Source organism: Nannobrachium achirus, assembly GCF_963921795.1.
Source record: "Nannobrachium achirus genome assembly, chromosome: 5".
NCBI lineage: Eukaryota > Metazoa > Chordata > Actinopteri > Myctophiformes > Myctophidae > Nannobrachium > Nannobrachium achirus.
In genome coordinates this window covers 7,140,498-7,212,586 of record NC_137814.1, presented here as the reverse complement: position 1 = coordinate 7,212,586, position 72,089 = coordinate 7,140,498, and the positions used below count along the sequence as shown (strand labels likewise).

Sequence of the window (72,089 nt, the reverse complement as noted above, 5' to 3'; positions counted from 1 at the left end):
TGGGCGATCTACCTCACCAGGCGCTGGAAGGGCAGCTTGCGGATCAGCAGCTCGGTGGATTTCTGGTAGCGACGGATCTCCCTCAGAGCCACTGTACCGGGACGGTAACGGTGAGGCTTCTTCACTCCACCGGTTGCCGGCGCGCTCTTACGAGCTGCCTTGGTGGCGAGCTGCTTCCTGGGCGCTTTCCCACCGGTGGACTTACGGGCGGTCTGCTTGGTTCTGGCCATGACTTCTTCTTTGACTCAGTTGAGCTTAGAATGCGAGAACAGCGCAAACTGCTGCCTTTTATCAGTGTCTGCGAAACGCCGTCATTCTCTGATTGGTCAGTGGTCAGGAACGCCGTCATTCTCTGATTGGTCAGTGGTCAGGAACCGCCTTCTTTAGGGAGGTACCCTAAGTCACTTTCTACCGACTGGTGGGGAACACTGGAGCTGCTGTAACAGATAACACAATGGAATACTTTCAGCAAACTGAAAATGCATCGTGTGTCATGAGATATGACAAGAAATAAACATTTTTACTTGAGTGACAAAATAACACTTGACACAAGGATGTTTTTTTTTGTATAAAGAATATGTATGCATATCTAGTCTTAAATCATTTACACTCATCTAATTCATTTTTCTCAATTAAAGGAGTAGTTCACCGCCAAAATGACCTTTTTTCCATTGATTAATCACGCCATGGAGACTAGAGTTCAATAATATGTTTAGTTTTTGTCACATTCCTAAAACTAAAATGTGATAACAATGAATGTACGGTCCCCATTCGTTCCGGATGGAATCAATGGGGGTAAATCTGTTCGAATCAATTTTTGTCTTAGGAATGTGACAAAACTAAAAATATTATTGAACTCCACTCTCCATGGCATGAGTAATCAATAGGAAAAAAGTCATTTTGTGGGTGAACTATACCTTTAAGTCAATGTGCTCAAAGATCTGCCATATTGGACCATGTATTATGATTCTCATAGAAAATCGACTAATCCCACAAATGAATACAACCACAGCAACTGGTCTCAAACATTTAACACAGGTAGGCCTATATTTAATTCACAAAAGTTAAGCTTTCAATATGGACAATTAACTAAGGCACTATCTACGCAAAGTAGCCTATTACATATGCTCATAAGAATATCATAAATAAATAAAAAAATGCAGTTAGGGGGAATTCATCTTTTTATTGAAATAGTGGGTGGCTCTTAAAAGAGCCTTTGTGGGGTTTGTCAAACGAATCAAATTTACTTCTTGGCGGCTTTCTCGGTCTTCTTGGGGAGCAGGACAGCCTGGATGTTGGGCAGCACACCGCCCTGAGCGATGGTCACTCCACCCAGCAGTTTGTTGAGCTCCTCGTCGTTGCGGACGGCCAGCTGGAGGTGACGGGGGATGATACGAGTCTTCTTGTTGTCACGGGCAGCGTTTCCAGCCAACTCCAGGATCTCAGCGGTCAGGTACTCGAGGACAGCCGCCAGATAAACCGGGGCGCCGGCGCCGACTCTCTGGGCATAGTTGCCTTTACGCAGCAGCCTGTGGACACGGCCCACGGGGAACTGGAGCCCGGCACGGGATGAGCGAGTCTTAGCCTTCGCCCTGGCCTTTCCGCCTGTCTTACTTTTTTTTATTTTTAAATAAACTTTATTGAAAATTGGCAGTTTACAATTATTTAAGCATTTGCATTCATACATACAATTCAAAGTCATGTAAGTACATTATAATAAACATAGACAATGTAAGGGCATTACTTTCCGTTTTAAACCCCCCCTTTTTCAGTCTCAAGTCCAAGTCTTTAGATACACAAATATAATAGAAAATAGAAATATAATAAATAGAAGGGAAAAAACAAATTACAAGGTCAAAAGGTGCCACGGTTTCAGTACGTTTTGTTTAGAGTCAAGAGTTCTTTGTCTCTTCAGCTCAGTGATTATCTGCTTGAAGACCATCTCTCCAGAGATGGCCTCCTGCTTAATAGTCATTGCACATCGTGTATTCCACAGTTTGTTCACTGTGGTACATACAACAGACCAATAGAAGTCCTGGTCCATGGGTGAAAGATTCTCGTCAAATACACCATACATTATCGCGTTATAACTCAATTTTACGGTGAAACCAATGCGGGCCATTCTCCCCCACACATACTGCGATCTGGAACAATCAACCAGTAGGTGCTCTATAGTTTCATCTTCGTCACAATTAACAAAAGGGCATTTAACTGTTGTTACAAAACAACTCCATTTGACAACTGCCCTAACGGCTAGTCGTCTTACAGACACGAGCCACATGACGTCTCTCTTTTTTTCAGACAAATTTTTACTCCAAATATTTTTCAGACACACCTGCTTCTGGTTGTCGTCCAGATCTCTGTAGGGGAAAACGCCACCATACATGTCATCACATATAACGCCATAGATTTTCTTGCTCGACATTTCAGTCCAATCAATATTCATATGTGCAGAATTACACAATAAGTAGGTTTATTTCTAGAGTAAAAGCTCGAAGAAATGTGCTGGAGGAGAGGAATACGAGACCTTTTATAGCCTACGTTCGAATTTGTAACGCACACTTACTTTTTTGTGATTGGTGGGACAGACTCTGTGTGCGCCCCACCAATCATAAAAACGAGTGTGTGCGCGGGCTGAGTGTGTATGAGCTCCCCACCAATCAGCAGTAGTGACCTCATCGGTCCTCCCTATGGCTCCTCCCAGAGCCCTGCATGCCCCCTGTCTAAAAGCTTTGTGTCCCTCTGAGGACGTAAGGGAGGACAGGCAGACCAGCAGAGTTAATGTAGGGTTAGGGTTAGATTTTTTTTTAGCTTCATTTATTCAAGCATGGCCATATTGTTGAAAGCCATCTTCATTTGTACACAGACATAATTTACAAATACTGTACGTATGTGCCACGTCTATCTCAACCTGTATGATATACATGATACATGATATACATGATGTATGCATGTTATACCGGTGTTATCCCAGATGTAAGGGACTACTATAGCAAAACACATTAGCCAATATAAGTTTAAATCAATGGTTGTATTACAAGGCACAGCCTTGTTGGCTGAGTTTCACACTGCACAATAAAGAGGTGGCAAGTGTGGTCTATAATATAATGACATTCTAATGTATTGACATGCCTGTTTCTGATTTGTTTGTATGAATGTAAATGCTTACAAAATGACTGTAAACTGCAAATTCTCAATAAAGTTTATTTAAAACGCAAAAGTGTGGTCTGTGGACCCAGCAATTGACAATTATTTTAACCACTTTCATATTTCATACTTTGGTTATTCACATTTGATAGAGAGGGGGGACCTTGACGACTCAAAAATAGCTGATCTGGCAAGGTGTCACTTTGTAATATGCTCTCTCTGTGTGTGTGTGTGTGTGTGTGTGTGTGTGTGTGTGTGTGTGTGTGTGTGTGTGTGTGTGTGTGTGTGTGTGATATTGAGAATGTTATATAACACACCATGATCAATTTTTTATGGATTTGACCTCACTACAAGCATAATTAGGTCAGATCCGAGGCTACCATCATGCTAATAATTGTTGACTGTCAATAAAATGAACACCCATTCAACTCAATGTTACACATTGTGTTGAAATTGAAATGGCCAATTTGGACATGTAAACAAAACAAAGGGCTGCTTACTTCATTTGCATTGGTAAAAATTGTGAATTAATTTCCAGTTTAAGGTAGGCTACAGATGAGATGACAACCAAACCAAGTTATACAAAATCAGAGGTATTTTCAGTGAAGAGTTATAGTATAACAGAGATGCTTTAAAGGTTCAAGCATCGGTTTCCATTTGCGCATGTGATCAATTAACATGTTCATAATACCGCCAGAATTACACAGATAAACACTTTTCTTGAAAATGTGGGTGGTCCTTAAAAGGACCGTTTTGTTTTTAATAGTAGACTATTCGGTCTACTTGGAGCTGGTGTACTTGGTGACAGCCTTGGTGCCCTCAGACACGGCGTGCTTGGCCAGCTCACCGGGGAGCAGCAGGCGGACGGCGGTCTGGATCTCCCTGGAGGAGATGGTGCGGCGTTTGTTGTAGTGACCCAGACGAGCGGCTTCACCGGCGATGCGCTCGAAGATGTCGTTGACAAAGGAGTTCATGATGCCCATGGCCTTGGAGGAGATACCGGTGTCAGGGTGGACCTGCTTCAGGACCTTGTACACGTAGATGGCGTAGCTCTCCTTCCTGGACTTTCTGCGCTTCTTGCCGCCCTTGGCGGCGGTCTTGGAGACGGCTTTCTTGGAGCCCTTCTTGGGCGCTGGCTTCGCAATTTCTGGCATTTTGACGGTATTCTATCAGTGACGAATGTGATGAGAAAGCGCAGTCGCACCATTATTTATACACAGCCAATGTCAATGTTGTGGTGTGACTCCCAGCAGGTGATTGGCTGATCCTCCCACAAAGAAGTTGGTGTCTTTATTTCTGTATTATTTCTCCCGCTCATGCGCTCTATTGTCCCTGTAATATTTTGAGCGGCTAAATATGCGCTTGGGGTAAATGTATGTTTTAATGTCCATAAAGGTCCCCAATGGAAACAAGCCATAGTGCTTTCTTGACTAAAATATAGACTATTAATATCAGTCTGTCTATTCATTGAGACAATGGCATTATTCCCAATATTAGTCTATAATATAAGAAATAGTTAATCAAGTATTATAATGTGTAAATGTGATTCCGCTCTTCTGGGCTTAGAAAAACAAAATAGAGAACCGGGTGGTACTTTATTTTTCTCCATTCCTAGCCCGTTTATTACTTCAAGACAATGAAAGCAGAATCGATTTAGTTGCCATCACTCCAGTTAACTTCAGTTGGGAGTTGGGACATTGTTATGTAAGCTCTGTATTCTGAGTATTTCAAGTGTGTTTTCCCGCCTCTACATGTTCATAGACTGATAATGGCAGAGCCTTTTTAAACCCACTTGGACTATGGTTCATCGCAGAGCGTAATACTAGTTCACGTTAATATTCAAATCACAACTTATTCCACAAGTGACAGCAGAGCTGATTCCTTTAAATGCATTTTGAGGGGAAAAAATGCTAAAATGCTGTTATTTGTACCCTGTATATATATAAAATGTCACAATGCGACATAGCTCTGTTTACTCAATGCTGTACCCACTCCAACTGTATATATGTTCCCCATTTTCAACTGTTTTTATTGCATTTGTGATACTTGCTTTGGCAATGTAGACGTATGTTTTCTCATGCCAATAAAACTCCTTTGAATTGAATTGACAGCCTGTCAGATTGTTTGCGAGGCTCCAGTCCCGTGCAGCTTAAAATGTGTTTTTGAAGCAAAGCAAGGTTTAATTTGGGCACATGTGGAAATAGACGTTTCTGCCTGGTCGTGAGTGTCGAATTTCAAAATTGTGTATCTTTAACACAGTACATACATGTTTTGGAATATTAACTAATCATATCGTATTAAATAGACCTATACAGCTGCAGTTATGCACAAAAGTGGGAATAAACTCGTTACATAACGTGTGGGCGGCTCTTAAAAGAGCCTTTGGGTTGTTGGTAGATCAAGTCAGCGTTTTTAACCTCCGAAGCCGTACAGAGTGCGTCCCTGTCTCTTCAGAGCATAGACAACATCCATGGCGGTCACGGTCTTTCTCTTGGCGTGCTCGGTGTAGGTGACGGCGTCACGGATCACGTTCTCCAGGAACACCTTGAGGACACCGCGGGTCTCCTCGTAGATCAGACCGGAGATACGCTTTACACCGCCACGGCGAGCCAGACGGCGGATAGCGGGCTTGGTGATTCCCTGGATGTTATCACGGAGAACCTTGCGATGACGCTTGGCGCCTCCTTTTCCCAGTCCCTTTCCGCCTTTTCCACGCCCACTCATTTTCTAGCTTCAGTTCAGTTGAAGATTCAGAAGTGAATGATTCCAGAGCCATGCCCTTTTATCTGAGTTCTGAGGACGTAAGGGAGGACAGGCAGACTGCCACATGCCCCCTCCCCCACCACACACTCCTCCCCCTTGTTCATGTTGGTCACATCACCCCCTAGTTTATAGTAATACCGGTATTGCTAGTCAAGTCCTCTATATCATAATAATTGTTAATGTTTTAAACGTATCGCCCCATTCATATTCTTGTCAATGTACATTTGGTGTTACTGAATACATGCCTAATACACCCTCTGGGCCATAGCATTTCTTTCGACTCTCAAGTTTAAATGTTTGTATTGTCACAGACATAACCTAAATAAAGTTATAATAATTCATCAATAATTAAGTATTAATACGGAATTCTTGAGGTGGACGAGGGTTACTATGTATAATAATGTATATGATTCTGAACAATAACAATGGTAGTAGGCTAGTGGCTACTATTCAATATCAATGTTGAATTTGAACCAACACATACTAGTCAGGACCATGGCGAATCTAATAGTGATTTAGGATTAACGAAATTAGGTCATAGGGGAGGTGGGTGGGTTTGCAAGCTCTATAGCTTAAGTGGGAGAAATGGCCACATACAAAATGTAGGAGGTTGGGCTGTGTTTATGTTTATTAACTTTGTATGTTTATTAACTTTGTCATAAATACATTTATGTCTAGACTGTTATGTCATTTATTTGTGAGAGGTATTAGACCATTAACACACAGACTGGTTATTATTCCAAAAAAGTGAGGATACTCTTATAAAATGAAGTGGTTGGCTCTTAAAAGAGCCTTTTGTGGGAATAAAGATGGAACAGATGATTTACTTCTTTTTGGGGGCTGCCTTCTTTGCTGCCTTGGGTTTGGCAACCTTCTTGGCTGGAGCTTTCTTGGCTGCTGCGGGCTTCTTCGCCACTTTCTTGGGGCTCTTGGCGGCCTTCTTGGGGCTTTTAGCTGCTACTTTCTTGGCGGCGGGCTTCTTGGCTTTCTTGGGTGATTTCTTAGCGGCTGCGGGCTTCTTTGCTGCCGCCTTCTTGGGCTTCTTAGCCGCTGCGGGTTTCTTGGCTGCAGCGGGCTTCTTTGCTTTAACTGCCTTCTTAGCAGCGGGCTTCTTCGCCGCCTCCTTGTTCATCTTGAAAGAGCCAGACGCGCCGGTGCCTTTGAGCTGGACCAGGGTGCCTTTAGCGACCAGGCTCTTGACGGCGATCTTGACGCGGGCCTTGTTCTTCTCCACATCGTAGCCGCCGGCAGCCAGAGCTTTCTTGACGGCAGCCAGAGACACACCGCTCCGCTCCTTGGAGGCGGACACGGCCTTGACGACCAGATCAGCGACGCTGGGCCCAGTCTTCTTGGGGCGGGGAGCTGCCTTCTTCTTGGCGGCCTTGGCCGGGGCTGGAGCTGGTGCTACTTCTGCCATTGTTCTCTTCTCTGTAGTTTATCCTTCCTTTCCTAAAGTAAAGTCTGTCAGACTGGTGTTGAACGCACTGAAGGGGCTGGACTTAAACAACACATGAGAACCATGTAGAGACAACTCACACTGCCCCTCTTGTCTAGGTGGCATAATGTGCCATTTGTGTTTTCTCCTCGATTAAAACAAGATATAACAAACTACAGTGTGTATTATTTAATGCAACATAGAGCTGAACAGTTAGCACACATGTGCCTTTTTGTCACAAATATATCTGAGATGAAAACTGCGATCTAGTTTTTAAGTGATAGGCTTAAAACATCACCCTTCCACAGTCAGAGAACAGTGTTTCCTCCATATTTTTCCTTCTAAAACATGTTAAACTATATTAAATTTACAACAATACTCACAATCCTCTTAGACATACCTGGCGACACAATACATTAAACTATAATCTTGTTTTGCAATCCATTTTGCTATAAATAGAAGGTTTTCTGACCCCAGTAAACACACTTCAGTTTATGCAGCATGATGGATTTGATCCAACTTTGATCTGACTATAATGATGAAAACTGCTGGAACAGTTTGGACAGATAACGTATTTGTTCTCCAGCTACAGTAAACTAAACATTTAACTATCCAATCAACTGTATCACACTTCTCAGGCAGTAGTCCTACTTCATGATGCAAGGTGTCATTATATATCACATTTTTATGAGTAATTCACCATTGTGATCAGTATAGAATCAAATAAAAAGTGATGCCATATTTACTACAGATAAGATGTTATTTCTGCCACCATGCACTTATAGGAGCATGTGACAGAACTGTTTAAATAGCGATATCACAACTGTCACCTAACTGTAACTGAACAACAGAAGGCCTGATTTTAGTCCGCGGAGTTAGCAGACAGATGGTGGTAATTGCATTTAACAGAAACACATTTTGTCATCATTACAAGAACACCCAGATATAAACAGAAGTTGAATAAAATAAAAATAAAAAAAATCTCACGCACATCAGGCGCGCGCGCGCGCGCGCGCACGCACACACACACACACGCACGCACGCACACACACACACACACACACACACACACACACACACACACACACACACACATGTAGTGGTGTTACACTTCATTCATGGTTGTATTCACTGCTAGGGTAAAAGACCAACTCAAAAGTATGATACGATACTGAGATGATTGGGCAATTAATCAAATCTCCTCTATCTCTCCCATTTCTCTTCTGTACATGACATATGTTAAAACAAGATATGTTTTACAAAGTAATTTGATTAGAATTATTTGAATACATTATGAACTTTGTTTTCCTTTTTTTCCCCTCATGCTGGAGACCCCCTCAATCCCCAACCTTCACTTTGAGAAGCCACTGATAGACATGCTGATTAGATTTACTACAAAACACTTACTTAAAGAATGATTGATAGCCATGAATGATTCAGAGCTTTGTACAGAAGTGGCTCGTACCAGGACTATGAATATCTAGTGTCCCAGCAGGGAACAATGCCAGTTGGAAATGCACGCCCCACCCAGTTATACCATACCAGTTGCACCTGTAATAGGTGTGGAAGACATTTACATGACACATTAACCACATTCAACATGGCCTCTCTCTAATGGCCAGATTACATAGGCCTACATATTGTATAGTAGGCTATATTATGTATAAGTACACACACACACACACACACACACACACACACACACACACACACACACACACACATCACAGCACACATCGACACATTTGTGTTGTTTTCAGGGGTATAGTTCCGCCGATTTAAAATGACTCCAATACGGAACTAAAACTTCATATGATTGGCCGCTAGTTGCGCTGTTTTCCCCCCCGGCCGATCACAAAAAGCAATGTTCTCCGTTGGACCCCATTCATTTTCCCCTTTCGTTTTCTAACCTTAATTAACATTTTCATAAATACTTTATGGTTCCTATCGCTAGTTAAAAATTGCCTTTCAATCACGATAATATGCGTTTTGTGAAAATAAGGTCCCATTTATGTTAAAATTGATGATGAAGTTGCGGGGGGCGTGGCCAACTAAACTAATACCAGCCGGCTGTGTTCTTCTTCGTGTGCTGTATTTCGGGAGGCTCCGACCACATTCTCCCATGTATCTCTGCGGTTGCGTGTGACCGTTGGCAGCCAATAGCATCCTCTGGTGCCTTTACAATCTATGATGGCAGCACCCATGCCAAGGACCCATATTGTGTCATTTGCGCTGCATAGAAACCAATGGCTTCGCTTTGTCCATATCTTTTATACAGTCTATGGTTGTTTTAGACATGTCGACCATGACCTCTTATATGTTGTACATTCATGGAATAGCCCATTTACAAGCTCACAAAGCTTCACAATGTAATGTGCTGTACGTGAGGTTATAGATCTCTTTTATTTTTTATATAATGTTATTATACAATGCATATGACCACAATGGAAACAAGTCCAGAGGACTTTTTCGTGTGGTACTTTTAGCTTTATTGTCAAACTGTATCATGTGCTGTTTTACTTTTCTGGTAACGTATTCAATCAAGTATTGTACTGAATGTGGGAGTTAGGATTTTGGACCATCTCATTCCAAAAATAAGCCCCTGCACTTTGGCTTCCCCCAAGGGGACCCCACGACCTGGTTTGAGTGGTTATTGAAACCTTAATTATACGACATTCTATGTTTTTTTCCCCTTCAACAGACAACATAATGTTGTTTTGTTATAGGCCTACAGTATATTGGTATCGGCAAAATCCGCCTTAAATGTTTGCTAGCAGCACCGACTCTCTTCATTTCATCTGTTTCAAACAGGTTTGTATATGTAAAACATCAGTTATGCAGAACTAGTTAGGATATTTTCTAAACTTCATAATTTCATTGATGACATGTCAAATATGTTTTTATATTTAATGTTATATCGAGCTGAAAAAACACCCTAACTGCTAGTTTACGGACATGCTAGCTAGCTAGTAGCTATTGTTTACATGTCATTTACTTATGCTGCTAGCCATGCCATGCTAAGTTACGTCAACATGTCAGCTTTAGCAACGTTGGCAAGGGAGGATTTATTGCGACCGAAGGTCGCATATACTCTGAAGAACCGTGTCGCTTGAGTGACCTTCCGTATCCTCTGTGATGTGACCTTCCTTCCTTCCTTCCATATCCTCTGTGATGTCAGTGTGATGTCAGCGAGTTGTGACATCACTTCCTGTACAGGGCGGCTACACGAAATGTGGATAACACTATATATGGAGATAGTCCAGTCCATCATGTCGGGACTACCGTCATAGAAAGTAGCCATTGTTAGGCCGGAGTCAATGGCTGTCTGTCTGACTGTCTGTACAGGAAGTGATGTCACATGACATACTTTTTATATATATGTAAATATGGGGGCGTCTGTGTTAAGAACGTTTCGTTGTCAAGCTCAACGTTGGGCATTTGGACCTATACATGGAGAAATGGAGCGAAATTTGTTTGGCCTAAACATGGAGATGTGGAGAACACATATGGAGAAAGTCCATTCCATCATGTCATATGGGACTACCGTCATAGACAGTAGCCATTGTTAGGCCAACTCAATGGACTGAGTCAAGCTCAACGTTGGGCATTTGGACCTATACATGGAGAAATGGAGCGAATCTGTTTGGCGAATCTGTTTGGAGATGTCATATGGAACTACCGTCATAGACAGTAGCCATTGTTAGGTCGGAGTCAATGGCTGTCTGTCTGGCGTGCATGCGTCTACCGGAACATGTGTGGCCGATCGCCCCCCGCTACCCCCGCCTCCCCGTTTTTTGCTCCCAGACCACGCCCCCGACCGTCACGATTGGCCGGCTGTACTCGGCTGTACTTCCTGGCTATGTCCTGACTTTTGTCAAAATGAAAATGCGCGTGCTTTACAACGCTGATGATGTAAAATTTGATTACTGTACCACATGAATAGCGTGGCATTACTGCCCACAGAAAAGCATGATATCGATGTTGCAGTATGCAGTCCATCAATCGCCACAAAGAGATCATCGTGAAGGCCATCTCTGCCATCCTGCTGCTGCTTCTCAAATACTTCAAACTCAACCACATCTATCAGGTACACACACACACACACACACACACACACACACACACACACACACACACACACACACACACACACACTTGATCTTGAATACTGTGCTACAAACCTTAAAGAAATACTCCATCTCTATCTCTTTGTCCTTTGGAGTAATGATCAATACATGCTGCTAAGTCCATCAATGCTCTCTGTATTAATGCCTATCACTATCACAATATAGAGCCATTTAACTCTTTATTTTATCCAGATAATTAAATATCGCTGTTCTCTCTGTGTGTGTGCATCTGTAGGTGAGTGAGTGCGTGTGTGGCGTGTGCGTTCCCCCAGACCCTTCATCAGCCTGCACACGGTCTGCACACGTGTGCAGCTGGCACTCAGCCCCTGGTTCTGTGACGGCTCGCGTTCTCGGTAAGATCCAGCTTGTGCGCCCCATCAACACATGGACGACTACCGCAGCATGCAGTGCTGCAAGCCCCCCTGCAGTCTTCCAGGGCCGAGCTCTGGCCCGCCATGGCTAACAAGCTGTGTATGACCGGAGACACAGACTGTGCTGGCTTTGTGTATACCGTATATAGTTGTATATGATTTAGCATGTCATTCTTTTACTGAAATATTTTCTTGAAATATGGAGATATGAGGATAATACATCAGGGGTAGACATTAAGGCTGGTGCCTTTTCAAGATCTCTGATGGCCCCACCATCGTAGCTACTGACCCAGGAACATTATTTAAATCCACAAATGACAGTCAATAATTTACCCTCATAATGATGGGCTCACAGAAGGCTATATGTTGTAATTAACCAGCAACTGAACCCAGGCAGCGCTTGGGTAAATAAATAATTTAAATAAGGGAGGACATAATACCGAAGGTAATTTGTGTGTCTATTATATAGATATTTGATCATTTCATTTAGAACAGGCTGTATTCTTTATGTGAATATCGTAAGGAAGTGGTTCTCAAAATGTGGCTGGTGGTCCGGTGACATGCAGTGGTCCTGGAGGGGTTGTCAAGCGGCCCACAGCAAAATGAGGAACTGTTTAAACAAACATTTTAAACACCTAATGAGCTACTGCTACACAATATATGCATAATTTTTCAAGGTTACTACTACTAGGCCTGTTATGTCTTACTGACTGATGTTCTATTCTGCTCTGTGGGTTTTTTGGGGGATCGATTAGTCAGTCATATCGTTCTCATGTTGCTGCTGCTTGCTAAGTAAAGTTCATTGGGAAACTGTGATGGCCTGATCATTTCACCAACATATGGCCTACTTTTTCAGTGAATGTTTTTACTCTCAGTGAAGAGTTCTTGGTCCATTCAAATTTGATTGTAAATGGTTAAGTGCATTATATATAATTATGGTATATAGCCTACGTTTGTTCTGGTACATAAATGTTTGAATACTGAGGTTTTTTTTATCTTTAATCAGGGGTCTTCAACAGGGGGTCCTCAGATTTACTACTGGGGGTCCTCCAAATTATTGTGTGATAAGAACTTAAATAGATTAAATAGATTAATTATAAAATAACAGTTAAAGCTGTACTGTGGAAGCTGCTCAACTAGTGGTCAGTAGCGGTATTGCTTTTTTCGGCCGTTTTTCACCGCGGACCACCGGAACGGGGGTCCGCGGACCACCGCGGCCGCCGCGACCCCCGCGACCGCCTCCGCCTCGCCGATACGAATCCATAGAGCCGTCTCCCGTCATTTTTAGACCAGGATTGAGGGAGTAGCATGCAAGATTCCTTCACCAATGTAAACACAGTTGCTAAGGGAAGCTATTTTCTGAAGAGACAGCAAGACTCGCTGTGATTGGCCGGTGGTGTATGATCGGCGCTGTGATTGGCCGGTAGTGTATCATGTGGGAGATGACATCTGTGGCAGCAATGTTAAAACGTGCTTTTCCGCCATAATAATGAATCAGGTCACACAGCATGCTGTCGTGTTCTGCAACACACAGTGCTACAGCGTGCATACTCAAAGCGTGTTGTGTGATCATGTAAGCAGGAGTCTTCAGCGTTTTTCAGGCCAAGGACCCCTTACAGTCTACTCTACACCTGTCCTAAATAAGCCTTGCCTTACCCGAGTTTCATTTTAGTTGACATTGTATCAGTGAACTGTACTTTCATGAAACTTTACCAAACTTCTAAATAGCTCAATCAATCAATCAAAAGATCAGATCTACAAGCTCAAAATGAACTTGCAGATCTGCTATGTTCACTAATAATAATAACATAATCATATTAGAACTAGCTAGGTACCCCCACCCTGTAAAGCACCTGGAATTTACGGAGTTGAGGTTGCATGTATTTTGTTTGACTCGGTTCCACAGATACATAGTGTGAATATAGCAGATCTACAAGCTCACAGAGCTATTGTCATTTTTCACTCTTTCTTATATTATTTGACATCTTCATCCTCGTGGGGAAGCTGAAGTTCTGGTTGAAAAGAAGAACCTCCACTGATGGGATCTCCTCCAAGGATCGGGGGCTGACTTTTGTTAATGACCGTTGAAATTGCCTTTTCAACATGTAGTGGAGTCAGTAACGCACTTTTTACTTCAAGTCATGATGCAAAGGTCCCCTTTGGTATGGAGGTACCTTAGGGCCATAGGAAATAATTTATCCAAAGAGACAAGTTCGATCACCCTTCATTTTCTTTTTATAGCCATTTTAAAAATGGCCGCCGTCAATAAACCACTATTACACCAGACCCCATATCTTTGCTTCTGTTAGAGCTATAATAATAATATTGGTGTCAAAGTGTACATTTTTGGGGTCTAGGAATTCAATTAAATATTTTTCAAAGCAAAAAACCCAATACTTCACTAATTAACATGACAGCAGGGGGTAAAATATGCAAATTTCATGAAAAATAACACGTTTAAACAGGGTAACTTACCCCCCCACCCCTCCCCCTAAACTTTGAATCACCTCTCCTTTGGTATGGAAGTACCTTAGGGCCATAGGAAACAATTCATCCAAAGAGACAATTTAGATCACCCTTCATTTTCTATCTATAGCCATTTAAAAGATGGCCGCCAACAATAAACCACTATTACACCAGACCCCAACTTTGCTTCTGTTAGAGCTATAATAATAATATTGGTGTCAAAGTGTACATTTTTGGGGTCGAGGAATTCAACTAAACAGGTTTCAAAGCAACAAACCCAATACATCACTAATTAACATGACAACGGGGGGTAAAATATGCAAATCTCATGAAAAATAACACGTTTTAACAGGGTAACTTACCCCCCCACCCCTCCCCCTAAACTTTGATTCACCTTTTCTTTGGTATGGAAGTATCTTAGGGCCATAGGAAACAAGTTATCCAAAGAGACAAGTTAGATCACCCTTCATTTTCTATCTATAGCCATTTAAAAAATGGCTGCCGACAATAAACCACTATTACACCAGACCCCATCTTTGCTTCTGTTAGAGCTATAATAAGAATATTGGTGTCAAAGTGTACATTTTTGGGGTCTATGAATTCAACTAAACAGGTTTCAATGCAAAAAACCCAATACTTCATTAATTAACATGACAGCGGGGGGTAAAATATGCATAATTCATGAATAATAATACGTTTTAACTGGGTAACTTACCCCCCACCCCTCCCCCTAAACTTTATTTTACTTTTCCTTTGGTATGGAAGTACCTTAGGGCCATACCTTAGATTTAAAAAATGGCCGCCGACAATAAACCACTATTACACCAGAACCCATATCTTTGCTTCTGTTAGAGCTACAATAATACAGTCTGTCTTGCACTTCCAATGGAGTGCATCACTGCTTGGTGGCATGTGATCAAATTATCTTCCTTTTTGAAGGAAGAGGGAGAGTCGAGCATTAGGACACAATCCTAATGTCGTCCCCGGAAACACCATACAGCTTCTGGAGACATTTCTAGAGAATGGGTGTGTGGGTGGAGATCATCTCAGTGGTTGGGCTAGGGCCAGAGAGCAGCTGAAGAGGTAAGGTGAGTTCAGGCAAGGACTGCCACACAGACTGTCTTCTTGCCCTTGCCAAATGCTGTGTTGTATCCCCATTAAAGCATGGAATGCTGGCAGTGCCATTGCCTTGGATGGTCCAAGACTGAGCAATGGCATGTGCTGGAATATACCTGGTAAGGGAAAAAAATATCCAAAAGAAGGGGAATGTCAGACAAATTCGCTTCAGTCTGGGAGAACACCAGATCCCATCAGTCATTGAGAAGCCGGTGATGAGTTTGGAAATGTCTTCAACCGCACTCTGAATGACAGAGATTCCATCAAGGCAACCAGTGCTGACCTGGAGGGGGCTCCCTGGAAGATTCAAGGCCTGTGTCTACCAGCATGAAATGCACCCAAAAATCCTCTGGCCTCTACTCATCTATGATCTGATGGCTGAATGAAGATGGCTGGGATTGCCACGCAGCCTAAGCAAAATCGGACTGTACAGGAAGACCAATAAACTCACGCTCTGTTTCGGCACGGACACAGGAATATCTGCAGTACACATAATGAGCACACATGTACATATCCTGAACATATCCTGAGCAGCTGCTCCAAGGTGTTGGGTGAGGCCTGAGGGCCGGGTTATTTCTATTGAGGCACCACCAGGTCCTGAAATCCATCGCTTAAGGAGTGGCATTGCTCAGGGGTAGAGAAACCGATATTAGAGCACGAAGGGTTCCCGAAGGGTTCCCAGTTCGAATCCGGGCTCCCCCTGAGTTAATGTCGAGGAGTCCTTGAGCAAGACTCTGAACCCCTAATTGCTCCCGGTGAGCAGGTTGGTGCCTTGCATGGTTTCCTCCGCCACCGGTGTATGAATGTGTGCGTGAATGGGTGAATGTAATGCACGATCTATGTAAAGCGCCTTGGATAAAAGCGCTATATAAATGCACCATTTACCATTTTAAGCAATCAGCAAGGGCATCCAATACTCCCAAGCCACAGCTAAGGCCATTCATTGTGTCAAGGAAGGGAAAAGGCCAGAGAAAACACCAAAGAACTGCTCTGCTGGTTTGCTCTCCACAGCCCGAGACTGAGTGATGAGAGTTGACCTGGAGAGGCAGCTGAAAATTCCACCACACATCACCCAGTCCAGATTGAGACCTGACATAATCTGGCAGTCTGGAATTTGCCAGTCACTCCCTAAGCACAGCTACGCCACTGTGCATAATAACAGTTCCCAACAAAGAAGAGCCTTAGGCAACAATGTGGATGCAGCAGAAAAAGCCTCCAGATTAAGAGGGGAGAGCAGTGGGGACAGAAGCATACCACTTGGATACATAACGAGGTCTGATCAGCTTCGGGTCGCCTGAGGAGGCTGACTCTTGCAGGACCCAAAACACCCAGTGACTCCAGGAAACAACACTGATGATGTGTCCAAGTTTGCATCAGTACATGATTTGTTAACTGTTAATGAAATGTGATTAATTATTTCACCTCCATTTTGAGGGTAATGAGAAAACTATTGTTTTTTGTTGTTGTCTTGAAACCAATTTAATTGGATTCCTTTACCTCAGAAATGATATCTCTATCAGAAGCAAAGATATAGGATGTGATGTATTGCTGTAAGTGTAAATGATGGCTGCCATTTTTTTAAACGTGTATATTTCAGTAATGAAGGGTGATATAATTTGTCTCTTTGGATAATTTCTTTCCTATTATCCTAAGGTAGCCTACTTCATTGCCAAAGGTGGAGAAAATGTAACGTTACCCTGTTAAAACGTATTCTTCTTTGAATATTTTACTCCTGTTGAAACATATTGTTTTTTTTTTCATTGAAACCTTGGATTACTAGACCCCAAAAATGTACACTTTGACACTAATATTATTATTATAGCTTTAACAGAAGGAAATATATTGGTTCTGCTGTATTGTTTTGAATTGTGGCGGCCATTTAAAAAATGGCTATATAAAAAAAGGAAGGGTGATCCAACTTGTCTCTTTGGATTAGTTTTTTCCTATGGCCCTAAGGTACTTCCATACCAAAGGAAAAGTAAATCAAAGTTTAGGGGGAGGGGTGGGGGGGGGGGGTATGTTACCCTGTTAAAACGTATAATTTTTCATGAAATGTGCATATTTTACCCCCCGCTGTCATGTCAATTAGTGAAGTATTGTTTTTTTTTTTGCATTGAAACCTGTTTAGTTGAATTCCTAGACCCCAAACATGTACACTTTGACTCCAATATTATTATTATAGCTCTAACAGAAGCAAAGATGGGGTCTGGTGTAATAGTGGTTTATTGTTGGCGGCCATTTTTAAAATGGCCATAAAAAGAAAATGAAGGGGGATCTAAATTGTCTCTTTGGATTAAGTATTTCCTATGGCCCTAAGGTACTTCCACACCAAAGGAAAGGTGAATCAAAGTTTAGGGGGAGGGACGGGGGGTAAGTTACCCTGTTAAAACGTGTTATTTTTCATGAAATGTGCATATTTTACCCCCCGCTGTCATGTTAATTAGTGAAGTATTGGGTTTTTTGCTTTGAAACCTATTTAATTGAATTCCTAGACCCCAAAAATGTACACTTTGACACCAATATTATTATTATAGCTCTAACAGAAGCAAAGATATGGGGTCTGGTATATTGGGGATTATTGTTGGCGGCCATTTTTAAAATGGCCATAAAAAGAAAATGAAGGGTGATCTAACTTGTCTCTTTGGATAAATTATTTCCTATGGCCCTAAGGTACTTCCACACCAAAGGAAAGGTGAATCAAAGTTTAGGGGGAGGGGTGGGGGGGTAAGTTACCCCGTTAAAACGTGTTATTTTTCATGAAATTTGCATATTTTACCCCCCGCTGTCATGTTAATTAGTGAAGTATTGGGTTTTTTGCTTTGAAACCTATTTAATTGAATTCCTAGACCCCAAAAATGTACAAGTTGACACCAATATTATTATCATAGCTCTAACAGAAGCAAAGATATGGGGTCTGGTGTAATAGAACTAATAGAACTACCAAGATGGCGCCGTGGCATGGCGACACGCTGAGAGCTGCTCTGGCCTTATTGCTTGTTTTAATGTTGTATATCACTGTTTTTGCACGTAACGCGTCCTGTACGATGACCTACGATCGCCAGACGTTACTGGACTTGAGATTTGTTGCTTCGGACGTTTTCAGACCGGATTTGCCGCGAGAACTGCACAACAACAACAACAGCACGGTTCCACCATGGCGGGGCCATAGGAGGAAGAGAGGGAAGCGAGGGGGTTCACTGGTGAAGCTACGTGGACGCCCTTCGCGACCACCCATCCCCAGCATATTGTTGGCAAACGTCCAAGCGATCGACAACAAGATGGACGACCTCCGAACCCGGCTACGCGTTGAAAGGGATATAAAGAACTGCTGTGTGCTCTGTTTCACGGAGACGTGGCTGAATGTTGACGTTCCTGACAGGGCGGTACAGCTAGATGGCTTCTCTGTGTTCCGCACAGACCGTTCGATGGCAAACACGGGGAAGACAAGAGCGGGCGGTGTTCTGTTTCACATCAACGACTCTTGGTGTTCTAATGTGGATATAGTCTCACAGCACTGCTCGTCGGTGCTGGAGCATTTAACACTACGGTGTAGACCGTTCTACTTGCCCAGGGAATTTCCTTGTGTGTTGCTGACGGCTGTTTACATCCCACCAGAAGTGAGTGCATCCGAAGCTATGGACGAGCTGAGCGATGTCATAGGCAAGCAGGAAAATAAGCACCCGGAAGCCATATCAATCGTGGCTGGGGACTTTAACCACTGCAACTTGAAATCGGTGCTGCCACACTTTTACCAGCACGTTAAGTGCCCAACAAGGAAGGAAAGGACGCTGGATCATTGTTATTCCACCATCAAGGCTGCCTACAGAGCGGTCCAACGGCCCCACTTTGGGAAATCTGACCACCATGCGGTGCTACTGCTACCTGCCTACAAGCAGAGAATGAAGAGCGAGCAACCCAAGGAGAGGTCTGTTCAGTGCTGGTCCACAGATAATGTATCTAAACTACAGGGCTGCTTTGAATCGACAGAATGGTCCATCTTCAAAGACTCAGCCACAAGTTTGGATAACTACGCTGACACTGTCACCAGCTATGTTAAATTCTGTGTGGATAATTGCATCCCAGCGCGAACCGTTCGCTCTTATCCCAACGAGAAGCCGTGGATGAACCATGATACTCGTCTGAAGTTGAGAGAGCGCCGAGCCGCTTTTCAATCTGGGGACGAGGAACGGTACAAAAAATCCAGATACGACCTGAGGAGGGCGATCAGAGACGCTAAGAGACAATATAGGGACAAACTGGAGAACAACTATAGTGGCTGTGACGCACGGCGTATGTGGAGAGGGCTGCGGGCGATCACGGATTACAAACCGAAGCCGGCTGTTATTAACACCTCGGACTCTCTACCGGACGAATTGAATAACTTTTTCGCCCGCTTTGAAACTCACAACACGGACCCAGTTACACCGGTGCGGGGAACACCCGGTGCGGTGGAGCTGCAGGTGACACAACGAGATGTGAGTAAAACTTTTAAAAGCGTTGGGACTCATAAGGCGGCCGGCCCTGACGGGATTGCCTCACGTGTCCTTAAGTTGTGTTTCGACCAGCTTTCGGGAGTCTTTACTGACATTTTTAATATGTCACTGTCATTGTGTGTGGTACCGTTGTGTTTTAAGGAAACCATAATTGTACCCATAGCAAAGAAAAAACCTGTCGCATGTCTTAATGATTATCGCCCTGTGGCTTTGACCTCTGTTCTTATGAAGTGTCTGGAAAAAATGGTTATATCACATATAACGCACATTATCCCTGCCAATACTGATCCATTACAGTTTGCATACTGTGCTAATAGATCAGTCGATGATGCTATTTCTCTCGCACTACACATTGCCTTGAAACATCTGGAGAATAGGAACTCTTATGTCAGACTACTCTTCATAGATTATAGCTCTGCCTTTAACACGATTGTACCATCTAAGCTTGTGTTGAAACTCAGGGGTCTAGGTCTTGGCAGTAGTATCTGCAACTGGCTGTTTGACTTTTTGACAGGCAGGCCACAATCTGTACGAATAGGGAACAAGCATTCATCTAAGATATTGACCAGGACTGGAGCGCCCCAGGGCTGCTGCCTCAGTCCCTTGTTGTATAGTCTGTTCACCTATGATTGTGTTGCCAGGTGTGGCAATAATTCTATTCTCAAATTTGCAGATGACACCACGGTTATAGGACTAATATCCAATGATGATGAGAGGGCCTATAGGAGGGAAATTGAAGAGCTAACCCTATGGTGCCAGAATAACAATCTCTCTCTAAATGTTAGTAAAACAAAAGAGATCATCGTTGACTTTAGGAAGTCTAAAGTCAATCACAGTCCCTTAACCATAAATGGTTCACCTGTAGACATAGTGGACAGTTTCAAATTCCTGGGTGTTCACATAACAAACTCACTCACATGGTCTCAAAACAGCGAAGGTATCCTTATGAAAGCGCAGCAGCGATTGTACTTTCTGAGGCGCCTCAGGAGATTTGGCCTGAGCACCAAGGCTCTTGTTAATTTCTATCGCTGTACCATAGAAAGTGTTTTGACAGGATGCATCACAGTGTGGTTTGGTAACGTGACTGTTCAAGACAGTACACAGTTACAGAGAATTGTGAAGAAAGCTGCCAAAATCATTGGCACAGAATTACCACAGCTACACACAATCTATAACACACGCTGTAAGAAAAAGACAGAGAACATCTTAAAGGACAGCTGTCACCCCGCCCATTCCCTGTTCTATCTCCTCCCATCCAAAAAACGTTACCAGAGCATCAAATCTCACACCACCCGTTTCAGTAATAGTTTTTATGCTCAAGCAATCAGGATGCTTAACGAAGAGATGGAAGCGAGACGTAGGTAGTCATGTGCAAGATACGCAGTTTTTAAACTGTACACTGTTACACTGTATGGTTGTTTTGTTGTTTTTGGGTTGTCCTGGGTGACCTGTTGTTGTCTTGTTTTTTTGTGTGTAATAAGGCTGAGAGTGCTCTTGGCACAAGCATTTCAATGTATGTCTATACCTGTATGGATGTGCATTTGACTAATAAAACTGAACCTGAACCTGAACCTGAACCTGAATAGTGGTTTATTGTCGGCGGCCATTTTTAAAATGGCTATAAAAAGAAAATGAAGGGTGATCTAACTTGTCTCTTTGGATAAATTCTTTCCTATGGCCCTAAGGTACTTCCATACCAAAGGGGACCTTTGCATCATGACTTGAAGTTAACAGCTTATTTTTCGGCGTTACTGACTCCACTAATGCCTTGTTCCTGACTGAATCGTTACAGAGTAGGCCAGTGCAAGACAATGAGCTCCCTGCTGGGACTCTATATATTCATAGTCCTGGAATGAGCCACTTCTGTACAAAGCTCTTAATCCTTCATGACCAGACAAGTACAGTAAGTGTTTTGGTGTGAATCTAATCAGCATGTCTATGAGTGGCTGGGGTTGAGGGGCTCTCCAACCTCTGAAGGGGAAAAATAAGTACATTATTTATAATTGTAATCAAATGACTTGGTTTTGTTAAACACATCTTATCTAACCCCTAATGTACACAGTAACATCCTTAGTGTGGATTTAAACATGCGCAACTCTGAGAAAGTTTGATGGCATGAAAAACCCTTCACAAAATTACAGTTATTTCAGTTTGTAGCCTATATCACATGATTTTGTCACTGAATATCTGTGGGGGAATATTGAAATAACTGTATAGGGGTGTGTGTGTGTGTGTGTGTGTGTGTGTGTGTGTGTGTGTGTGTGTGTGTGTGTGTGTGTGTGTGTGTGTGTGTGTGTGTGTGATTGTGTGTTTGTGTGTGTGTAGCATGCATGTGCAACAGGTCTGCATGGGGGTGTCAAAGCTCCGCCCCCCTACTAGACCCCCCTGGATAAAAGAGATTCACCTTCAGACCAAACCCCAGTTAAACCTTCCAGTGAGGGAGGACGATTCACAGTCAACTTCAGGGAACATTCTAGAGGAGGGTTGGTGTTTGTGTCTTCACTCTGAGACAAAAATGTCATCAAAGTTTTCTTTTGCAGATGAGGATTTTCTATGTCCCGTGTGCCATGACGTCTTTGAAGATCCCGTTATCCTGTTGTGCAGCCACAGCTTCTGTAAAGAGTGTCTGGCGAAATGGTGGACAGAGAAGGACATGAATGAATGTCCAGTTTGTAAGAAAATAAATTCAATCATGGATCCACCCTGCAACATGGCTCTGAAGAACCTATGTGAGACCATCACGCTGAAGAAACGTGGGAGAGCTCCAAAACGTCAGAGAACATCACCAGAGGATCTCTGCGGTCTGCTGCACACGGAGGAACTCAAGCTCTTCTGTACGGAATGCCAACAGCCAGTGTGTCTTGCGTGTGCTCAACCTGCAGACAAACACACAAACCACCCTTTCTGTTCCATCAGAGAAGCTGCACTGGACCTCAAGGTGGACATTGAAAGAGTGCATGATGGGTTACAGCATCAACTGGAGGTCTGCACCACATTTAAAGCAACGTGTGACACAGCAGCAGCATACATTAAGAACCAGAACCAGATGGCAACGGTTCAGATTAAGGAACATTTTAGAAAGCTCCATAGGTTTCTGCACGATGAAGAGGAGGCTAGGCTCTTTGCTCTGAGAGAGGAAGAGCAGCAGAAGAGTCAGATGATGAGGGAGAAGATTGAAGGACTGAACAGAGAGATATTGACCCTTTCGCGCACAATCAGAGCCGTGGAGGAGGAGCTGAGAGCTGAAGACATCTCATTCCTACAGAACTACAAGGCCACGGTGGAAAGACTCCAGCGCCCCGCGTCCCCGTCCACACAACAGGACCCTCAGCGGATCCCAGGGGCAATGCTAGATGTGGCAAAGCACCTGAACAACCTAACCTTCAGAGTCTGGAACAAGATGAAGGACGTGATCTCCTATAATCCTGTCATCCTGAACCCCAACACTGCCCATCCAACACAGAAGGTGTCTGATGATATGACCAGTGTGAGCTGTGCATGTGACGTAGATGACCCGTCAAGGTCATCTAGGTCAGAGACTCAGAGACTGAGGGGTTTGATTGCGGGATTCCATGAACCTCTCTTTGTCACGGGTTCTGAGGGCTTTGACTCAGGGACTCACAGCTGGGATGTTGAGGTTGGACACGGTACAGACTGGGAGGTGGGTGTGTTAGCAGATGATGATGACAATCTGTGTTGGAATATGGGTTTCAATGGTCATATGTACACTCTCAATTCGCCAGACGTATTCAGCTCTCTCCCACTCCCACAGATGCAGATACACCCTAGGATCAGAGTCCACCTGGACTGGAACAGAGGAGAGCTGTCATTCTCTGATCCCGACACTAACAAACACCTTTACACCTTCACACACACTTTCACTGACATGCTCTATCCATACGTTTACAACTTCGATAGCACTTTCCCTCTGAAAATGTTGCCAGGGAAAGTCACTGTAACTGTAACATGATGATGTAAAATATATATTTGCACATACGGAACGTGAAATTTGTCTCTGCATTAACTATTAGGAGCAGTGGATGCTATTAAAGGAGTAGTACACCCACTCAATGACTTTTTTTCTCTTTTGAAAACTGTAGGGGTTAAGTGTCTTTGCTCTGGGACATTTTGACACAATGAGTCATTCAAAGGGGAAATGACTGTATGACAATGAGGATAACGTGACTTGTAGAGGAACACTCATCTGTATTTCCATGTCCATACAATGATGATGCCAGGTTGTTATAATCCATGGCCTGTCTGTTTGGTTGATGATAACGATGCATCTGTTTTATGTTTTATGTTGGTTTTGATTTCATTTGGCTGCTGTTAAGTGTCTACTTTTAATCTAGTTTGGGCCACTTTCTTACAAAAATAGTGAAACAAACTCTCAATGCATCGTTATGGCATTGTGTAAGTCAGCTATTTGCAATTTGGCATAATTGCAAAGTCTGAAGTGGTTAATGTAAATAAATCACAGTAAAACTACAATTATAAAACACTTCCATGTTTTAATTTAAATCACACAAAAAGCATGGTTCCTGACAAGCTCTTGTGTGTGTGTGTGTGTGTGTGTTTGTTTGATTGATTGATTGATTGAAGAATTTATTAGAAGTTTGCAATAGAAAAAAGTTTCATGACTGAGGAATTGTGGGGAATTCATTTCTGATATTGTTTTGACCATTTTGGGTGATTTGGACCTTGAAAGGTCATGGTCAAGGTCATTTTGTAATTCCGAAGACCATGGCCACAACTTGGCCATTGTTAGGAGTAAAAACAGGTGCTGTAGGTCTAAACCAACTAATTCTGACATGTATAATTCATTTCTGGTATTGTTTTGACCATTAAGGATCATCTTGTCTTTGAAATATCAATGTCAATGCCATTTTTCAAAAACGATTTTGTCTACTAGCACTTTTTTTTCATAATAGTTTGTTTTGTTTATAACAAAATACATACTAGTGAGAAATACAAGTAAAAATCCCCATGGCATTTACCTTTAAAGAGGGACTTTAAATGGGTGATTAAATTAGCAAATAAGACTATTTAAGAATAAAAATGACAAATAAAATCACACAACAAAAATCACACACAAAATTAAATAACAATTTCCCTCAAAGTGCACCATATTGTGATTCTATGTATGCAAGTTAGTGTGATGTGCTTTTACAGGATGGATTTGCCATTGTTCCATCACAAAATATGATGCACAGAACTCCATCAGCAAGGCAGCCATAACGTTGAGTGTCACGCTTCAGACATGGCAGGAGTGTACTAAAGCCAAAGTGTTCCTTCCATCCATCAGGGCTTGACATTGACTTTTTGAGGCACTTGTCCTGTGGACAAGACATTTTCCATTCACTTGTCTGGGCACAAAAGTCAAAAGTCAGACATTGAAATAGAATGAATAATAAAAGGACTGCTAATGACCCTCCTTGCTCCCTCCACTCCATAGTATGGGCAGTCTAGTCTGCATACAGGACAATAATATTATGAATAATGTCATGACCTGATCCATGTTCTATTGGTTCTAGTCTTTCCGCAGGTTCCTTGGCTGTTGCAAGCAGGTGGCAAGAAATGCACTAGAAAGGTGCTTTGTTGGTCTCAGCAGTTGTACTTCTCTACTACCAATGCTGTGTCTTGTTCTGTCAAAGTCTTTGCCTCTCAGTCTCCAAAGTTTGTTAGATATATTGTACTCGGTCAGAAGCCATAACTGCATGTTTAATCCCTACCTGGCCCATGCAGTCATCTCCAGTCTCCAAGGCATATGTGCCTTGATCACTGTCTTAGCTTGTGGTGCTCCAAGATGAGAGACTGCTCGATGCAGTGGAAGCATATTCCAAGTCTCACCAGTGCCATACTGCAGCCAGTTCTTGTAAATATGGGGTATAGTATAGCAGTTAAGCGAAAGAGACAACAACTGGGGTCTGCCATAATTCCGACATCCCATTATTCAGACCATTAGGTTAGTGAAGGTTAGGGTTGGTTATAATGGAGTCAGTACATGCACCATGTATCAGCCTCCTCAATCCTATTCAAGATGTCTGGGATCTCTACTCCACCTTTGTTATCTTCATCAGAGACAATGGTAAATGGACTGCATTTACAGTATATAGTGCTTTTCTCCAAAGCACTTTACAATTCACCCATTAACACACACATTCACACACCATGAAACCGTGCAAGGTTCCAACCTGCTCATCGGGAGCTGTAAGGGATTCAGTGATTTCAATGCAGCTGCTCTATACTGAGCCACTGTCGTCCGACAATGATGGTAACATTGCCACAGGCTTGATTGGACACCATATTCCGAACACAGCTGGAGAACTGTTTGTTCTCCTCAGGCACCCAGAATTTGGAAAGTTGCTGAGGGATGGGTGTGCCCTAAAGGGCGAGGTCGTGCCAATTCTTGGCCATCTGGCCAGTGATGTATATGGGACCAGTTACTCATATATGGAGACCCCTGCATGATAGTCAACAATGTTATGTCAAACATGCCCATATATGGGCATTACCAAATATGGGCATTCCCAGATATGTCCTTAATATTGATGACATTGGGACAGGGATCTCCATATAGATTGAGGAGGCTAGTGTTACATGTGGAGTCAATTGGCCCCATTATAACTAAACCTATCCATAACCCTAACGTCACGATTATGAGCGGACCCCATAGAGTTGTCGTAGTCTCCTTCGCATTAATGCTATACAAACATCCAAGCACTGGGGATGAAGGAGATCTGGCTCCACTGCATCAAGCAGTCTCTCATCTTGGAGCACCACAAGACAGTGATCAAGGCACATATGCCTTGGAGACTGGAGATGACTGCATGAGCCAGGTGGGGACTAAACATGCAGCTATGGCTTCTGACCGAGTACAGTACAATATCTTGAAAACTTTGTAGAACCAAAGACCTTGACATAACATGGTAGCAGAGAAGTACAGTACAACTGCTGAGACCAACAATGGCACCTTCCTAGTGCATTTCTTGCCACCTGCTTGCAACAGCCAAGGAATCAGAGGAAAGGAAGGAACACTTTGACTTTAGTACACTCCCATGTCTGAAGCGTGACACTCGTCGATATGGTTGCTGGGCTGGTGGAATTGATGCGTAGCTATGCCCCTCCCAAAAAGCTTTTGTCCAATGCTAGCTTAGCACCTGGCGGCAAGCAGGAAGTTATTCTAAGCTAGCATTGGACAAAAGTTTTTTGGGAGGGGCATAGCTACCCATCAATTCTGTGCATCATATTTTGCCATGGAACAATGGCAAATCCATCCTGTAAAAAACACATCATACTAACTTGCATCATAATACACAACCACAATATGGTGCACTTTGAGGGAAATTGTTATTTGCTTTTGTTATGTGATCTTATTTGTCACTTTTATTCATAAATAGTCATAAATAGTCTTATTTAAACACCCATTTAAAACCCCCCTTTAAAGTTAAATGGGGGTGAGTACTTGTTCTACTTCTCACTAGTATGTATTTTATTATAAACAAAACAAACAATTAAGAAAAAATTAAATAAAAGTGCTAGTAAAGACAAAATCGTTTTTGAAAAATGGCATTGACATTGATATTTCAAAGACAAGATGATCCTTAATGGTCAAAACAATACCAGAAATGAATTATACATGTCAGAATTAGTTGGTTTAGACCTACAGCACCTGTTTTTACTCCTAACAATGGCCAAGTTGTTGCCATGGTCTTCGGAATTACAAAATGACCTTGACCATGACCTTTCAAGGTCCAAATCACCCAAAATGGTCAAAAGGGAAATGAATTCCCCACACCCAAATTAGTCCAAATGGAGGTATTACATGTGCATATACACCCAGAAACAGAAAAGTTTGATTTTTATCATAGCCGATGGTGGCCATATTTGATGTGGCCATTGCGCCATTCGTGGCACTATGGCGGACGAGCACCTCTCTGATTTTTCATGTCTAGGGACCCACTGACTCAGTTCAGGTGAGAAACTCCCCTCACCCCAAATTGCGAACAGGAGTATAGGCCAGATACTGGAGTATTTACCCTAGCAGTGAATATAACCATGAAAAGTGTAACACCACTACTGCACGTGTGTGTGTGTGTGTGTGTGTGTGTGTGTGTGTGTGTGTGTGTGTGTGTGTGTGTGTGTGTGTGTGAGATTATTTTTTTATTCAACTTCTGTTTATATCTGGGTGTTATCTATCTATAAATGCGAGAAGTCTCTGCGTGTCTGCGTGGGGATTGAGGGGGGTCTCCAGCATGGGCAAAGTTCAGAATGTATTCAAATAATTGTAATCAAATTACTTTGTTTGTAAAACATATCTTGTCTTAACACGTATTGTCATGTACAGAAGATAAATGGGAGAGATAGAGGAGATTTGATTAATTGCCCAATCATTTCAGTATTGTATCATCATTTTGAGTTGGTCTTTTACCCTAGCAGTGAATATAACCATGAATGAAGTGTAACACCACTGTATAGTGTGTGTGTGTGTGTGTGTGTGTGTGTGTGTGTGTGTGTGTGTGTGTGTGTGTGTGTGTGTGTGTGTGTGTGTGTGTGCGCGCGCGCGCCTGATGTGCGTGAGATTTTTATTTTATTTTTTTTATTCAACTTCTGTTTATATCTGGGTGTTCTTGTAATGATGACAAAATGTGTTTCTGTTAAATGCAATTACCACCATCTGTCTGCTAACTCTGCGGACTAAAATTAGGCCTTATGTTGTTCAGTTACATTGATTGATTGAAGGCTTTATTAGAAGTTTGCATAGGAAAATGTACAGATTCATGACGGTACAGTTCACTGGTACAAGGTCTACTAAAAGGAGATCCATGAAAAGACTAAGCTTATTTCAACAGGAAACCATTTAAGTATCTCATATAACATTGAATGACAGACAAATAGAACACAGTACTATGCAGTAGATATGTAAAGAAAAGGAAAAAAAAAAGAAAACAGTAGGTCTAAACCAGTAAGACTCCCTAATCGGGAGATAAGCGACCGTAGGTGGCTTATCTCCACAAATAGGGCAAAAATGTGTTTTTCCCAAATCTTCCTGATCCATGTTGATGACATGAGTGTAGACATGCTGTGTAGTGATATTCGTGATTTTAGGGCAAAAACTGTAGGAGCAGTGTCCAAAAATGTGTTTTAAAAATCGGCCTGAAGGTGGCGCTAGAATAGGGCCATGTGAGAAATGAGGGGTGGGGTCTCCGCGTTGCCTTGGCGGACAAATAGGTACCGGCCCCGGCTCTCCCGGACGCTCCTAGCCCGAGTTACGGCATTTTATGTGCGCTGCAGTGGCAGGGGGTCCTCCACTGGGGGCGCCACCACTTTTGCATCCGTTCTGGAGCACCAGGAGTCGGTGGTCCCCGGGAATTCCCCGTGAGCAGCCCCGTTGGGGTGGTCATTTGGTCATTTTTGCACATTTGATCATTTTTTACATCTGGGGGTACCCCAGGGACCTGGGGGTCCCTGGGGCTCCGGGGGTCCTTGGAGGTTGTAGTTTGGCAGTCAAGGAGTGTGTGTGCAAAATTTGGCATGGATGGGGGCAACGGTTGTGGAGATATGAGCAGGGCAAAAGTGTGACGGACTCACTGACTGACTGACTGACTGACGCACAGACAGCCCGTGGAGCTTTTGGTAGTAAATGCGACCTACGGTCGCAACAAACAGTAAGTATATAGGTGACAGTTAGGTGACAGTTGTGATATCGCTATTTAAACAGTTCTGTCACATGCTCCTATAAGTGCATGGTGGCAGAAATAACATCTTATCTGTAGTAAATATGGCATCACTTTTTATTTGATTCTATACTGATCACAATGGTGAATTACTCATAAAAATGTGATATATAATGACACCTTGCATCATGAAGTAGGCCTACTGCCTGAGAAGTGTGATACAGTTGATTGGATAGTTAAATGTTTAGTTTACTGTAGCTGGAGAACAAATACGTTATCTGTCCAAACTGTTCCAGCAGTTTTCATCATTATAGTCAGATCAAAGTTGGATCAAATCCATCATGCTGCATAAACTGAAGTGTGTTTACTGGGGTCAGAAAACCTTCTATTTATAGCAAAATGGATTGCAAAACAAGATTATAGTTTAATGTATTGTGTCGCCAGGTATGTCTTCTAAGAGGATTGTGAGTATTGTTGTAAATTTAATATAGTTTAACATGTTTTAGAAGGAAAAATATGGAGGAAACACTGTTCTCTGACTGTGGAAGGGTGATGTTTTAAGCCTATCACTTAAAAACTAGATCGCAGTTTTCATCTCAGATATATTTGTGACAAAAAGGCACATGTGTGCTAACTGTTCAGCTCTATGTTGCATTAAATAATACACACTGTAGTTTGTTATATCTTGTTTTAATCGAGGAGAAAACACAAATGGCACATTATGCCACCTAGACAAGAGGGGCAGTGTGAGTTGTCTCTACATGGTTCTCATGTGTTGTTTAAGTCCAGCCCCTTCAGTGCGTTCAACACCAGTCTGACAGACTTTACTTTAGGGAAGGAAGGATAACCTACAGAGAAGAGAACAATGGCAGAAGTAGCACCAGCTCCAGCCCCGGCCAAGGCCGCCAAGAAGAAGGCAGCTCCCCGCCCCAAGAAGACCGGGCCCAGCGTCGCTGATCTGGTCGTCAAGGCCGTGTCCGCCTCCAAGGAGCGGAGCGGTGTGTCTCTGGCTGCCGTCAAGAAAGCTCTGGCTGCCGGCGGCTACGATGTGGAGAAGAACAAGGCCCGCGTCAAGATCGCCGTCAAGAGCCTGGTCGCTAAAGGCACCCTGGTCCAGCTCAAAGGCACCGGCGCGTCTGGCTCTTTCAAGATGAACAAGGAGGCGGCGAAGGCGAAGAAGCCCGCTGCTAAGAAGGCAGTTAAAGCAAAGAAGCCCGCTGCAGCCAAGAAACCCGCAGCGGCTAAGAAGCCCAAGAAGGCGGCAGCAAAGAAGCCCGCAGCCGCTAAGAAATCACCCAAGAAAGCCAAGAAGCCCGCCGCCAAGAAAGTAGCAGCTAAAAGCCCCAAGAAGGCCGCCAAGAGCCCCAAGAAAGTGGCGAAGAAGCCCGCAGCAGCCAAAAAAGCTCCAGCCAAGAAGGTTGCCAAACCCAAGGCAGCAAAGAAGGCAGCCCCCAAAAAGAAGTAAATCATCTGTTCCATCTTTATTCCCACAAAAGGCTCTTTTAAGAGCCAACCACTTCATTTTATAAGAGTATCCTCACTTTTTTGGAATAATAACCAGTCTGTGTGTTAATGGTCTAATACCTCTCACAAATAAATGACATAACAGTCTAGACATAAATGTATTTATGACAAAGTTAATAAACATACAAAGTTAATAAACATAAACACAGCCCAACCTCCTACATTTTGTATGTGGCCATTTCTCCCACTTAAACTATAGAGCTTGCAAACCCACCCACCTCCCCTATGACCTAATTTCGTTAATCCTAAATCACTATTAGATTCGCCATGGTCCTGACTAGTATGTGTTGGTTCAAATTCAACATTGATATTGAATAGTAGCCACTAGCCTACTACCATTGTTATTGTTCAGAATCATATACATTATTATACATAGTAACCCTCGTCCACCTCAAGAATTCCGTATTAATACTTAATTATTGATGAATTATTATAACTTTATTTAGGTTATGTCTGTGACAATACAAACATTTAAACTTGAGAGTCGAAAGAAATGCTATGGCCCAGAGGGTGTATTAGGCATGTATTCAGTAACACCAAATGTACATTGACAAGAATATGAATGGGGCGATACGTTTAAAACATTAACAATTATTATGATATAGAGGACTTGACTAGCAATACCGGTATTACTATAAACTAGGGGGTGATGTGACCAACATGAACAAGGGGGAGGAGTGTGTGGTGGGGGAGGGGGCATGTGGCAGTCTGCCTGTCCTCCCTTACGTCCTCAGAACACAGATAAAAGGGCATGGCTCAGAGCTCTGGAATCATTCACTTCTGCAACTTCAACTGAACTGCAGCTAGAAAATGAGTGGGCGTGGAAAAGGCGGAAAGGGACTGGGAAAAGGAGGCGCCAAGCGTCATCGCAAGGTTCTCCGTGATAACATCCAGGGAATCACCAAGCCCGCTATCCGCCGTCTGGCTCGCCGTGGCGGTGTGAAGCGTATCTCCGGTCTGATCTACGAGGAGACCCGCGGTGTCCTCAAGGTGTTCCTGGAGAACGTGATCCGTGACGCCGTCACCTACACCGAGCACGCCAAGAGAAAGACCGTGACCGCCATGGATGTTGTCTATGCTCTGAAGAGACAGGGACGCACTCTGTACGGCTTCGGAGGTTAAAAACGCTGACTTGATCTACCAACAACCCAAAGGCTCTTTTAAGAGCCGCCCACACGTTATGTAACGAGTTTATTCCCACTTTTGTGCATAACTGCAGCTGTATAGGTCTATTTAATACGATATGATTAGTTAATATTCCAAAACATGTATGTACTGTGCTAAAGATACACAATTTTGAAATTCGACACACGACCAGGCAGAAACGTCTATTTCCACATTTGCCCAAATTAAACCTTGCTTTGCTTCAAAAACACATTTTAAGCTGCACGGGACTGGAGCCTCGCAAACAATCTGACAGGCTGTCAATTCAATTCAAAGGAGTTTTATTGGCATGAGAAAACATACGTCTACATTGCCAAAGCAAGTATCACAAATGCAATAAAAACAGTTGAAAATGGGGAACATATATACAGTTGGAGTGGGTACAGCATTGAGTAAACAGAGCTATGTCGCATTGTGACATTTTATATATATACAGGGTACAAATAACAGCATTTTAGCATTTTTTCCCCTCAAAATGCATTTAAAGGAATCAGCTCTGCTGTCACTTGTGGAATAAGTTGTGATTTGAATATTAACGTGAACTAGTATTACGCTCTGCGATGAACCATAGTCCAAGTGGGTTTAAAAAGGCTCTGCCATTATCAGTCTATGAACATGTAGAGGCGGGAAAACACACTTGAAATACTCAGAATACAGAGCTTACATAACAATGTCCCAACTCCCAACTGAAGTTAACTGGAGTGATGGCAACTAAATCGATTCTGCTTTCATTGTCTTGAAGTAATAAACGGGCTAGGAATGGAGAAAAATAAAGTACCACCCGGTTCTCTATTTTGTTTTTCTAAGCCCAGAAGAGCGGAATCACATTTACACATTATAATACTTGATTAACTATTTCTTATATTATAGACTAATATTGGGAATAATGCCATTGTCTCAATGAATAGACAGACTGATATTAATAGTCTATATTTTAGTCAAGAAAGCACTATGGCTTGTTTCCATTGGGGACCTTTATGGACATTAAAACATACATTTACCCCAAGCGCATATTTAGCCGCTCAAAATATTACAGGGACAATAGAGCGCATGAGCGGGAGAAATAATACAGAAATAAAGACACCAACTTCTTTGTGGGAGGATCAGCCAATCACCTGCTGGGAGTCACACCACAACATTGGCATTGGCTGTGTATAAATAATGGTGCGACTGCGCTTTCTCATCACATTCGTCACTGATAGAATACCGTCAAAATGCCAGAAATTGCGAAGCCAGCGCCCAAGAAGGGCTCCAAGAAAGCCGTCTCCAAGACCGCCGCCAAGGGCGGCAAGAAGCGCAGAAAGTCCAGGAAGGAGAGCTACGCCATCTACGTGTACAAGGTCCTGAAGCAGGTCCACCCTGACACCGGTATCTCCTCCAAGGCCATGGGCATCATGAACTCCTTTGTCAACGACATCTTCGAGCGCATCGCCGGTGAAGCCGCTCGTCTGGGTCACTACAACAAACGCCGCACTATCTCCTCCAGGGAGATCCAGACCGCCGTCCGCCTGCTGCTCCCCGGTGAGCTGGCCAAGCACGCCGTGTCTGAGGGCACCAAGGCTGTCACCAAGTACACCAGCTCCAAGTAGACCGAATAGTCTACTATTAAAAACAAAACGGTCCTTTTAAGGACCACCCACATTTTCAAGAAAAGTGTTTATCTGTGTAATTCTGGCGGTATTATGAACATGTTAATTGATCACATGCGCAAATGGAAACCGATGCTTGAACCTTTAAAGCATCTCTGTTATACTATAACTCTTCACTGAAAATACCTCTGATTTTGTATAACTTGGTTTGGTTGTCATCTCATCTGTAGCCTACCTTAAACTGGAAATTAATTCACAATTTTTACCAATGCAAATGAAGTAAGCAGCCCTTTGTTTTGTTTACATGTCCAAATTGGCCATTTCAATTTCAACACAATGTGTAACATTGAGTTGAATGGGTGTTCATTTTATTGACAGTCAACAATTATTAGCATGATGGTAGCCTCGGATCTGACCTAATTATGCTTGTAGTGAGGTCAAATCCATAAAAAATTGATCATGGTGTGTTATATAACATTCTCAATATCACACACACACACACACACACACACACACACACACACACACACACACACACACACACACACACACACACACACACACACACACAGAGAGAGCATATTACAAAGTGACACCTTGCCAGATCAGCTATTTTTGAGTCGTCAAGGTCCCCCCTCTCTATCAAATGTGAATAACATTTGATAGAGAGGGGGGAATAATAATAAGTATGAAATATGAAAGTGGTTAAAATAATTGTCAATTGCTGGGTCCACAGACCACACTTTTGCGTTTTAAATAAACTTTATTGAGAATTTGCAGTTTACAGTCATTTTGTAAGCATTTACATTCATACAAACAAATCAGAAACAGGCATGTCAATACATTAGAATGTCATTATATTATAGACCACACTTGCCACCTCTTTATTGTGCAGTGTGAAACTCAGCCAACAAGGCTGTGCCTTATACAACCATTGATTTAAACTTATATTGGCTAATGTGTTTTGCTATAGTAGTCCCTTACATCTGGGATAACACCTGTATAACATGCATACATCATGTATATCATACATCATGTATATCATACAGGTTGAGATAGACGTGGCACATACGTACAGTATTTGTAAATTATGTCTGTGTACAAATGAAGATGGCTTTCAACAATATGGCCATGCTTGAATAAATGAAGCTAAAAAAAAATCTAACCCTAACCCTACATTAACTCTGCTGGTCTGCCTGTCCTCCCTTACGTCCTCAGAGGGACACAAAGCTTTTAGACAGGGGGCATGCAGGGCTCTGGGAGGAGCCATAGGGAGGACCGATGAGGTCACTACTGCTGATTGGTGGGGAGCTCATACACACTCAGCCCGCGCACACACTCGTTTTTATGATTGGTGGGGCGCACACAGAGTCTGTCCCACCAATCACAAAAAAGTAAGTGTGCGTTACAAATTCGAACGTAGGCTATAAAAGGTCTCGTATTCCTCTCCTCCAGCACATTTCTTCGAGCTTTTACTCTAGAAATAAACCTACACGATGAGCGGAAGAGGTAAGACAGGCGGAACCTACGACTCGGCAAGTGAGGAGCCGAGCGAGAAGAGCGAGCGGAGCGACAGTAGCTCAAGCAGCAGTCTTGATTCTAGCGGAGGAGAGGGGCTCCCCTCCACTACTGCAGAAGGGACACATGGAGACGGAGCTCACGTGAGTGCTTACAAGAAACGTTATACGTCGCCTCTGGCGAATGAAGAGAAGAAGCCTAGAAAACAATGAAAGCTTGTTTAACATTCACACCTCTTCATCATGGCTTCACTCTCATTCGTTACCTGTAACGTGAGAGGAATCAAATCCATGGAGAACAGAAGGTCTAAGTTGAACATTCTCCACAATACGAGGTATGATATTATATGTGCTCAAGAGCTGAGACTGACGACACAGAGTGATATTGATGATGTTGCTACTATTTGGAGAAAAGGCACTTCTATTATTTCTATAGGTTTTGATAAAGCTGACGGTGTGGGTATATTTTTTAATAGTAAAGCTGAAATAATTAAGCAAAGAGAAATTATACCAGGTAGAATTTTACTTGTTGACTGCTTTTATTTAAATTTAAAAATTAGAATTATAAACGTGTATACACCACCAGATTCTGCAACAAAAGTAAGAATGTTTAAAAAATTATATGAGTTGTTGACGGTGGGTTATCACACTATATTATGTGGTGACTTTAATTCCTATACTGAGGAATTGGATAGAATCTCTGCTGTGCACGTGAATCCCCGGGGTCGCAATAGAGAGGGAAAGGAACTGAAAAAAATGTATGAGTTCTGTGGTGTCCGTGATGTTTTTAGAATTTTGCATCCAACAGATGTTGGCTTTACTCGTTTTGACAAAAATGTCAAGACGAGGATAGACCATGTTTATGTAAATGGGAATATTACTCCTCTAAATTATAAAACCCGTGTTTTGGTTAAATCTGATCATCTGGCCGTGGTTGTGCTTTTAAGACTCGGCAAAACAGAAAAGAATGGGTTTTGGAAAATGAATGTAAGCTGTTTAAAAAATAACGATGTGTTTACAGAACTAAAAAAAGAGGTGGCTATTACCAGGTCGTTACATGTGTTAACTGAATCATATATTGAGCTATGGGAGGTAATGAAAGAGCGGCTACGGTTTTTCTTTAAATTTAAATCTAAACTATTAAATCAGGAGCAAAATGTGAAGTACAATGCTTTAATGGCCGACTATGTAAATCTTCGAACAAAAGTAGATAAATCTGAGGCAGATAACGAGCTATTAAGTGAAATGGAAACTCAATTGGCTAAATTAAATGATGTGTCACATTGCCTCCGCCTACAGGCTGGTATGGGGGACACAGAATGTTCCACTAATATACATAGCTTAATGAGTTTACACAAGAAGAAGCTGGAAAATAAACATATTGGTGCAATTCTAAATGACAATGGACAGTTAATTGAAGATGAAAAAATAAAAAGGGAAACCATTAGAGAACTATGTAAAAAAATGTATGAGAAAATTACTATTAATGAGCCACTGTTGCATACCTTTCTTGATTCCGTTGACCTAAGCGAGGTTGGCCTTAACTCAGCAGGTGGGGAAATAACTAAAAATGAAGTAAGGGAAGCTATTTCACAGTTAAATAAGGGCAAGGCGCCAGGCCCAGATGGCCTGCCGAGTGAGCTTTTTCTCTCTTGTGTAGAAGATTTGGTGGACCTGCTGACCTCAGCGTTTAATGACGGAATCAGGTTGGGTAAAATGCATGATTCCTTTTATCATGGTATTGTCTCTCTAATTTATAAAAAAGGGCCCTCGAATAACTTAGATAATTGGAGGCATGTCACTTTGATGAACATTGATTATAAAATACTTGCTAAGATCATTGTAAATAGACTAAATAATGATTTGGAAAAACTAATTGAAAAAGAACAAACTTGCGCCATTAAGGGTAGACTGATGTGGGATAACCTGGGGATTTTGAGAGACATTACTGGTGGTGATGTGAAAGAGGAATTTTATGTTGTAAATTTAGATCAAAAGAAGGCTTTCGATTTCATTTCAAGAGAGTATTTGTGGGAGGTTTTAAAATCTTATGGTTTTAATAAGGAATTTATTGATTTGATAAAATTATTGTATTCAGAGTCCACAGTACAGGTAAACGTAAATGGTGTTTTGACTGAAACCTTTGAAATTAAGAGGGGCGTAAAACAAGGTTGTCCAGCCTCAGCAGCCCTCTATATTTTGGCTATTAACCCTTTATTAAAAAGATTAAAAAACGATAAAAGACTAACAGGTATTAAAACTAGTGGAGGTGAGCGTGTGGTCGTCCTGGCTTACGCAGACGACGTAACAGTCATTGTTAAAAATGAGAAAGAGTTGGATATTGTAAATGAGCATCTAGCACTTTATGAAGAGGTCTCCGGATCAAAGTTAAATCAGAATAAAACAGAAGGTGTCTGGTTCGGGAGGAGAGAGGCAAGGCCAAATGTTAACATACAACTTACAGATACTATGACAGTGCTCGGTATAAAATTTAGTAATAACGATTCCTATGGAAAAAACTGGGATGGAAAGGATACAGAAATTAAGGAGGAACTAAATAAATGGGAAAACAAGTCTATGTGTTACAGAACAAAGATAATAATTATTAAGTCATATATTCTTTCTAAATGTTTATTCTTAGCAACAATTTTTCCACCGAAGGACCAGACACTGAAAAAAATTAATAAAACTTTGGTTAACTTTATATGGGGAACCACTAGAGAGGTGACAAAAAGAGACCTGCTCTATAAAAGTAAAAAGAATGGAGGGCTAGGGGCTGTAGATTTTGGACTCAAACTAAAGATTTCGTTTTGTAAAAATGTTGCATCTGGTTTTAAAAGAAGTGCTGTATGGATTGGAGAGGCTCTGAGCTGGACCAAAAAGAAGGGTAGGGCAAGGAGCTCTTTTCCATATTATAAAATTATGTATGGGGATTTAATAGCTATTTCTGAACATTTGAATATTGACTGGGTTGAAATGCCCAGCAAAAGTATTTATGATTTTTTGTGTGATGATTTATATGGTGGCATCTTCCCGTATAAAAACCTTAATGATGTACAAAAACAGGTCTGCCTTAAAAATATTTGGAGTAAAAATGTTTCTGAAAAAAAGAGGGATGTAATGTGGCTGGTCTCCGTTAGGAGGCTAGCAGTAAGGGCAGTGGTAAAATGGAGCTGCTTTGTGAAAACTGTAAAATGTCCTGTAGAAAACTGTAATGATGATGAGTCCATAGAGCACCTGCTCGTGGATTGTCAAAGGTCAAGATATGTATGGGGGAAGATGTCACAACTTGGTTTTAATATGAAGGTCTCGTATAATGCTGTAATGTACGGGGTTTTTGAAGAAAACATGTCCGCCATGGACCAAGAATTCTTTTGGTCTATTATTTGCACTGTTGTGAATAAATTGTGGAACACTAGGAGTGCCATGGTCATCCACCAGGAGACCATTTCTGGGGAGGTAGTCTTCAAACAAGTAAAAACTGAGCTCAGAAGGCAACGAACACTGGACTCTAAACATAACAAACTGAAGCCATGGCACCTTTTGAACTTGTAAAAAAGAAAAAAAAAATCTATTTCTATTTTTCTATATTTATTATATTTCTATTTTCTTGTTTTGTATGCTTTTCTCTTCGATGTAAAAAAGAAGGAAAAGGTGAGGGTTAAACAAAAAAAAAAAGTAATGCCCTTACATATTATATTATAATTGTGTAATTACTTAATGTATGACTGTATTCATATGACTTATTTGAATGCTTAAAATGATTGTAAACCTGCAAAATGATTGTAAACCTGCAAAATTTTCAATAAAGTCTATTTAAAAAGTAAGACAGGCGGTTAAATAAATTATTGGTCAACTTTATTTGGGGAACCACCAGGGAGGTGACCAAAAGAGACCTTTTATATAAAAATAAGCGTTTTGGAGGTCTTGGAGCTGTTGACCTGGGATTAAAACTAAAAATTGCCTTTTGTAAAAATGTAGCTTCTGGCTTTAAAAGAAATGCAGTATGGATTGGCGAGGCTTTAAGCTGGACCAAAAAGAAGGGCCGAGCAAGGAGCTCTTTTCCTTATTTTAAAATAATGTATGGTGATTTATTGTGTAATTCTGCACATATGAATATTGATTGGACTGAAATGTCGAGCAAGAAAATCTATGGAGTTATATGTGATGACATGTATGGTGGCGTTTTCCCCTACAGAGATCTGGACGACAACCAGAAGCAGGTGTGTCTGAAAAATATTTGGAGTAAAAACTTGTCTGAAAAAAAGAGAGACGTCATGTGGCTCGTGTCTGTAAGACGACTAGCCGTTAGGGCAGTTGTCAAATGGAGTTGTTTTGTAACAACAGTTAAATGCCCTTTTGTTAATTGTGACGAAGATGAAACTATAGAGCACCTACTGGTTGATTGTTCCAGATCGCAGTATGTGTGGGGGAGAATGGCCCGCATTGGTTTCACCGTAAAATTGAGTTATAACGCGATAATGTATGGTGTATTTGACGAGAATCTTTCACCCATGGACCAGGACTTCTATTGGTCTGTTGTATGTACCACAGTGAACAAACTGTGGAATACACGATGTGCAATGACTATTAAGCAGGAGGCCATCTCTGGAGAGATGGTCTTCAAGCAGATAATCACTGAGCTGAAGAGACAAAGAACTCTTGACTCTAAACAAAACGTACTGAAACCGTGGCACCTTTTGACCTTGTAATTTGTTTTTTTCCCCTTCTATTTATTATATTTCTATTTTCTATTATATTTGTGTATCTAAAGACTTGGACTTGAGACTGAAAAAGGGGGGTTTAAAACGGAAAGTAATGCCCTTACATTGTCTATGTTTATTATAATGTACTTACATGACTTTGAATTGTATGTATCAATGCAAATGCTTAAATAATTGTAAACTGCCAATTTTCAATAAAGTTTATTTAAAAATAAAAAGGAAGACAGGCGGCCCGCATTGGTTTCACCATAAAATTGAGTTATAACGCGATAATGTATGGTGTATTTGACGAGAATCTTTCACCCATGGACCAGGACTTCTATTGGTCTGTTGTATGTACCACAGTGAACAAACTGTGGAATACACGATGTGCAATGATTATTAAGCAGGAGGCCATCTCTGGAGAGATGGTCTTCAAGCAGATAATCACTGAGCTGAAGAGACAAAGAACTCTTGACTCTAAACAAAACGTACTGAAACCGTGGCACCTTTTGACCTTGTAATTTGTTTTTTCCCTTCTATTTATTATATTTCTATTTTCTATTATATTTGTGTATCTAAAGACTTGGACTTGAGACTGAAAAAGGGGGGGTTTAAAACGGAAAGTAATGCCCTTACATTGTCTATGTTTATTATAATGTACTTACATGACTTTGAATTGTATGTATGAATGCAAATGCTTAAATAATTGTAAACTGCCAATTTTCAATAAAGTTTATTTAAAAAGTAAGACAGGCGGAAACTAAACGTTAGCTGCCTGAAAAATAATGATGTACTTGCGGAACTAAAAGGGGAGATTACAATTACTAAAAGTCTAAATGTACTAACTAACTCATATGTGGAGTTATGGGAAGTAATGAAGGAGCGCTTAAGATATTTCTTTAAATATAAATCTAAGATATTAAACCAGGAGCGAAATGAAAAATATAATGTATTAATGGCTGAGTTTGTAAACCTTAAGACGAAAGCGGATAAAAGTGAGGATGATGAAGAGCTCTTAATTGAAATGGAGGCTGAATTAGCTAAATTAAATGATGTCTCTTTTTGCCTCCGCCTACAGGCAGGAATGGGAGACTCCGATGGTCCAAGTAATGCTAATAGTTTAATTAGTCTACACAAAAAGAATTTGCAAAATAAACATGTTGGTTCTATTCTTAATGACGGCGGCCTTTTGATAGAGGAGGAAAAAACTAAAAGGGAAACCATCAGAGAACTATGTGAAACAATGTACCAGAAAATATCTATTAATGAGCCAAGACTGCGTGCATTTCTTGATTCTGTCGATTTAAGTGAAGTTGGCCTTATTTCTGCAGGTGGTGAAATTACCAAAAATGAGGTGAGGGAAGCAATCTCACATTTACGTAAAGGCAAGAGTCCAGGTCCAGACGGCCTGCCTAATGAGCTATTTCTCTCATGCACAGAGGAGCTAGTTGACCTGCTAACTTCTGCTCTTAACGATGGAATCAAGACAGGCAAAATGCATCCTTCGTTTTATCATGGTGTCATATCGCTTATATATAAAAAGGGGCCTGCGCATAATTTAGATAACTGGAGACACGTTACACTTATGAATGTGGATTATAAAATATTGGCAAAGATAGTGGTCAATAGATTAAATAACGACCTGGAAAAAATTATAGAAAAAGAACAGACATGTGCTATTAAGGGACGACTCATGTGGGATAATCTGGGTATTTTGAGAGATATCACTGGTGGAGAAGTAAAGGAAGAATTCTTCATTGTGAGTTTAGACCAAAAAAAGGCCTTCGATTTCATTTCTAGAGAGTATCTGTGGGAAGTTTTAAAAGTATATGGTTTTAATCAGGATTTCATTAATTTGATCAAGTTGCTATATGCAGAGTCCACGGTTCAGGTCAATGTAAATGGTGTTTTAACAGAGGCATTTGGAATTAAGAGGGGAGTGAAGCAAGGGTGCCCCCTATCGGCAGCTCTCTATATTTTAGCTATTAACCCTTTATTAAAACAAATTAAAAATGATAAAAGACTCTCAGGGATAAAAACCAGTAGCGGTGAGAGGGTGGTCGTCCTGGCCTACGCTGACGACGTGACCATCATAATTAAAAACCAGTATGAGTTAGATGTTATAAATGAGCACTTGACACTTTATGAAGAGGTTTCGGGTTCTAAGCTGAATCAGGACAAAACAGAAGGTGTCTGGTTTGGGAGAAGGGAGGCACGGCCAACAGTAAATATAAAAGACAGTGAAACAATGAAAGTCCTGGGTATCAAGTTCAGCAGCAGTGACAGTTATGGGAAAAATTGGGATAACAAGGACAAAGAGATAAAAGACGAATTAGATAAATGGGAGAATAAATCATGTCGCTTTAAAACAAAGATTATAATTATAAAATCATGTATTGTATCAAAGCTATTATTTCTCGCAACCATTTTTCCTCCTAAGGACCAGACACTTAAAAAGTTAAATAAATTATTGGTCAACTTTATTTGGGGAACCACCAGGGAGGTGACCAAAAGAGACCTTTTATATAAAAATAAGCGTTTTGGAGGTCTTGGAGCTGTTGACCTGGGATTAAAACTAAAAATTGCCTTTTGTAAAAATGTAGCTTCTGGCTTTAAAAGAAATGCAGTATGGATTGGCGAGGCTTTAAGCTGGACCAAAAAGAAGGGCCGAGCAAGGAGCTCTTTTCCTTATTTTAAAATAATGTATGGTGATTTATTGTGTAATTCTGCACATATGAATATTGATTGGACTGAAATGTCGAGCAAGAAAATCTATGGAGTTATATGTGATGACATGTATGGTGGCGTTTTCCCCTACAGAGATCTGGACGACAACCAGAAGCAGGTGTGTCTGAAAAATATTTGGAGTAAAAACTTGTCTGAAAAAAAGAGAGACGTCATGTGGCTCGTGTCTGTAAGACGACTAGCCGTTAGGGCAGTTGTCAAATGGAGTTGTTTTGTAACAACAGTTAAATGCCCTTTTGTTAATTGTGACGAAGATGAAACTATAGAGCACCTACTGGTTGATTGTTCCAGATCGCAGTATGTGTGGGGGAGAATGGCCCGCATTGGCTTCACCGTAAAATTGAGTTATAACGCGATAATGTATGGTGTATTTGACGAGAATCTTTCACCCATGGACCAGGATTTCTATTGGTCTGTTGTATGTACCACAGTGAACAAACTGTGGAATACACGATGTGCAATGACTATTAAGCAGGAGGCCATCTCTGGAGAGATGGTCTTCAAGCAGATAATCACTGAGCTGAAGAGACAAAGAACTCTTGACTCTAAACAAAACGTACTGAAACCGTGGCACCTTTTGACTTTGTAATTTGTTTTTTTTCCCCTTCTATTTATTATATTTCTATTTTCTATTATATTTGTGTATCTAAAGACTTGGACTTGAGACTGAAAAAGGGGGGGTTTAAAACGGAAAGTAATGCCCTTACATTGTCTATGTTTATTATAATGTACTTACATGACTTTGAATTGTATGTATGAATGCAAATGCTTAAATAATTGTAAACTGCCAATTTTCAATAAAGTTTATTTAAAAATAAAAAAGTAAGACAGGCGGAAAGGCCAGGGCGAAGGCTAAGACTCGCTCATCCCGTGCCGGGCTCCAGTTCCCCGTGGGCCGTGTCCACAGGCTGCTGCGTAAAGGCAACTATGCCCAGAGAGTCGGCGCCGGCGCCCCGGTTTATCTGGCGGCTGTCCTCGAGTACCTGACCGCTGAGATCCTGGAGTTGGCTGGAAACGCTGCCCGTGACAACAAGAAGACTCGTATCATCCCCCGTCACCTCCAGCTGGCCGTCCGCAACGACGAGGAGCTCAACAAACTGCTGGGTGGAGTGACCATCGCTCAGGGCGGTGTGCTGCCCAACATCCAGGCTGTCCTGCTCCCCAAGAAGACAGAGAAAGCCGCCAAGAAGTAAATTTGATTCGTTTGACAAACCTCACAAAGGCTCTTTTAAGAGCCACCCACTATTTCAATACAAAGATGAATTCCCCCTAACTGCATTTTTATTTTATTTATGATATTCTTATGAGCATATGTAGGCTACTTTGCGTAGATAGTGCCTTAGTTAATTGTCCATATTGAAAGCTTAACTTTTGTGAATTAAATATAGGCCTACCTGTGTTAAATGTTTGAGACCAGTTGCTGTGGTTGTATTCATTTGTGGGATTAGTCGATTTTCTATGAGAATCATAATACATGGTCCAATATGGCAGATCTTTGAGCACATTGACTTAAAGGTATAGTTCACCCACAAAATGACTTTTTTCCTATTGATTACTCATGCCATGGAGAGTGGAGTTCAATAATATTTTTAGTTTTGTCACATTCCTAAGACAAAAATTGATTCGAACAGATTTACCCCCATTGATTCCATCCGGAACGAATGGGGACCGTACATTCATTGTTATCACATTTTAGTTTTAGGAATGTGACAAAAACTAAACATATTATTGAACTCTAGTCTCCATGGCGTGATTAATCAATGGAAAAAGGTCATTTTGGCGGTGAACTACTCCTTTAATTGAGAAAAATGAATTAGATGAGTGTAAATGATTTAAGACTAGATATGCATACATATTCTTTATACAAAAAAAAAACATCCTTGTGTCAAGTGTTATTTTGTCACTCAAGTAAAAATGTTTATTTCTTGTCATATCTCATGACACACGATGCATTTTCAGTTTGCTGAAAGTATTCCATTGTGTTATCTGTTACAGCAGCTCCAGTGTTCCCCACCAGTCGGTAGAAAGTGACTTAGGGTACCTCCCTAAAGAAGGCGGTTCCTGACCACTGACCAATCAGAGAATGACGGCGTTCCTGACCACTGACCAATCAGAGAATGACGGCGTTTCGCAGACACTGATAAAAGGCAGCAGTTTGCGCTGTTCTCGCATTCTAAGCTCAACTGAGTCAAAGAAGAAGTCATGGCCAGAACCAAGCAGACCGCCCGTAAGTCCACCGGTGGGAAAGCGCCCAGGAAGCAGCTCGCCACCAAGGCAGCTCGTAAGAGCGCGCCTGCAACCGGTGGAGTGAAGAAGCCTCACCGTTACCGTCCCGGTACAGTGGCTCTGAGGGAGATCCGTCGCTACCAGAAATCCACCGAGCTGCTGATCCGCAAGCTGCCCTTCCAGCGCCTGGTGAGGGAGATCGCCCAGGATTTCAAGACCGACCTGCGCTTCCAGAGCTCCGCCGTCATGGCTCTGCAGGAGTCAGCCGAGGCTTATCTGGTCGGTCTGTTTGAAGACACTAACCTGTGCGCCATCCATGCCAAGAGGGTGACCATCATGCCCAAAGACATCCAGCTGGCCCGTCGTATCCGTGGAGAACGTGCATAAATCTCTCTGTACCTGTTAAAACCCCAAAACGGCTCTTTTAAGAGCCACCAAGTGTTTTATTTGAAGAGCAATAATTCCCTGCTTCCTATTAGGGTAGACTCAAACTGTCCATTCACACACGTGCAGGTAAGCGTTTATAGCACGTTCACAAGGCAAATAAACAACCAGCATCATTTCTAAACAAAATGGAGTAGAGTAAAATCCATATATAATCCATATTAGATTAAGCATTGTCATAGCAAAGAGAATTACTGGTTATATTCCGATTGTGAAAATAAAATGTAACTTCCAAACTACCATTAGTTACCATGTAATTAAATACATTAATTGTATTTTAGCTGGGCTGTAGCCCCATTTGTTTTGCCCATGTGGCCTTTAACTCCATAGACCAGTTTGCTTAGTTCTATTAAGACACGGATCTTAATTAATACAAGTTATCACTAATGACAACTAATCACATAATTGATCGATCCTGATTGGCAGTGCCAAGACAATATAAAAACTGACTCTTTGAATAAAGTTGTGGGTGGCTCTTAAAAGAGCCTTTGTGTTAAACTGGTTGTTGTGAGGCTGTTACTTCTTCTTGGTGGCTGCCTTCTTGGGTTTCGCTGCCTTGGGTTTGGCTGCCTTCTTTGCTGGTGCTTTCTTAGCGGCAGCGGGTTTCTTCACTTTCTTTGGACTCTTGGCAGCCTTCTTGGGGCTCTTGGCTACAGCTTTCTTTGCAGCTGCAGGCTTCTTTGCCTTCTTGGGAGATTGTTTAGCGGCTGCGGGCTTCTTGGCTGCCGCCTTCTTGGGAGACTTCTTTGCCGCGACGGGTTTCTTGGCTGCAGGCTTCTTGACTTTGACTGCTTTCTTCTCAGCCGTCTTGTTGAGTTTGAAGGACCCAGAAGCACCGGTACCCTTGGTCTGAAGCAGGGTGCCGTTTGCTACCAGCCTCTTCACAATGTTCTTAACGATGACCTTCTTCTTCTCCACGTCGACGCCACCGGCGGCCAGAGCCTTCTTGATGGCGGCCAGAGACACACCGCTCCTCTCCTTGGAAGCTGTCACAGCATCGACGATGAGATCCTGGACGCTGGGTCCGTCGTTCTTGGGTTTAGCGGCGGCCTTCTTCTTGGCTGCTTTAGCCGGGGCGGCGGCAGCTGGAGCTGGGGCGACTTCTGCCATTCTCTTCTGTATCGTATTTCAGATGCACTGAAGTAAAGTCTGAGTAGAGAGAGACTGATGGTGAGAGAGGAGGAGGGGGTGGAACTTAAAGGATTTGTGAGAACCATGTAGTCTCAACCCACTAGGTCCGTGCTCTGTGTGCTGCAGAATACTGGGACACTTGTGTTTTCTCTACAACTTAAAACAGATAAAATACAGACTGACAAATATATTGAAGTCAATAAACAAATGGAGCACATAGCAGACACGTTTCACTTCATAATCAAATCATGTGGAGTGCCGAGTGCTCCTGTGTTTTGTTTGGAGACGTTAAAAATCTCAGATATACACCATTACAAGGAGAGTAGTCATCTTTCCCCCGTCATTTGGCTTTTAAAATACTTTTAATATAGAACAACCAGTTTCATATTTTCCGCAGAGCAAGATTTGATGGCTGTCCTTGAAATAAAAGTAAAACAGGTCGTCTGTGGCAAAGCTTTTTGTTTTAAAACTGAAACTTTCCAGTGTCGGCAAACACATCACTGCTGTTGGCCTGCCCTGTGGCATGGACACTTATGAGAGTCATTTATCTGACTCTGCTAAGCTCTTGTTTTGTTAATAATCATAAGAAACCTGACATAGTTCATTTCAAGCTTACATTTATGATTTATATTTATTCAAGGATGGTCAGTTAAAGGCCCAGTTCACCTCTGGGACAACCAGATCTTATTACTTATTTTATTGTTGTTTTGGACAAGATCAACACAATTATTTTATTGTTTGTTTGTGTTCATTCTGTGTTTTTGAGATATTTTAGTATTTCCGCATGAATGGTGATGCATTTTGCATCATATGCATCTTGCATCCAATGGTGCCATTCACAAAACAAAATGTAGGAGCACAGGCACAGCAGACGAAAATAAACAAGCATACTGTAACAATGTAACATGATGACTATTAAATCACTTGTTGAAGTTGTTGTAACCTGGCCTGAGTAATTTGACAGGCCAAAATAGGTAGGCTACTGCAACGACTTGAGTGTAGCAATGAATGGTATTATGATGTGTTGTTGAGGTGAATTGTAAATCTGTGGCACAAGAAATCAACATAATTACCATGTATTTATGATCATCATATGTTGTATCAGCGGACTGGGAAACGATTAAATCACCCCAAATCCTGTAATTTCTAAACAATTGATGACTTCTGCTAATCTGTTCACCACGGCTCACCAACTCAGATTGTGGTTGTGGATGGCTGCTCAGTGTGGGCACTCACTCACCTGGTGGCTCACTGTGGCATTGCATTGCATGCCTCATGATCATCAAGGCTTCACTGTCAGCACTCATACCTTCTTTTCAACCCTAGCACCAGTAACTGCCACCTAGGCAATTGACTGGATGCAATCAGAGCACCAAAGTCTGATATCACTGCAGCTAGAAGGTGCTATCCCCTTGTGTCACTTTGCTACGTTTTGTATTGGAATTCCATAATTGTATTTCTTCAAAACAGGAATCAACTTGATTTAAAATCAGTTCATATCTGGGTGTTATTGTAATGAATGTATCTGTCAATAAAATGACCACAAAAAATACATGTAAATTCTTATTTCTCACAGTTAAAGGCATAAGCCTTCAGTTGTTCAGTTACTCCTCATACACCCATCCACAGGCGTTTATTCTGGGGTGTGTGAATGTCCCAGTTTAGCAGCAATCGGAGAGGTAATGATCACACATTTCTTATGACTCCTTTTGTTCTAACACAATGAAGAGGGCAGCTGTTACTATTTAGGGCAAAGTAATTTTATTTCAACAACAAGGCCATTTGATGTGCTTTACACAGAACATCAAGCAAAGGAAAAACAAGTATAAAATGACACTAGGATACAATAACATGGTAATCTGTGATTTAGACCTGCAGTTTTCTGGGAGTTTGTTGCATAAAAAAACAAAACTACATAGCTTAGCCCACATTTTAGTTTGTACGTATTGCACATCAGACATTATTCCCCCATGATGTAGTTTGAGCTGATAAATTGTGCTGCCTTGAATGAAAGAAATTAAAGTTTGCAGTGACAGTTGTGATTAAACAGTTCTGTCACTTGCTGCTATAAGTGTAAGGTGGTGGACATACATAACATTTTCTCAGTAGTAAATATGGCAGTACCACTTTTCATTTGATTGTATACAGAGCACAATGGTGAATTAATCATGCCTAAGGAAGCCTACATGAGAAGTGTGCTGGGTACAGCATGTCAACTGTATCAGATACACATACAGTTCATTGAATATTTAAACGTTTTGTTTGCTATAGTTTGATCGCAAATAAGTTATTTGTCCAAACTGTTCCAACAGTTTCCATCTGTCATTGGTAGTCGGGTCAGATCCACCATCATGCTGCATAAACTGAAGTGTGTTTACTGGGGTCAGAAATCCTCCTATTTATGCAAAACAGATGGCAGAACAAGAGTATATTTTATGGTATCGCGTTGCTAGGTATGTCTGCTAAGACGATTGTGAGAATTGTTAGTAGTAGTATAGTATAACATGGTTTAGAAGACAAAATATGGAGGAACACTGTTCTCGGACTGTGTAAGGGTGATGTTTTGATCGCATCACTTAAAAAATAGATTGATGTTTTCATCTCAGATATATTAACGACGAAAAGGCACATGTGTGCTAACTGTTCAGCTCTTTGTTGCATTAAATAATATACACTGTAGTTAGTTATCTCTAGTTTTAATCGAGGAGAAAACACAAAAGGCACATTATGCCACCTAGACAAGAGGGGCTGTGTGTGTTGTCTCTACATGGTTCTCATGTGGTGTTTAAGTCCAGCCCCTTCAGAGCGTTCATCACCATTCTCTGACAGACTTTACTTTAGGAAAGGAAAGATAAACTACTGAGAAGAGAACAATGGCAGAAGTAGCACCAGCTCCAGCCCCGGCCAAGGCCGCCAAGAAGAAAGCAGCTCCCCGACCCAAGAAGACCGGCCCCAGCGTGGCTGAGCTGGTCGTCAAGGCCGTGTCCGCCTCCAAGGAGCGGAGCGGTGTGTCTCTGGCTGCCGTCAAGAAAGCTCTGGCTGCCGGCGGCTACGATGTGGAGAAGAACAAGGCCCGTGTCAAGATCGCCGTCAAGAGCCTGGTCGCTAAAGGCACCCTGGTCCAGCTCAAAGGCACCGGTGCGTCTGGCTCTTTCAAGATGAACAAGAAGGCAGAGGCGGTGAAGGCGAAGAAGCCCGCTGTAAAGAAGGCAGTTAAAGCAAAGAAGCCCGCTGCCGCCAAGAAACCCGCAGCGGCTAAGAAGCCCAAGAAGGCGGCAGCAAAGAAGCCCGCAGCCGCCAAGAAATCACCCAAGAAAGCCAAGAAGCCCGCCGCCAAGAAAGTAGTAGCTAAAAGCCCCAAGAAGGCCGCCAAGAGCCCCAAGAAAGTGGCAAAGAAGCCCGCAGCAGCCAAGAAAGCTCCAGCCAAGAAGGTTGCCAAACCCAAGGCAGCAAAGAAGGCAGCCCCCAAAAAGAAGTAAATCATCTGTTCCATCTTTATTCCCACAAAAGGCTCTTTTAAGAGCCAACCACTTCATTTTATAAGAGTATCCTCACTTTTATATGCCATGTGCTGGAATAATAACCAGTCTGTGTGTTAATGTCTAATACCTTTCACAAATAATTAATGACATAACAATCTAGACATAAATGTATTTATGATAAAGTTAATAAACATACAAAGTTAATAAACACAGCCTAACTTCCTACATTTTGTATATGGCCATTTCTCCCACTTAAGCTATAGAGACCTAATTTCGTTAATCCATAAATCACTATTAGATTCGCCATGGTCCTGACTAGTATGTGTTGGTTCAAATTCAACATTGATATTGAATAGTAGCCACTAGCCTACTACCATTGTTATTGTTCAGAATCATATACATTATTATACATAGTAACCCTCGTCCACCTCAAGAATTCCGTATTAATACTTAATTATTGATGAATTATTATAACTTTATTTAGGTTATGTCTGTGACAATACAAACATTTAAACTTGAGAGTCGAAAGAAATGCTATGGCCCAAAGGGTGTATTAGGCATGTATTCAGTAACACCAAATGTACATTGACAAGAATATGAATGGGGCGATACGTTTAAAAAAAATAACAATTATTATGATATAGAGGACTTGACTAGCAATAACGGTATTACTATAAACTAGAGGGTGATGTGACCAACATGAACAAGGGGGAGGTGCGTGTGTGGTGGGGGAGGGGGCATGTGGCAGTCTGCCTGTCCTCCCTTACGTCCTCAGAACACAGATAAAAGGGCATGGCTCAAAGCTCTGGAATCATTCACTTCTGAATCTTCAACTGATCTGAAGCTAGAAAATGAGTGGGCGTGGAAAAGGCGGAAAGGGACTGGGAAAAGGAGGCGCCAAGCGTCATCGCAAGGTTCTTCGTGATAACATCCAGGGAATCACCAAGCCCGCTATCCGCCGTCTGGCTCGCCGTGGCGGTGTGAAGCGTATCTCCGGTCTGATCTACGAGGAGACCCGCGGTGTCCTCAAGGTGTTCCTGGAGAACGTGATCCGTGATGCCGTCACCTACACCGAGCATGCCAAGAGAAAGACCGTGACCGCCATGGATGTTGTCTATGCTCTGAAGAGACAGGGACGCACTCTGTACGGCTTCGGAGGTTAATAACGCTGACTTGATCTACCAACAACCAAAAGGCTCTTTTAAGAGCCACCCACACGTTATGTAACGAGTTTATTCCCATTTGTTTGTGCTTAACTACGCCTAAACTATACACGTGAATATATATTAATACAATGTGATCAGTTAATAATCCAAAACATGAATGTTATGTTGTTCATGATGATACATCATGATACATCATTTTGTAATTACACACGCACTACCAGGCAGATACGTCTATTTCCACATTTGCCCAAACCTTGCATCGCTTCATAAACACATTTTAAGCAGCACGGGACTTAAATTGGAGCCTCGCAAACAATCCTTGATCTAAGACGTAACCTGTCTTTGCTTATTGTGATTTGAATATGAACGTGAAATGGTATAATATTACGCTCTGCGATGAACCAATGACCATAGTACAACAAGCGCTTGCCATTATTAGTCTATGAACATGTAGAGGCGGGAAACACACTGAGTTCATTATCTTACTTTGAAATACTCAGAATACAGAGTTTACTTTTTTTTCTTTATACATTATATTTTTCATTTCGCTCCTGGTTTAATATCTTAGATTTATATTTAAAGAAATATCTTAAGCGCTCCTTCATTACTTCCCATAACTCCACATATGAGTTAGTTAGTACATTTAGACTTTTAGTAATTGTAATCTCCCCTTTTAGTTCCGCAAGTACATCATTATTTTTCAGGCAGCTAACGTTTAGTTTCCAAAACCCCTTCTTTTCAATCTGGCCAAGTCGTAACAACACTATTACAGCGAGATGATCAGAGTTAACCAAAACACGTGTTTTGTAAGTTACAGGAAAAATATTTGCATTAATATACACCCGGTCTATCCTCGTTTTGACATTTCTGTCAAATCGAGTATATCCCACGTCAGTCGGATGCAACATCCTAAATACATCTGACACACCACATAATTCACTCATCTTTTTCAACTCAACACCTTCTCTATTACGGACCCGGGCATCAAGAATAGTATCAGATATTCTGTCGTTAGCATCAGTATAAGCGTTAAAGTCTCCACATAATATCGTATGATAACCAACTGTTAATAACTCGTATAATCTTTTAAACATTCTTACTTTCGTTGCAGCATCTGGAGGTGTGTAAACGTTTATAATTCTAAGCTTTACATTTAAATAAAAACAGTCAACTAATAAAATTCTCCCTGGAATAATTTCTCTTGTCTTTATAATCTCAGCTTTACTTTTAAAGAATATACCAACACCATCAGCCTTATCAAGCCCTATAGATATAATAGAAGTACCTTTTTCCCATATGTTAGTTACATCATCAATATCATCCCGAGTTGTAAGACGTAATTCTTGTGTACATATAATGTCATACAACGTAGTATGGAGAATATTCATCTTAGTCTTTCTGTTCTCTGCCGACTTGATTCCTCTCAAGTTACAGGTAACTACAGAGAGTGTAGACATTATATAACAGTGTTAGTGTTAACCGCGCTTTCATCGCTGTTTATGCTTCTTCTCAACATTGGCCAGAGGCGACGTCTGTCGCTTCTGACCATTTACACTCACATGATGCTCAGCTCCTTCTCCTCGAGTCCCGTCTGCAGCATCGGGGAGGAGCCCCTCTCCTCCCCCCGAAACAAGGCTACTGCCTGGGGTGCTGTCGCTCGGTTCACTCGGCTCCTCGCTTGCTGAGTCATAATCTGACTCCTCGCCCTTCTCCTCATCACGTTGCTCATCATCCTCAGCTCCCTTCTCCTCCTCGACGCCAGAAGAGTCGGACCAGGGAGGCAGGATGTTTTTCACAGCATCCTCCAGCTGTCTGACAGCCTCCTCCGTCTCCTCTGCGGCAGCTGCCTCTGGACAAGAGGGTGGCGGCGACTGCTGCTGCTGTCCCACCATCTGAAAGATCACCCCTCCGGAGCGCGCTGCGGCTGCTCTCATGTTGGCGGCTGAGAAAGAACTTCTCCCACGGCCTCTCCCTCTGCCTGGCACCAGCTGCTGGCTCACCTTCGTCTCAGCTGTCGTCCCAGCTTCACCGCGCTCCCCTCTCGGAGTTGGTGTTGTAGCGCCGGGTTCCAGTTGAGTACGACGACCTCTCCCAGGCACCAGCATAGAGAGGGAACTCAGGATTGAGATTGGCCTGAAGTTGCCAGGGTCAGGCTCCTTCCTCCCCGTCCCCGCTGTCATCCCAGCTTCACTGCGCTCCTCAGTCGGAGTTGGTGTTGTAGCGCTGGGTTCCAGCTGCGGACGGCTCTGCTGCCCACTGTCAGCCGACTGTGGGGTGCTGGCGTCGTCTGGTGGCGGCACCATAGAGTTGTAATAAGAGGGCGGCACCTGCTGTCTGCTGCTCCTTAGTAGCTCCACGACCCGTCTCTGCTGCTCCGTTGCTTGTTCTTTGCGCTGTTCTTTAGCCTTGTTGCTGTAAGACTTGGGGCACTGGAAATACGAGTGCCCGAGCTCTCCACACAGGCTGCATACCGCGCTGTTCTGGCAGTCCTTCGCCTTGTGTCCTAAGCCCGAACACTTCCAGCACTTGACCTCCTTGCACTCCCGGACCTGGTGCTCCGTACTGCTACACACGAAGCACCTGGTCTCCTGGCCCGGGTAGAACACACGGCCGTTGTACGGACCCAGTGAAATGGAGCTGGGCAAGCACATCCGTTTGCCGTTGGTGTCGAGCTTGATCTCCACCTTGTACTTTCGTACTCCATACCATATCCCAAAGGAATCCACCGGCTTGTACGGTTTCTCTAGCAGGTTGCAGTAGCGCTTCAAGTATAGCTCCACGTCGTGGTCTGAGACCCGTCCGGTCCAAAACTTAACCACCACGTTCACCACACTGATGCTAACAGAAGATTCTATGGACCAGTACTTCCATTTCTCCTCCTCGATCTCAGAAGCGTACTGTTCAAGAAAGCGACGCAGCGTCGTCTCTTGAAAAAAACACAACTCGAACTCACGCCGGTTCGGCAAGGCGATAAAGGAGTAGATATCCTTTGCACTAACAAGCTTGCTCTTAAACAAAAGCTCTTTTCCCACAAACTCCCGTGTGGGGAGGTCTGCCTCGCCCGTATACTTTAAACGAGCCCAGTTGTGGACAAAACGGGACGCAAACGTAGTAGACATTATTTATCACTACATTATAACGCCGGTTTTGCCTCTTCCGCTCATCGTGTAGATTTATTTCTAGAGTTTAAGCTCGAAGAAAATACAGAGTTTACAATGTCCCAACTGAAGTTAACTGGAGCGATGGAACTAAATCGATTCTGCTTTCATTGTCTTGAAGTAATGCGGGCTAGGAATGGAGAAAAATAAAGTCACACACACACACACACACACACACACACACACACACACACACACAAACAGCCGAGAGAGAGGGGGAGGGAGGGAGAGAGACACTGCCAGCGCACCCGGTTCTCTATTTTGTTTTTCTAAGCCCAGAAGAGCGGAATCACATTTACACATTATAATACTTGATTAACTATTTCTTATATTATAGACTAATATTGTGAATAATGCCATTGTCTCAATGAATAGACAGACTGATATAGTCTATACCTTTTGTTATTCAAGAAAGCACTGTTTACATTGGGGACCTTCATGGACATTAAAATATGTATACCCTAAATTACTATACATTTTCCCCAAGTGCATGTTTAGCCACTCAAAATATTACAGGGACAATAGAGCGCACGAGCGGGAGAAATAATACAGAAATAAAGACACCACCCTCTTTGTGGGAGGATCAGATCAGCCAATCATCTGCTGGGAGTCACACCACTACATTAGCATTGGCTGTGTATAAATAATGGTGCGACTGCGCTCTCTCATCACATTCTTCACTGCTAGCCACTGAAAGAATACAGCCAGGATGCCCGAAGTTGCAAAGCCAGCGCCCAAGAAGGGCTCCAAGAAAGCCGTCTCCAAGACCGCCACCAAGGGCGGCAAGAAGCGCAGAAAGTCCAGGAAGGAGAGCTACGCCATCTACGTGTACAAGGTCCTGAAGCAGGTCCACCCTGACACCGGTATCTCCTCCAAGGCCATGGGCATCATGAATTCCTTTGTCAATGACATCTTTGAGCGCATCGCCGGTGAAGCCTCTAAACTGGCTAACTACAACAAACGCCGCACCATCTCATCCAGGGAGATCCAGACCGCCGTCCGCCTGCTGCTCCCCGGTGAGCTGGCCAAGCACGCCGTGTCTGAGGGCACCAAGGCTGTCACCAAGTACACCAGCTCCAAGTAAACTGAATACTCTACTGTCCTAAACCAACGGTCCTTTTAAGGACCACCCACATTTTCCCAGAAAGAGTTGATCCAAATGCTAACCATATAGCCTGTCTAAAATCATTATCAGCTATTGTGATGACAGGTGACTTGCAAACTAGATATACAATCAGACGTAGTTTACAAAGGAAAGACATGGCATAACAGTCCTTATATTACAGTAGCATAGATGTATTATTTAATAATGGGTGCATCGCTATGCTTGTAAACAATGTATATTCATGTCACATAAGTGTTGGCCTAGTTTTTATGAAGTGTAGATGATTATGCTATAATGTTACTAAAAGTTGTCATGCGTGAAACTACCCACAGCAGTATTCTGAAATGGTGTTTTGTTTAAGTTGTAAATTACGGTACATTACATAAGTGCACCTACGACTATATATTCCATCATTGTTACAAGCTCGTGTAGAATATAAATAGTAACCACAGTGCTTATTTCACAATTTTAATAGGATATTACAGTAAGATATTGTGGTCACTAAAATGTTATATTATACTTTTTCTCCTCATAGGGTATTAGGAGCCACTCTTTGTTGAATTAGTGGGTGGCTCTTAAAAGAGCCTTTGTGGGGTTTATTTAGACGAATGAAACCGATTTATTTCTTGGCGGCTTTCTCGGTCTTCTTGGGGAGCAGAACAGCCTGGATGTTGGGCAGCACACCGCCCTGAGCGATGGTCACTCCGCCCAGCAGTTTGTTGAGCTCCTCGTCGTTGCGGACGGCCAGCTGGAGGTGACGGGGGATGATACGAGTCTTCTTGTTGTCACGGGCAGCGTTTCCAGCCAACTCCAGGATCTCAGCGGTCAGGTACTCGAGGACAGCCGCCAGATAAACCGGGGCGCCGGCACCGACTCTCTGGGCATAGTTGCCTTTACGCAGCAGCCTGTGGACACGGCCAACGGGGAACTGGAGCCCGGCACGGGATGAGCGAGTCTTGGCCTTCGCCCTAGCCTTTCCGCCGGTCTTACTTTTTTTTTTTTCTGCGAGAACACACACACAAAAAATGCGGTGGTCAAAACAAAGGAATATCCAAGCATCTATGCACAAACCACAGTCCTTTTTTTTTATCTCTATTTACGTATAGCAATTGAGATTCAGAATATGCCAGCACACATGGAGGTAGAACAGATGAAGTGCTAACTATCATTGTCATTAGAGAAACATTCTAAATTGTCAAATTTGATTCTTTAAAAGTTGTGCCATTTTGCTGACCACCAGAAAACACATTGCACCTTTTTAATGGTTACATGGTCTTTACATCATTAAGAGAGATATAACAAGTCCATCATCTCCCCAGGGTGATTTCCCCTCTAAAGCCAGGTGGTGGCAGAGCATACGATGCTCTGTGTTGAACAGTGAATGCTAGCTCATCCAGTACCTTTTTAAACTTTCCTTGTCGTTTTGCAGAAGCCTGCCCCTGGTGGTCAGAATAACACACAGTAAGGAATAGAAAGACACAAACACACCATAAGGATTCTCTTCATTTATCTTTCGTCCCATCAAGTGGATCATCATCTATTCACCTACCTTTCAAATGTTTTACAGTTTACCATATCCCCATATTTATGTGCTCATATTGGCCATTGCGGCTGAGATTGAATGACTATATGCCACTGGTCTCTTCTCGCCCGCTCATTTTGTAGGTTTATTTCTGGAGTATTCGCTCAAAGAAATGTGATGGAGGAGAGGAGCACGAGCCATTTTATACGTTTGACTTTGTAACACACTATTATGTGATTGGTGGGACAGACTCTGTGTGCGCCCCACCAATCATAAAAACGAGTGTGTGCGCGGGCTGAGTGTGTATGAGCTCCCCACCAATCACTACTAGTGGCGTGGTCGGCTCCTCCCAGTCTAAACTCTGGTTCCTCCCAAACAAGGAGGTTCCTGACCACAGACCAATCAGAGAAAGACGGCGTCTCAGAGCCGATGAGATAAAAAGAAAGAGTTTGCGCTCGTTTCATCACAACTTCTTTGTTTAAGCAAAAGAACGAAAATGGCCAGAACCAAGCAGACCGCCCGTAAATCCACCGGAGGCAAAGCCCCCAGGAAGCAGCTCGCCACCAAGGCAGCTCGTAAGAGCGCGCCGGCAACCGGTGGAGTGAAGAAGCCTCACCGTTACCGTCCCGGTACAGTTGCTCTGAGGGAGATCCGTCGTTACCAGAAATCTACCGAGCTGCTGATCCGCAAGCTGCCCTTCCAGCGCCTGGTGAGGGAGATCGCCCAGGACTTCAAGACCGACCTGCGCTTCCAGAGCTCCGCCGTCATGGCTCTGCAGGAGTCAGCCGAGGCTTATCTGGTCGGTCTGTTTGAAGACACCAACCTGTGCGCCATCCACGCCAAGAGGGTGACCATCATGCCCAAAGACATCCAGCTGGCACGTCGTATCCGTGGAGAACGTGCATAAACTATTCGTCACTGTCTGACCCCCAAAACGGCTCTTTTAAGAGCCACCCATCTATTTATTTAAAGAGCTTGTCCTCATGTGAATCCAGTCCTACTAAATTAATTCTGGCTAACTGGTATACTGCATAGCCTTTTGATGTCAGTGATACTTTATTTATTTTTAATTTGCAGTCTACAAGAAAGAACTGAAATTAAAAATGGATCGTACTGCAACACATTTGTGATTTCATTTCCCCACATAAAATGTATTACAAAATGATTTAAATGTCAAACAAATTGACTTGTCTAGAGTTTAATAGCCCATTTCTGTACAATAACTTGTCTAGCGGTTTTGGTGTGGGGCCTCATACAACATGTTCACATGTAGGCTATACGCCAACTATTATTAGCCCTCAATAAAATGTCCACTAATGGAAGATATCATCCAAATCGACTAGATACATTATACTGCAGTCTACGCCATTACTGACTGTCTGTTCGTAAAACTACGGTCGGTGCGATTGTGATCTGAGGACGTAAGGGAGGACAGGCAGACCTTTCTGTGTGGGCGTTACCCCCCCCCCCCCCACCGAGAAGCCGCTTTCTTATGCCAATAAAGCTCCATTGAATTGACTGCAGCCACTTGTACCCACACACACACACTGACAAAGCATTATTGCTAGTTAACTCCTCTATTTCTTTTTTTTGAGCGGTGGTTACACACACGTGGCTTGTGTGTATGCGTGCGTGTGTGTGTGTGTGCGTGTCTGTATGTAGCCTGAAGTACCTTTTTTGACCACACATGTTAAGGGAGGGGCGCTGTTGTTCAGGCCAGGCCAGACACACACACACACACACACACTCACACACACACTCACACTCACACACACCCCACACACACAGCCCCCCCCCCCCCCCCCCCCCCCCACACGACCACCGCTCAGTTCACACGGGTGTGATTTTTATGTTTTCAAGTGCCACTCACTGATGCAATAATGTATATTATGCATGTGGTGTTACAAAATACCATTTGCTCCGGACCATAATATTAACTCATTTTAAATAATGCATTATATATAATAATAAAAAAAAACTTGGCATAGCTCATGGTCTTGCAAAATGCATCACTGGTGTTTCACATGCCATGACAACAATGCTCCAACACAGGTAGTTTAGGTATTATGCAGCCATATAAGTTGCATATTTGTGATAGTATGCTTTTAATGTGCCTGTTAAAACATTGTATTATGACAATTAGCAAAAATGCAGATCTACAAGCGAAACGTGCCTTTTGAAGTGCTGTAAGCTTGTAGATTGGCTATTTTAACTAATTTTAACTCATTTAGACAAATCTTACATGATCATTTGTGGAAAAGCTTTGAATATGTCCCCAAATATATAGGACCAATATGGTTGTTTGTTGGTGATTATAAAGATACATTCATACTCAAAGGATTAGAGGAAACCCATTGCATTTAATAAGGATCACTGATAAATGATGTGAAAATAGCAGATCTACAAGCCGTGAGCTTGTATATCTGCTATATCAGAACTGGTATAGAGCTGCTATATTGATGTTGTAAAGTTTTATTTATTAGATTATTGTGGGCTCGCCTGGAAGGCGAGCACACGTATGTTATCTTCATTATTGTGGGCTCGCCTGGAAGGCGAGCACACGTATGTTATCTTCATTATTTATAGTCAGTCAGTCAGTCAGTATCTCCTCAAAACTTTGGCGCGCTTCATCTCTTAAACGCTTACACCTTTCAACACCATTCAAATTTTTATGTGTTCAGCTTACTGAGGACACGTGTGCTTGTACTTTTGGTTTTGAAATGTTTTGTAGTTTAATTATAAAAAAATAAAAATGTTTAACTTTAAGCACCCAATGCATTTCCAATGGGTTTAGTGAGTGGGGAGAGAGTGAGACAGAGGAAAGGGACCCATGTTTATATTAAGTCGCTGTGGCTGCAATATTCACACTTCAGATATGCTATTTATATCAATGCGTTCACACAGGTCTGCTGTCTGATTTGATCCAAATGTCTAAGCTGTGTGATGTATAAAACTATAGTTATAGTTAAAACTATAAATAAATGTCCCTCTCCACTCTACTGATTGACACAGCTGTGATTAAAGGCTTGGCTGTCATTGGCTGTTCTGTGGTGATGTAGCCTTACATAAGTCGGTCCTGCAGTGACAATGCGAAAGTCTCGGCAGAGACGTCTTAATTTAAGGCTAGTGGTGCTGCAAAGTAACCAAGTACATTTACTCAAGTATATACAAACAAGTACTTGTACCTACAGTACAATTTTTAGGTACTTTTACTCTAATTTCCATTTTTGTTACTTATACTCTACTATAAATACAGCATTTGACAGCTTCAGTTACTTTTTATTTAGCAGATTTTATTATTAATAATAATAATAACTAGAAATACTGTTCCTTCGAAACAGTGTGGGCTCGATTCCAACCCAAAACAATAATAGTAAAAGTGTCAAGTTCCCAGGCAATGCTCTCTTTCATTTTACTGACGTAAAATGGTAATGCAAATACAATGTAGACAAGCAGTGTTATTACATGAACTTAAAGGACCAGGTCACCTTTGGGACAACCAGATCTTATTTTATTGTTGTGTGGGACACGATCAACACAATGTTGAGTTATTTTTTGTGTTCAATCTGTGTTTTTAGATATTTTAGTATTTCAGTATGCTACAACTGGTCATATGATGCATTTTGCATCATATGATGCATGAGATGATGCAATATCATGCTACAAAGCATCATATGACCAGTTGTAGCATGCTGAAATACTAAAATATCTAAAAACAAAGATTGAACACAAGAAATTACTCAGGATTGTGTTGATCGTGTCCCACACAACAATAAAATAAGATCTGGTTGTCCCAGAGGTGACCTGGTCCTTTAACGGTATGGACAATTAAATCAAAATAAAATAAAATTAAAGCTGCAAGCAGCGATGACCGGGCCCTCGCAGCTCTACCCACGTCACAAGGGGCAGCGGTTACACTATTACACTTATTGCCCTTTTACACTTATTGCCCTATTACACTATTACACTATTACACTATTACACTATTACAATTATTACACTATTACACTTATTACACTATTACACTATTACACTTATTGCCCTATTACACTATTACACTATTACACTATTACACTTATTACACTATTACACTTATTATACTATTACACTATTACACTATTACACTTATTACACTATTACACTTATTACACTATTACACTATTGCACTATTACACTTATTACACTATTACACTTATTGTGCTATTACACTATTACACTTATTACACTATTACACTATTACACGTATTGTGCTATTACACTATTACACTTATTACACTATTACACTATTACACTTATTACACTATTACACTTATTGTGCTATTACACTATTACACTTAATACACTATTACACTTATTGCGCTATTACACTATTACACTTATTACACTATTACACATATTGCACTATTACACTTATTGTGCTATTACACTATTACACTTATTGCCCTTTTACACTTATTGCCCTATTACACTATTACAATTATTACACTATTACACTATTACACTTATTACACTATTACACTATTACACTTATTGCCCTATTACACTATTACACTATTACACTTATTACACTATTACACTTATTACACTATTACACTATTACACTTATTACACTATTACACTTATTACACTTATTACACTATTGCACTATTACACTATTACACTATTACACTTATTACACTATTACACTATTACACTTATTGCGCTATTACACTAAAATCATAGTCGACTATACAAATCCTTAGTCGGGGACTGTGTGTGTGTGTGTGTGTGTGTGTGTGTGTGTGTGTGTGTGTGTGTGTGTGTGTGTGTGTGTGTGTGTGTGTGTGTGTGTGTGTGTCCCTCTTCTGTGTTGCCTAGAACTGGAGGATTGATTTTGGGGTTTGTATTGTAAAGTACAATGTGTGATGTCATCAAGTTGTAATTTGCAATACAAACCCCAAAATCAATCCTCCAGTTCTAGGCAACACAGAAGATGGGGAACTTTCTTTTTATTTCCACACAACTCCTCTAAGGTATATTAATGACATAGTTCAATATTGAAAATGGGTGGTCTTCCCCTTTAAGACGTCTCTGCCGAGACTTTCGCATTGTCACTGCAGGGCCGACTTATGTAAGGCTAAATCACCACAGAACAGCCAATGACAGCCAAGCCTTTAATCACAGCTGTGTCAATCAGTAGAGTGCAGAGGGACATTTATTTATAGTTTTAACTATAACTATAGTTTTATATATCACACAGCTTAGACATTTGGATCAAATCAGACAGCAGACCTGTGTGAACGCATTGATATAAATAGCATATCTGAAGTGTGAATATTGCAGCCACAGCGACTTAATATAAACATGGGTCCCTTTCCTCTGTCTCACTCTGCTAAACCCATTGGAAATGCATTGGGTGCTTAAAGTTAAACATTTTAATTTTTTTATAATTAAACTACAAAACATTTCAAAAAGAAAAATACACGCACACTTGTCCTCAGTAAGCTGAACACATAAAAATTTGAATGGTGTTGAAAGGTGTAAGCGTTTAGGAGATGAAGCGCGCCAAAGTTTTGAGGATACTGACTAGTATAGTATAGAAATAAATAATGAAGATAACATACGTGTGCTCGCCTTCCAGGCGAGCCCACAATTATTAACACGCACGCACGCACGCACGCACACACGCACACACACACGCATACACACACACTGACACACAAACAACTGTTACTGTGTTACTGTGGAGACGTTTGCTTGTATTTGTCTTTGACACATGTTTTGTAGTGTTTTAGAAATTTAACTTAAAAAGAATAAGGTTCCCGGGCGATGGGCTTTACAGTATATATCCTAGAACCCGCAGGGGCACTCTGTGTGGTTGTTGTTGGTTGTCAGGGAGATATCACAACCAATGCATTTCCAAATCAGACGATCAACCGAAGTGGACCCACCTGGCAAAACCACACCCCAAACACTTTAAAAGCCATGAATTTCAGCCTGTCTGCATTTGAATCCTAGTATATCCCATATGCATTTGGATCAGCATGTCCCGTACTGTATACCAACTTTTACTTTACACTTTTGTTACTTATACTCCACTGCAATTGCATTTGGCAGCTTTAGTTACTTGTTACTTTGCAGATTTTATTATTAATACAAAACATACGGTAGATGAATCACGTAGAAGCTGATCTACAATGTGACATTGCGACATGTTGTGATCTTGTAGATCTGCTGTTTTTAAAAAGCTTGTCAATATTAGGACCATCTGCGTACTATTACTTTGATGTGGTTTGCTGGTTTGCAAAGTGTAGTTCAGGGACCCCTAGGACAGACACACACACACACACACACACACACACACACACACACACACACACACACACACACACACACACACACACACACACACACACACACACACACACACACAGGTTCCCCATCTTTCTTCCCAGGCTTTAAACAGCCATAACTTCAGTTCCCAACATGCTACTGGTCTCGAACTTTTGTTGTTGGTTACCCGTCCACATTATATTTTAATTTTATTTTGATTTAATTGTCCATACCTTTAAAGGACCAGGTCACCTCTGGGACAACCAGATCTTATTTTATTGTTGTGTGGGACACGATCAACACAATCCTGTAATTTCTTGTGTTCAATCTGTGTTTTTAGATATTTTATTATTTCAGCATGCTACAACTGGTCATATGATGCTTTGTAGCATGATATTGCATCATCTCATGCATCATATGATGCAAAATGCATCATATGACCAGTTGTAGCATACTGAAATACTAAAATATCTAAAAACACAGATTGAACACAAAAAATAACTCAACATTGTGTTGATCGTGTCCCCACACAACAATAAAATAAGATCTGGTTGTCCCAAAGGTGACCTGGTCCTTTAAGTTCATGTAATAACACTGCTTGTCTACATTGTATTTGCATTACCATTTTACGTCAGTAAAATGAAAGAGAGCATTGCCTGGGAACTTGACACTTTTACTATTATTGTTTTGGGTTGGAATCGAGCCCACACTGTTTCGAAGGAACAGTATTTGTGGGCTCGCCTGGAAGGCGAGCACACGTATGTTATCTTCATTATTTATCTATCAGTCAGTCAGTCAGTCAGTATCTCCTCAAAACTTTGGCGCGCTTCATCTCTTAAACGCTTACACCTTTCAACACCATTCAAATTTTTATGTGTTCAGCTTACTGAGGACACGTGTGCTTGTACTTTTGGTTTTGAAATGTTTTGTAGTATAAATATAAAAAAATAAAAATGTTTAACTTTAAGCACCCAATGCATTTCCAATGGGTTTAGTAGAGTGGAGAGAAGGATAATAGACCCATGTTTATGTTAAGGCGCTGTGGCTGCAGTGTTCACACTTCAGATATGCTATCTATATCATTGCGTTCACACAGGTCTGCTCTCTGATTTGATCCAAATGTCTAAGCTGTGTGATGTATAAAACTATAGTTATAGTTAAAACTATAAATAAATGTCCCTCTCCACTCTACTGATTACACAGCTGTGATCAAGAATCAAGTCCGGGCGATGGGATGTAAATCCCATAGCCATATATCCTAGAGCCCGCAGGGACAGTCAGCCATATTAGTGGTTGTTGTTGGTTGTCAGGGAGATATCAAAACCAATGCATTTCCAAGTCAGATCCACAAACACAATAAAAGCCATGCTCCACTCCTCAGTCTGGAGTGGCCACATAGAAGAACGCCTTGGTTATAGACATAGTGGAGGACAGATGTGATCTGGGATTGTTAGCCTACAGTATATGCACTCAATATACTCCACTACAGTTGGAGTCCATTTGACAGTTGCTGGTTCCCAAACACAGAATCAAAAATGTAGATCTAGAACACATAGAATATGTACAGTACAGTAAGGTTCAGTAGAGTACAGTAAAAGTACAGTAAGGTTCAGTAGAGTACAGTAAAGTACAGTAAGGTACAGAAAGGTACAGTACAGAAAGGTACAGTAGAGTACAGTACAGTAAGGTACAGTAAAGTACAATACAGTACAGTAAGGTACAGTAGAGTACAGTAAAGTACAGTAGAGTACAGTAAGGTACAGTAGAGTACAGTAAAGTAAGGTACAGTAGAGTACAGTACAGTAAGGTACAGTACGGCACAGTAGAGTACAGTACAGTATAGTACAGTAAGGTACAGTAGAGTACAGTAAAGTACAGTACAGTAAGGTACAGTACAGTAAGGTACAGTAAGTTACAGTAGAGTACAGTAAAGTACAGTAAGGTACAGCAGAGTACAGTAAAGTACAGTACTGTAAGGTACAGTACAGTACAGTAGTGTACAGTAAAGTACAGTAAAGTACAGTAACGTACAGCACAGTAAGGTACAGCAAGATACAGTAGTGTACAGTAAAGTACAGTACAGTAAAGTGCAATACAGTACAGTAAGGTACAGTAGAGTACAGTAAAGTACAGTAGAGTACAGTAAGGTACAGTAGAGTACAGTAAAGTACAGTATAGTAAGGTACAGTACAGTAAGTTATAGTACGGCATAGTAGAGTACAGTACAGTATAGTACAGTAAGGTACAGTAGACTACAGTTAAGTACAGTACAGTAAGGTACAGTACAGTAAGGTACAGTACAGTACAGTAAGGTACAGTAGAGTACAGTAAAGTACAGTACAGTAAGGTACAGTAGAGTACAGTAAAGTACAGTAAGTTACAGTAGAGTACAGTAAAGTACAGTAAGTTACAGTACAGTACAGTACAGTACAGTAAGGTGCAGTACAGTATAGTAAGGTACAGTACAATACTGTAGGGTACTGTACCTTACAGTACCTTAAAGTATCCTATTTGTTGGGTTGGAATCGAGCCCACACTGTTTCGAAGGAACAGTATTTCTAGTTCTAGTTTATTTCTATATTTATATACTAGTCAGTATCTCCTCAAAACTTTGGCGCGCTTCATCTCTTAAACGCTTACACCTTTCAACACCATTCACATTTTTATGTGTTCAGCTTACTGAGGACACGTGTGCTTGTATTCTTGGTTTTGAAATGTTTTGTAGTATAAATATAAAAAAATAAAAATGTTTAACTTTAAGCACCCAATGCATTTCCAATGGGTTTAGTGAGTGGGGACAGAGTGGAGAGAAGGATAATAGACCCATGTTTATGTTAAGGCGCTGTGGCTGCAGTGTTCACACTTCAGATATGCTATCTATATCATTGCGTTCACACAGGTCTGCTCTCTGATTTGATCCAAATATCTAAGCTTTGTGATGTATATATTCTGAGTTAAAACTACAAATATCTATAAATGTCCCTCTCCACTCTACTGATTGAGACAGCTGTGATTAAAGGCCTGTCTGTCATTGGCTGTTCTGTGGTGCTGCAAAGTAACCAAGTACATTTACTCAAGTATATACAAGTACTTGTACCTACAGTACAATTTTGAGGTACTTTTACTCTACTTTCCATTTTTGTTACATATACTCTACTATAAATACAGCATTTGACAGCCTCAGTTACTTGTTACTTTGCAGATTTTATTATTAATAAAAAACATAGATGGACCACTTAATACTGCTATGAAGTTGATCTACAATGTGCACACGCACGCACGCACGCACGCACGCACGCACGCACGCACGCACGCACGCACGCACGCACGCACGCACGCACGCACGCACGCACACACACACACACACACACACACACACACACACACACACACACACACACACACACACACACACACACACACACACACACACAAACAACTGTTACTGTGTTACTGTGGAGACGTTTGCTTGTATTTGTCTTTGAGACATGTTTTGTAGTGTTTTAGAAATGTTACTTAAAAAGAATAAGGTTTTAGGATCCCGGGCAATGGGATTTACAGTATATATCCTAGAACCCGCAGGGACAATCAGCCGTATTAGTGGTTGTTGTTGGTTTTCAGGGAGATATCACAACCAATGCATTTTCAAATCAGATCCACAAACACAATAAAAGTCATGCTCCACTCCTCAGTCTGGAGTGGCCACATAGAAGAACGCCTTGGTTATAGACATAGTGGAGGACAGATGTGATCTGGGATTGTTAACCTACAGTATATGCACTCAATATACACCTCTAGAACACATAGAATATGTACAGTAAGGTTCAGTAGAGTACAGTAAAAGTACAGTAAGGTTCAGTAGAGTACAGTAAAGTACAGTAAGGTACAGTAAAGTACAATAAAGTACAGTAAAGTACAATAAAGTACAGTAAGGTACAGTGGAGTACAGTAAAGTACAGTAGAGTACAGTAAAGTACAGTATAGTAAGGTACAGTAGAGTACAGTACAGTAAGGTACAGTACGGTACAGTAGAGTACAGTATAGTATAGTACAGTAAGGTACAGTACAGTAAGGTACAGTAGAGTACAGTAAGGTACAGTAGAGTACAGTAAAGTACAGTACAGTACAGTAAGGTACAGTAGAGTACAGTAAAGTACAGTAAGTTACAGTAGAGTACAGTAAAGTACAGTAAGGTAAAGTACAGTAGAGTACAGTAAAGTACAGTAAGTTACAGTACAGTACAGTACAGTAAGGTGCAGTACAGTATAGTAAGGTACAGTACAATACTGTAGGGTACTGTACCTTACAGTACCTTAAAGTATCCTATTTGTTGGGTTGGAATCGAGCCCACACTGTTTCGAAGGAACAGTATTTCTAGTTATTTATTATTATTAGAGAGAGAATTTGTATTGTATCTTATTGCTGTCTGACATGATTGATATTCAGACTAATCCTGCATATTGGTTTTAGAGTTTAAATTACATTGAGAACCTGTCAAAATGTATATCTGACAATTGGCATAAAATAAGTCAGAATTATGTTTTTTTAAGACTAGTATTGATTGGACAATTGGCAAAAAAAATGTTTTAAAACTGGTATTGATCTGACATTTGGTCAAAAAGTCATTAATTGGAATGTTGTGTTTATGCTATAACTTAATGCAATAGAATGACGTTTTATGACTATAGTACACACACGCACGCACACACACACACACACACACACACACACACACACACACACACACACACACACACACACACACACACACACACACACACACACACACACACACACACACACAGCAAAGTGTTTTTGTATCATACTATTTAGGCCCAAAGTTAAGGTATTGTGTGTACACTTCTGCTTTGGCAATTTAAACATGTTTTCTCATGCCAATAAAGCCCTTTGAATTATGAAATTATGAATGAAAATGAGAGAGTATTTGAAGACACACAGACGCATGCACGCACGCGCGCGCGCACACACACACACACACACACACACATAGCCCCTGCCTATAGGCTAGACATGCTGATTCAATTTGCAATAACACTTAATTAAATGGTGGTGTGTGTGTGTGTGTGTGTGTGTGTTGGGGGGGGGGGGGGGGGGGGGCACGTTTCCTCAAGTTTCATAGCTTGTTTCTCACCTCTCCCATAGTTCTACCGTACCAACAGATACTTGTCATTGTCTCACTATCTGAAGCATCTTCAGAGTTCAACACAATGGAACAATGTCTCCCCCCGTCAGGGTGGAGCTGAATGAGGTGAAACTCCATTGCATGTGTTAATGACTGCCATTCACATTTGAATGAATCAAATGTGAGTCGCTTTGTCTGTGAGGATGATTGCATTCACACACCAGCCCGTTTGACTGTGAAGTGTGAACACCAAGGCCGTCGTTCTGGGCCAGGCCTCAAATTCACATTAAACTTCATCTTGTCGTCTGTAAATGCAAAGCTTGAACACCATTGAATGTTATCTAAGGCAGTGGTTCTAAACCTTTTCAGGCTGCGACCCCCAAAATAATCATATTTGAACTGGGGACCCCCCACATTGACAAGCACTAAGAGTTATACATTTTGTATAACACGCTTCTATTGTGAAAATAGCAGATCTACATGCTTGTGAGCATGTAGATTGGCTATTTTCACAATTTCTGCCTCTCGATACACGTAAACTGTACCTTGGTTTGTTTACTGTTGCTAACCATCTGGGGACCGCCCAAAATGTGTAGTGTAGTGTAGTTTGGATTCATGTCAATTTGTGTTTTCAGATATTTAACCACTTGAACCGTCAATACTTGATAAACTTGACATTTCACTCTGTACTTAGTCTGCTCTTTTTCCCCTCTACACTAAAGCTCTTTGCCGAAAATAGCCGATCTGCTATTTTTGTCTAAAGTTCTCAGAATCTCAGAACACCACTGTTCAAGTGGTTAATATATAAAAAAGGAGAAAAAAGTTTCTATCACACAAAGATTTGGAGGATCCACTGTAGTAACTCTAAGGACCCCTATTAGGGGTCCCAGACCCCCTGTTGAAGACCTCTGGTTTAGGCCTAACGATAAGCTTCCTAGAAGGCCACTCTACACATTGGAACACAGAAACATGTTACTAAATTATGACACTAGACTGATTAAATACAACTCCAATAAGAGGGACGTCGTGGTTTTATCAGGGTAACAGATTGACCATTTTATAAGACAAAACAAACACTGTTGTTCCTTTTTACACACTTCCTCACGTTCTTGTTCCTGAAGGTCAATTTCTGTACAAGCTTAAAATGTGTTGTGTGCTTGTAGATCGATTATGTTTTGCTATTGATTCACAACCAAGGGTTAAGACATAACCATGTAAGTGTTTCAAGATCATAGATTTCAAAACTAGGCTCCAATGTGGGGTCTATAGGGCCTCCCAAGGACCCCTTGGGGGCGTTCCAGGGGTCCCCAGCAAACTGGGGAAGTTTAACAACTTTAAGTCTATACTTCAGTGGTTCAAAAAAGCTGAGTTCACAACATGTCATACTGCAAGTCGTTGTGAGCTTGTAGATTTGCTGTTTCCAAATCGTATTGAATGTTATTTCAAAACTGTGAAAACAACTCGCTGAGCTGCGACGAGTTGTGAGCTTGTAGATTGTCTATTTTCAGCATGCAACCACGTGTAACGTCTGTCATTATGATGCCACCGAATGACCGAGGCCCACCAAGATACATTTTTGCAGACAAAATCAACTGTAGGCCTACATTTAGTTGACCAAAACTAGACTAAAACTAAAACATTTCAGATGACACAAATATGACCAAAACTAAAATGACCGACCCTTTGTCATTATTTTGAGAACAGAATCTATAGGCTAAAGTAAAGGATAGTTGATTAGATTGTTCTTATTGTATTGTAAATGGTTTCAAGGGTTCATATTGTATTGTAATTAAAGAAAAGAAACGATGAGTGTGAAAATGTTTTAATTTACTGCTTTCTTTTGTTTTAGCCATTTTAGCGATTTTGATTTCATTGGGACTAAATGCATATGCATTTTTAGACACTTTAAGCCACATATATCTTTACAGTAACACTGCTAGCCCCCATACGTCACATCTGCCCATGAAAGATTGTGGTACATCTTGGGAATGGGCGTATTGTGTGTAAAAAATACATATTTAGCCCCCACCCACTGAAATCAACATAATTTAAATCACTAAAACGACAGAAAGCAGTAAATGAAATTTAAAAAAAAAAGTTCTCTAATTAGAATCTAAAATATGAACCCATGTTGTGAAAAAAGGGCCTTTAAGACCAAACTAAAAGCCTCCCTATTCCAATTCAGATACAACTAGGCTGCATGTTGCAGATTTTAGAGATATTTGTCTCAGGGCCCCCGCCTTGAAACCAGGACAGTCCCGGCCAAACTGGGACGTCTGGTCACCCAAAGAGTCAGACCCAACACCCCCCAGGCCCAAACTACACATTTAATGTGTTAATGACTTTCATTCACATTTAAAGCCCTGTTGTCCGTGAGGCGTTTTTGCATTCACACAAACACCTTTGACTGTGAAATTCAAATCCAGCAGGGCCATCGTTCTATAGACCAGGCCTCAAATCTCCAGTGAACTTCATCTTAGTGTGTCTTTTGTTCTGGAGTGTGGGGGGAAAAACGCTAAGCCAAGTGTTTCTACATCCATGGCTCTATCCTTGGTCTACTAATAATCTACAATTACGGGAAATGCATGTGAAATATGATAGGCTTCTGTTCACAATATCACTTAAACAAAGCTATTTTCAGGATCTAACAGATCCTGAAAATAGTTCCAAATGCGCTCGTTAGCCAAGTTGGTGTACAGATTATATTAGGCTGAAGTAAAGGAGAGACCCTGCTTGACATATACTGTGTCAGCTTGCTCATCATGGCTGGGGGATTAAATAATAATAATAATAATAATGTGACGTGCTGTGAGCTTGTAGATCTGCTATTGTTGAATAGTCAGCACTACAATCTTTCCCGGTTTTAAATGGTTAAGAATAGGCTATCGCAAGGGGGGTCCTCAGAGTTACAACAGGGGGTCCTCCAAATCTTTGTGTTATAGAAACCTTTTTCTCCTTTTTTATATTTAACCACTTGAAACCTAGCATCCATATTATTCTGAGAACTTTAGCCAAAAATAGCCGATCTACAAGCTCACAACGCCTCGCACTGCGAGGCGTTGTGAGCTTGTAGATCGCTATTTTTGGCAAAGAGGTTTGGTGTAGAGGGGAAAAAGAGCAGACTGAGTACAGAGTGAAAGGTCAAGTTTATTAAAGGAGCTATAGTCAACTTTTTCTTGAAAAACGGATGCTAAAATAAAAATAATGTTTCGAAAATATTTTATAAAAAAATAAGCTTCATATATGTGTTTCAATTAAAAAATGACCACAAAAAGCGGAAAAATAAAGATAAAATAATCATTTTGGCCCTTTGTTTACATTTTTCGGACCCTGTAAATGTAAACAAAGGACCAAAATGATTATGTTATCATTATTTTTCCGCTTTTTGTGGTCATTTTTTTATTGAAACACATATATGAAGCTTATTTTTTTATAAAATATTTTCGAAACATTATTTTTATTTTAGCATCCGTTTTTCAAGAAAAAGTTGACTATAGCTCCTTTAAGTATTGATGGTTCAAGTGGTTAAATATCTGAAAACACAAATTGACAAGAATCCA

At 41.6% G+C, this 72,089-nt stretch overlaps 12 protein-coding genes and 1 pseudogene across 13 annotated transcripts in view; 8 read left to right on the top strand and 5 right to left on the bottom strand.

Moving 5' to 3' along the window:
• The window catches only part of LOC308286139 (histone H3.2-like), a 411-nt pseudogene extending 181 nt beyond the window's left edge, over window positions 1-230 (bottom strand). Inside the window, exon 1 of the transcript in view lies at window positions 1-230. This exon is cut by the window's left edge and continues 181 nt beyond it. The product of the transcript in view is annotated as a histone H3.2-like (transcript).
• A 5,329-nt stretch (window positions 231-5,559) lies between these two features.
• On the bottom strand, window positions 5,560-5,871 carry LOC308286146 (histone H4; the record flags this gene model as incomplete). The annotated part of the gene is made up of 1 exon (XM_080727102.1): window positions 5,560-5,871. One exon carries the CDS (start codon window positions 5,869-5,871, stop codon window positions 5,560-5,562), a length of 312 nt encoding a protein of 103 aa, XP_080583228.1.
• Window positions 5,872-6,733: 862 nt separating this feature from the next.
• On the bottom strand, window positions 6,734-7,327 carry LOC308286138 (histone H1-like; the record flags this gene model as incomplete). Its single annotated transcript, XM_080727095.1, has 1 exon — window positions 6,734-7,327. One exon carries the CDS (start codon window positions 7,325-7,327, stop codon window positions 6,734-6,736), a length of 594 nt encoding a protein of 197 aa, XP_080583221.1.
• Window positions 7,328-31,929: 24,602 nt separating this feature from the next.
• Window positions 31,930-32,241, top strand: LOC308286148 (histone H4; the record flags this gene model as incomplete). The annotated part of the gene is made up of 1 exon (XM_080727104.1): window positions 31,930-32,241. The coding sequence occupies one exon, from the start codon at window positions 31,930-31,932 to the stop codon at window positions 32,239-32,241; it is 312 nt and encodes a 103-aa protein (XP_080583230.1).
• A 1,256-nt stretch (window positions 32,242-33,497) lies between these two features.
• Window positions 33,498-33,872, top strand: LOC308286145 (histone H2B-like; the record flags this gene model as incomplete). The annotated part of the gene is made up of 1 exon (XM_080727101.1): window positions 33,498-33,872. The coding sequence occupies one exon, from the start codon at window positions 33,498-33,500 to the stop codon at window positions 33,870-33,872; it is 375 nt and encodes a 124-aa protein (XP_080583227.1).
• A 1,496-nt stretch (window positions 33,873-35,368) lies between these two features.
• LOC308284780 (histone H2A-like) lies at window positions 35,369-44,033 on the top strand (the record flags this gene model as incomplete). The annotated part of the gene is made up of 6 exons (XM_080725507.1): window positions 35,369-35,533; window positions 35,976-35,989; window positions 39,588-39,612; window positions 41,174-41,201; window positions 42,916-42,940; window positions 43,664-44,033. The coding sequence occupies 6 exons, from the start codon at window positions 35,369-35,371 to the stop codon at window positions 44,031-44,033; spliced, it is 627 nt and encodes a 208-aa protein (XP_080581633.1).
• Window positions 44,034-45,042: 1,009 nt separating this feature from the next.
• On the top strand, window positions 45,043-45,453 carry LOC308286142 (histone H3.2; the record flags this gene model as incomplete). The annotated part of the gene is made up of 1 exon (XM_080727098.1): window positions 45,043-45,453. One exon carries the CDS (start codon window positions 45,043-45,045, stop codon window positions 45,451-45,453), a length of 411 nt encoding a protein of 136 aa, XP_080583224.1.
• A 573-nt stretch (window positions 45,454-46,026) lies between these two features.
• On the bottom strand, window positions 46,027-46,620 carry LOC308284779 (histone H1-like; the record flags this gene model as incomplete). Its single annotated transcript, XM_080725506.1, has 1 exon — window positions 46,027-46,620. The coding sequence occupies one exon, from the start codon at window positions 46,618-46,620 to the stop codon at window positions 46,027-46,029; it is 594 nt and encodes a 197-aa protein (XP_080581632.1).
• A 2,894-nt stretch (window positions 46,621-49,514) lies between these two features.
• LOC308286135 (histone H1-like) lies at window positions 49,515-50,120 on the top strand (the record flags this gene model as incomplete). The annotated part of the gene is made up of 1 exon (XM_080727092.1): window positions 49,515-50,120. The coding sequence occupies one exon, from the start codon at window positions 49,515-49,517 to the stop codon at window positions 50,118-50,120; it is 606 nt and encodes a 201-aa protein (XP_080583218.1).
• An 854-nt stretch (window positions 50,121-50,974) lies between these two features.
• LOC308285541 (histone H4) lies at window positions 50,975-51,286 on the top strand (the record flags this gene model as incomplete). The annotated part of the gene is made up of 1 exon (XM_080726320.1): window positions 50,975-51,286. The coding sequence occupies one exon, from the start codon at window positions 50,975-50,977 to the stop codon at window positions 51,284-51,286; it is 312 nt and encodes a 103-aa protein (XP_080582446.1).
• A 3,870-nt stretch (window positions 51,287-55,156) lies between these two features.
• Window positions 55,157-55,531, top strand: LOC308285843 (histone H2B-like; the record flags this gene model as incomplete). Its single annotated transcript, XM_080726732.1, has 1 exon — window positions 55,157-55,531. The coding sequence occupies one exon, from the start codon at window positions 55,157-55,159 to the stop codon at window positions 55,529-55,531; it is 375 nt and encodes a 124-aa protein (XP_080582858.1).
• Window positions 55,532-56,171: 640 nt separating this feature from the next.
• On the bottom strand, window positions 56,172-57,089 carry LOC308284778 (histone H2A-like; the record flags this gene model as incomplete). Its single annotated transcript, XM_080725505.1, has 2 exons — window positions 56,172-56,554; window positions 57,041-57,089. 2 exons carry the CDS (start codon window positions 57,087-57,089, stop codon window positions 56,172-56,174), a joined length of 432 nt encoding a protein of 143 aa, XP_080581631.1.
• A 481-nt stretch (window positions 57,090-57,570) lies between these two features.
• LOC308285531 (histone H3.2) lies at window positions 57,571-57,981 on the top strand (the record flags this gene model as incomplete). Its single annotated transcript, XM_080726313.1, has 1 exon — window positions 57,571-57,981. The coding sequence occupies one exon, from the start codon at window positions 57,571-57,573 to the stop codon at window positions 57,979-57,981; it is 411 nt and encodes a 136-aa protein (XP_080582439.1).
• Between the last annotated feature and the right edge of the window lie 14,108 nt (window positions 57,982-72,089).